This window comes from Homo sapiens, chromosome 14, assembly GCF_000001405.40.
Source record: "Homo sapiens chromosome 14, GRCh38.p14 Primary Assembly".
In the NCBI taxonomy this organism is placed as follows: domain Eukaryota; kingdom Metazoa; phylum Chordata; class Mammalia; order Primates; family Hominidae; genus Homo; species Homo sapiens.
The window spans coordinates 85360611-85432699 of NC_000014.9; the positions used below are offsets into that span (position 1 = coordinate 85360611).

Genomic DNA, 72089 nt, shown 5'->3' on the forward strand with positions numbered 1-72089 from the left:
TAAAAAATCAAGATTAAATCATTTATCTAAAGTCACATAGCAAATAAGTGAAGGAGCCAGGATTTAAGCTCAGTTTGTCCAGTTCCAAGGCCAATATTTATTTTACAGCCAGTAAGTTATCTCCCTTCAAAGGAAATTAGTACATGTTTCTGAATATTAATAACCCCTTAAATTCTTCAAATGACAAACATAAATATTATGAGTTTTTCTAACTTTCAAAGTCTTAGCAGAAAAAGATCTACGTGCCAAGCATCATTGCAATTAACCTGTTTATCAACTTGAGTTATTGCATATTGCATTATTTTATGCCTGAACATACTACTTCCAAAATCTATTCTACAATTATTCCAGCTCTACTAGGGAAACTTACAGGACCAAAATAAAATGTCCCTCTACAAAAATCAGAGAATTGTATGCTAGTTTTATTTTAATAGGCTATTGATTGTTTACCAGTAAAAAGTTATCTCATTTATTTTATCTTGTAAGGTACACATTCCAGGCATTTAATTTTTTATGGCTTGGAAGCTAGGGAAGTATTGGAAAGCTAACTTTGTGTCTGGGTCAAATAAAGCCTCTTTTCAATCAGGCAATATAAATTTCAGTTGTCCTGTTAGGAGCATTAGGGGGAAGGATATGAATCAAGGTTATGAAGTTAAGTATTGCTTGCCATCATGTATTGCTTGCCATCATACTAAAAAATGCAAGATGAATCTCTTTGCCAAATGACGAAAGTCTGTGTTCCAAGAGAATGCAATGCTACACCTTTTCCCACATGGTTCCTCCAATCTGTGGTCAGGAACAACTCAGATCCTTACCAGAAACTCACTGGTGCCTTCACCAATGGTAGTTGGTGAGCACCTGCTGGTAGGGAAATGTAGATTAAATGAAGACAGTGTAGCCAGGAAAAAATCGCCAGTGAGTTGAAAGAATGGGGTTTGATTTTTCCCATATTTCCTGGCATTTCCAAGCTCCCTAGCCTTGCAAATCAGGATGTTTGCAGTCTCTTGCCATATCATCATTAAGAATAACAACACAAAACTCTAGGAGTGCAGATTTCCATTTACTGTCTGGAGGAAGGTATAATATAAGAGTGATATGTAATATTAGAGCAATCCATGATTGGGAGGGGGTGCACTGATTTAATCATTTGCATGAATAACAGCATAGATAGCAATTACTTTGTGTTTGGTACTGTCCTTAGTCTTTAGATATATTAATTCTGGAGGGTCACTAAGATGTGAGCTTCCCAATGAGAAAGACTTCATCTTCTTGTTCTCCTTGTATCCACATGGTACACATTCAATGGATATTGGAAAATTACATCATATTGAATATATACAACACCATATCATCTAGGCACTGTCATGCTAATCATTTCATCCAATTGTTATGATTCTGTACTCAATGGGCACTTGGTTGGTAAAAGCAAGGTTAGGATTTTGAACTCAGAACTCAGACTTCCTGATCCTGTACTCTTAACAATTAAAACAGTCTAATTCCTAACTGACCAGTCTAATTCTGTTGGAAAAATATATGGTGCTCATGAGAGTACCGTATATTTTGTGTTCACGGGAATCATTTTACCGAAGTGTTATGATTCTGTACCCAATAGGCACTTGGTTGGTAAGGGTAAGGTTAGGATTTTGAACTCAGAGCTCAGACTGCCTGATCCTATGCTCTTAATAATTAAGGCATACTTCTTAACTGACCAGTCTAATTCTGTTGGCAAAATATACAGTGCTCACAGGAATGACCTTCTTTCTATTCAGAAAGATCAATTCTTTGTAGAAGTAGCCGTTTTCCCATCATGAAACATCAACATCCTTTGAAATGTCTCCGGATAATTAAACTCATGTTGTCTGTGTCTGGGAATCAAGTGAACAGTGGACTGATTAAGAAACTCTTCAATTTGTAGTTCTCCATAGGCAACCTGCAGTGGAGAGAATCAAGATTTGAAGGACTTCCCATCTGCACAGACAGTTAATAAAGCTAGGGTGATCCCAGCCTCTTCAATGGCAACATGGCAACTGCTGAGCCCCTTTTCTATTACAGAAATACACTCTCTTCTCCTATTTACCTCTCTGATCCCAAAGGCAAAGATATGAAGTAACCAAATAAAAGACCAAATTCTAACACCTGGCTCCAAGGATTGGAAAATGTCATACAATACTTTGACCAACGCATTTTGCCAGACATGCGTACATTTGGGAATTAATTACCTGCTGGTTGCCAGGTATAGCCCTAGGCATTGAAAGTCGAAAGATTAATAAACATGACCCAAGCTTTAGAAAAGTTCACCATTTAAGGAGTATAGAGACCCATAAACATATCATTAAAGTAGAAATGCCAGGATGGATTATGTCCAAAGCACAAAGGGAGCACAAAGGAAAGAGGGATAAATAGAGAAATCTAGAAGGCACACTAAAATAAAAACCTTGAATGAGGCTACCAGTTCTTTTATTAACTGTCAAAATAGTATTACAATGACAGACATTGATTATTTGCCTGCTAATAAGGGGACTAGTGGGAAAGGCAAATGTGTGTTTTAGGAAAACTCCTTTTCCAGGTTCAGTAGCTAGGAAAAATGCTACTCTGCTTGACAACACATACATATGTGCAGCATATTAATTTCTGATAACTTAACATTTGAAAAAAGTAATGCTGGGCATGGATAAGATTTAATCCCTTTATGGCAAATTTAAATAATATGTCAAGCATGATTTAGAAAGTTAAAATTATGGTCTTTCCTATGTAGCTAAAATATACTGGCAGACTCCTTAAAACTATAAAGTTTAGCATGACCATAATTGTCTCAAATTTGCTTACACATACTAATCTGACAATACTTTCCAAACTATTAAGACAGTTGGTTTGGATATAGCAGTCATGGAAGTTAGATTTCACCACTCAGATCTTTTGCACTTGGAAAACTGAGGAAATCAACAACAATATGAAGTGGGATATAAAAGAATTCATGTGGCTGACACAGAGCCGTGTCTGAATCTCAAGAGAGGCTTTTTTTGTGGGGGAAGGTGGCAGTTGGAAGGGGAAGAAAGAAGCCTGTAGAAGACTGTGGCATCGAAATGGAAACTGGAAAGTCTCAAGGGACAAAAGGAATACATTAGGCCTTTAGTTAAATTGTTTGCAATTGTTTGGACAAAAGCAATAGATCAAAAACTAATGGTCTCAAAGGTGCTTCAAGTTGTATCTTTACAATGCTTTAACAAAAGACAATTGGGTGGGAAATTTTGTCAAACTAGTTATTTGAGTATGTGGAAAAGAAATCTCCAGAGTTCGCAGTTGTGATAGCATTGTGAAGACACAACAGAATCTCTCCCTGGCAAACAAAGCCACTTACCAGCCTTTTCTGTGCTCTGCCCAGGAAGCTCTAGGGAAAACCACATTGATCTTTCTGCCAATCCAGCTTCTTATTCCTTCTTTCCCAGAAAGTTTTATTTTTTCTCTCTTTGTCATTCTGAATAAATTTTTTTTAAAAAAGAAAATTTGTGAAATTAGTAGCCAAATCAAATGAATTCAGAGCATGTTTAACACAGGCAAAATGAGTTTTTATTAGAAAGCATTTTCTTGATTTGTTGCAGGGGATGATGAGACAGAAAAGAAAAACATTTATAGAGGGGCTTGAAATTTCTTATTTCTGTCCAAGCCTAGCTATTTCCTTCTAACTAAAAATGTATGGAAAGTTGTGTTTTAAAAATTAGTAAGTTGAGCCATCAATCTCCCTTTAAATATTAATTCTAAAATTACCTTAAAAGACATTTAAAGACTTGAACACAGGGGCAGACAAAACAGTCGGGTACAATTGGGTCTTTTTGGCCTGAATTCTGGCCCTGCAATGTTAGATCATTTCTTTGCTTCCCTGTGCAGAAGGTTCTAATCTATAATTGACTCTTGAACAACTTGGGGGTTAGGGGCGCCAACCCTCCTCCACATAGTTGAAAATCTACCTGTATCTTTTGACTCCCTCAAAACTTTATTAATAGCTTACTGTTGACCAGAAGCCTCACTGGTAACATAAACAGTCAATTAACACATATTTTGTATGTTATATGTATCAAATACTGTATTCTTACAATAAAGTAAGCTAGAGAAAAGAAAATGTTATTAAGAAAGAGAGAATATATTTACTACTCATTAAGTGCAAGGGGATCATCAAAACGTTTTTCATCTTTGTCATCTTCATGATGACTAGACTACGGAGGGATGGAAGAAGAGGGATTGGCCTTGCTGTCTCAAGGGTGACAGAGGTGGACCCGTGCAGTCCAAACCCATGTAACTTAAGTGTCAACTGTACCACTTGAACATCGCTCAGAGGGAGCAAACTAATGTCCTGTGAGATGACTGCTTGTTTTCATAAATAAAGTTTAATTGGAACACAGTCATACCAATTCATTTAAATTTTGTCTATGACTGTCCTCACATTCTAATAGCAGAGTCATGACAGGGACTCACGGGCATGCAAGAATGGAAACTGCAGAAAGTGTGCTGACTCCATTTATAAGGATAGTCTTTGCAGGAAGAAACTAACCAAAGTACTTTAAAGAGTCAGCACTTTAGATTCTGAGATGGATGGGGTCATTGACAGACCGCCCCAATTGCTCCTCTCCCAGCTCCCCTGACCTGTCCTACCTGCAGGTAATATCTCTCTTGAACACCAAGCATTTTTGACTCTGTCTGCCTTTGCTTATGTTTTCCATTCCAGTTAATGCAACCTTTCTCCTTTTCCCATTTAACAAAGGTCTTCTCTGATTCTCCCAGGAAGGATTAATCTCTGCCTTATGATCACTACTGAACCACTGTTGCAACGCTACATTAGCCCTTATCACATTGTATTGTGACTCTGCCTTGATTGCTATGCATGAACTCCTGGGAGACAGAAAATCTGTCTTATCTCTCCTGGTGCTGAGTAAGGTGTCTAGCATTTAGTAGATACTCGATAAATGTTGAAGCCAACTGAAAAATTATCTCAAGCAATTCATACAGGTCCCAAAAGAAAGGCATGGATGGTTTCTTAGAACCTATTTGCAATTTTATTATTTTAGTAGGAAGTAAGTCCCTGAATGAACGGGACAAAAAGCAAATAAATTATGAGAGGGAAGGAGAAGTCAAAAAACATCTGGAGCATGGAATGCCTCCAAAAGGTCAAGGCCTTTGAAAACAAGAGAAAAGCATTCTGGATCAGATTCCGAAGACCAGCTTTCTAACTTTGATGTCCTACCTTGCTCCAGTCCTCTCATCCACAGCTCCCTTTCACATCCATTCTCTCCCCATCTCAATGCTCCTTTTGGGATTATTGTCTTTCTTTTCTACCTGCCCAAGTCCCAAAGGCCTCTCTTACCCTCACTACTATTCCTTCTTTCTCTTCCATCCTCCCTTTCTTATATTGCCTATCTCTAAATATTAGCCTAACGAGATATTCTTCAAACAGGCTGTTTCTGTATTTATTTATTTTTGTATTATCAATTTTACATGTTCTTAAATTTCTGCTATATTCTCTTTCATTGTTTAGGTAATTTTCCATGAATTACTGAGTGATTAGCATTAGCTGAATTTGGGTTTTCACTCCCAGGAAGGTAGTAAAATGAGTTCCTTTTCTTTCTTTTGTGTTTGTTTTTTTACATGGCATGCAGTTCATTCCTTCGAACACCCCTTACCACTAGTTAAATGTGTTAGCCAGGGTTCTCTGGAGAAACAGAACCAATAAGACACATTGAGCTATTCTCACTTTTATTTTTTGAAGCCTTTTGTTTCCCCAAAAGTGACTGTCAACTAACATCAGCAGTCAGGCAGTGATGATCTACTTAATGTTTATCTCTTGAGCCTCTTGAGCCTGACTGCTTTGGACTCCTTTATACCTCTTTAGGGGCCACTGCGCCTGCAGTTCACTCCCAGAAGAGTCTGCCAATTACGTGGTGTTCTGCTAACTAGGACTTGGGGCCTGAAACATTCGTCAGTCTCTTAAGTGTTTCTTAAACAGGTGCATACCCTCCAGTCTCTGACTACAATTTCATCTTCATGGATGGCTAATTATATAATGTAGGAGTAAAAGCACATACTTTGAAAAACATACATTAAAAAAATACAGATACTGACTCACACTTTAGCGGGAGGATCCTGCCAAAACGTACTAGAAAAACACCCTTTCTGCTCTTATACAATCACCTTTGTAGGGATGTGTGCTTTTTGCCCTTCATGCATATTTTCCCATTTCTTCTGGAAAAATAAACATTTATTTGCTTTTAGAAACTACCATCTTCATCTATGTGCTAAAGGAGAGGCTTGTGACTTTTATCCCCCTCCTTACCCCATTTTTTTTTTGAAATGTTTTTCTTTTTTTAAATGATACTTTAAGTTCTGGGATACACGTGCAGAACGTGCAGGTTTGTTACATAGGTATACACATGCCATGGTGGTTTGCTGCACCTATCAACCCATTATCTACATTAGGTATTTCTCCTAATGCTTTCCTTCTGCTAGCCCCCACACCCCCTGACAAGCCCCAAGGTGTGATGTTCCCCTTCCTGTGTCCATGTGTTCTCATTGTTCAACTCACACTTATGAGTGAGAACATGCAGTGTTTTGTTCTCTGTTCCTGTGTTAGTTTGCTGAGAATGATGGTTTCCCGCTTCATCCATGTCCCTGCAAAGGACATGAACTCATCCTTTTTTATGGCTGCATGGTATTCCATGCTGTATATGTGCCACATTTTCTTTATCCAGTTTACCATTGATGGATATTTGGGTTGGTTCCAAGTCTTTGATATTGCGAATAGTGCTGCAGTAAACATACATGTGCATGTGTCTTTATAGTGGAATGATTTATAATCCTTTGGGTATATACCTAGTAATGGGATGGTATTTCTGGTTCTAGATCCTTGAGGAATTGCCACACTGTCTTCCACAATGGTTGAACTAATTTACACTCCCACCAACAGTGTAAAAGCATTCCCGTTTTTCCACATCCTCTCCAGCATATGTTGTTTCCTGACTTTTTAATGATCACCATTCTAACTGACATGAGATGGTATGTCACTGTGGTTTTGATTTGCATTTCTCTAATAACCAGTGATGATGAGCTTTTTTTCATGTTTGTTGGCTGCATAAATGTCTTCTTTTGAGAAGTGTCTATTCATATCCTTTGCCCAGTTTTTGATGGGGTTGTTTGTTTTTTCTTGTAAATTTGTTTAAATTCTTTGTAGATTCTGGATATTAGCCCTTTGTCAGATGGATACTGCAAAAATTTTCTCCCATTCTGCAGGTTCCCTGTTCACTCTGACGACAGTTTCTTTTGCTGTGCAGAAGCTCTTTAGTTTAATTATATCCCATTTGTCAATTTTGGCTTATGTTGCCATTGCTTTTGGTGTTTTAGTCATGAAGTCTTTGCCCATACCTATGTCCTGAATGACATTGCCTAGGTTTTCTTCTAGAGATTTTATGGCTTTAGGTCTTATGTTTAATTATTTAATCCATCTTGAGTTAAGTTTTGTATAAGGTGTAAGAAATAGGTCTAGTTTCGGTTTTCTACATATGGCTAGCCAGTTTTCCCAACACCATTTATTAAATAGGGAATCCTTTCCCCATTGCTTGTTTTTATCAGGTTTGTCAAAGATCAGATGGTTGTAGATGAGTAGCATTATTTCTGAGGCCTCTGTTCCTTTGGTCTATATATCTGTTTTGATACCAGTACCATGCTGTTTTGGTTACTGTGGCCTTGTAGTATAGTTTGAAGTCAGGTAGCATGATGCCTCCAGCTTTGTTCTTTTTGCTTAGGATTGTCTCGGCTATGCGGGCTCTTTTTTTGGTCCCATATGAAATTTAAAGTAGTCTTTTCTAATTTTGTGAAGAAAGTCAATGTAGCTTGATGGGGATAGCATTGAATCTATAAATTACTTTGGGCAGTATGGCCATTTTCACAATATTGATTCTTCCTATCCATGAGCATGGAATGTTTTTCCATTTGTTTGTGTCCTCTCTTATTTCATTGAGCAGTGGTTTGTAGTTCTCCTTGAAGAGGTCCTTCACATACTTTGTAAGCTGTATTCCTAGGTATTTAATTCTTTTTGTAGCAATTGTGAATGAGAATTCCCTCATGATTTGGCTCTCCTGTTTGTCTATTATTGGTGTATAGGAATGCTTGTGATTTTTGTACATTTATTTTGTATCCTGAGACTTTGCTGAAGTTGCTTATCAGCTTAAGGAGATTTTGGGCTGAGATGATGGGGTTTTCTAAATATACAATCATGTCATCTTCAAACAGAGACTATTTAACTTCCTCTCTTTCTATTTGAATACGCTTTATTTCTTTCTCTTGTCTGATTGCCCTGGCCAGAACTTCAAATACTATGTTGAATAGGAGAGGTGAGAGAGGGCTTCCTTGTCTTGTACCAGTTTTCAAAGGGAATGCTTCCAGCTTTTGCCCATTCAGTATGATATTGGCTGTGAGTTTGTCATAAATAGCCCTTATTATTTTGAGATATGTTCCATCAATACCTAGTTTATTGAGAGTTTTTAACATGAAGGGGTGTTGATTTTTATCGAAGGCATTTTCTGCATCTATTGAGATAATCATGTGGTTTTTGTCATTAGTTCTGTTTATGTGATGTGTTTATTGATTTGCATATGTTGAACCAGCCTTGCATCCCAGGGATGAAACTGACTTGATTGTGGTGGATAAGCTTTTTGATGTGCTGCTGATTCAGTTTGCCAGTATTTTATTGAGGATTTTCACATTGATGTTCATCAGGGATATTGGCCTAAAATTTTCTTTTTTTGTTGTGTCTTGGCCATGTTTTGTTATCAGGATGATGCTGGCCTCATAAAATGTGTTAGGGAGGAGTCCTTCTTTTTCTATTGTTTGGAATAGTTTCAGAAGACTGGTTCCAGCTCCTCTTTGTACCTCTAGTATAATTCGGCTGTGAATCAATCTGGTCTGGGCTTTTCTTGGTTGGTAGACTATTAATTACTGCCTTAATTTTAGAGCTTGGTATTGGTCTATTCAGGGATTTGGCTTCTTTCTGGTTTAGTCTTGGGAGGGTGTATGTGTCCAGGAATTTATCCATTTCTTCTAGATTTTCTAGTTTATTTGCATAGAGGTGTTTCTAGTATTCTCTGATGGTAGTTTGCATTTCTGTGGGATCAGTGGTGATATCCCCTTTATCATTTCTTATTGTATCTATTTGATTCTTCTCTCTTTTCTTCTTTATTAGTCCAGCTAGTTGTTTACCGATTTTGTTAATCTTTTCAAAAATCCAGCTCCTGGATTCATTGATTTTTTTGAAGGGCATTTCATGTCTCTATCTCCTTCAGTTCTGCTCTGATCTTAGTTATTTCTTATCTTTTGAAAGCTTTTGAGTTTGTTTGCTTTTGCTTCTCTAGTTCTTTTAATTGTGATGCTAGGACATCAATTTTAGATCTTTCCCACTTCCTCCTGTGGGCATTTAGTGCTATAAATTTCCCTCTAAACATGCTTTAGCTGTGTCCAAGAGATTCTGGTATGTTGTGTCTTTGTTCTCACTGATTTCAAAGAACTTATTTATTTCTGCCTTAATTTTGTTATTTACCCAATAGTCATTCAGGGGCATGTTGTTCAGTTTCCATGTAGTTGTGCAGTTTTGAGTGAGTTTCTTAATCCTGAGTTCTAATTTGATTGAACCGTGGTCTGAAAGACTGTTTGTTATGATTTCCATTCATTTGCATTTGCATAGCAGTGTTTTACTTCCAATTATGTGGTCAATTTTAGAATAACTGTGATGTGATGCTGAGAAGAGTGTATGTTCTGTTGATTTGGGGTGGAGAGTTCTCTAGATGTCTGCTAGGTCTGCTGGGTCCAGAGCTGAATTCAAGTCCTGAATATCCTTGTTAATTTTCTCTCTTGTTGATCTGTCTAATATTGACTGTGGGTTGTTAAAGTCTCCCACTATTATTGTGTGGGAATCTAAGTTTTTTTTTATAGATCTCTAAGAACTTGCTTTATGAATCTGGGTGCTTCTGTTTTGAGAGCATACATATTTAGGATAGGTAGCTCTTCTTGTTGCATTGATCCCTTTACCATTATGTAATGCCCTTCTTTGTCTTTTTTGATAATTGTTGCTTTAAAGTCTGTTTTATCAGAAAGTAGGATTGCATCCCCTGCTTTTTTTTTCTTTCCATTTGCTTGGTAAATATTCCTCCATCCTTTTATTTTGAGCCTGTATGTGTTTTTGCATGTGAGATGGGTCTCCTGAATACAGCACACAAATGGGTCTTGACCCTTTATCCAATTTGCCAGTCTGTGTATTTTAGTTGGGGCATTTAGCCCATTTACGTTTAGGGTGAATATTGTCATGTTTGAATCTGATCCTGTCTTCATAATGCCAGCTGGTTATTTTGCCCATTAGTTCATGCAATTTCTTCATAGTGTTGATGATCTTTACAATATGGTATGTTTTTCCAGTGTCTGGTACCAGTTTTTCCTTTCCATATTTAGTGCTTCCTTCAGGAGCTCTTGTAAGGCAGGCCTGGTGGTGACAAAATCTCTCAGCATTTGCTTATCTATAAAGGATCTTATTTCTCTTTCACTTATGAAGCTTAGTTTGGCTGGATATGAAATTCTGGGTTGAAAATTATTTTCTTTAAGAATGTTGAATCTTGGCCCCCACTCTCTTCTGGCTTGTATGGTTTCTGCAGAGAGATCCACTGTAGGTCTGATGGGCTTCCCTTTGTGGGTAACTCAACCTTTCTCTCTGGCTGCCCTTAACATCTTTTCCTTCATTTTAACCTTGATGAATCTGATGATTATGTGTCTTGGGGTTGCTCTTCTCAAGGAGTATCTTTGTGGTGTTCTCTGTGTTTCTTGAATTTGAATGTTGACCTGTCTTGCTAGGTTGGGGAAGTTCTCCTGGATAATATCCTGAAGAGTGTTTTCCAGCTTGCTTCCATTCTCCCCATCACTTTCAGGTACACTAATCAAAGGTAGGTTTGGTCTTTTCACATGGTCCTATATTTCTTGGAGGACTTGTTCATTCCTTTTCATTCCTTTTTCTCTAATCTTGTCTTCATGCTTTATTTCATTAAGTTGATCTTCAAACTCTGATATCCTTTCTTCCACTTAATCAGTTTGGCTATTGATACTTGTGTATGCTTCACGAAGTTCTCGTGCTGTGTTTTTCAGCTCCATCAGGTCATTTATGTTCTTCTCTAAACTGGTTATTCTAGTTAGCAATTCATGTAACCTTTTTTCAAAGTTCTCAGCTTCTTTGCATTGGGTTAGAACATGCTCCTTTAGCTCAGAGGAGTTTGTTATTACCCACCTTCTGAACCCTACTTCTGTCAACTCATCAAACTCATTCTCCATGCAATTTTGTTTCCTTGCTGGTGAGGAGTTGTGATCCTTTGGAGGAGAAGAGGCATTCTGGTTTTTGGAATTTTCAGCCTTTTTGTGCTGGTTTTTCCTCATCTTCATGGATTTATATACCTTTGGTCCTTGATGTTGGTGACCTTTGAATGTTTACTCCATCTTTTGTGGTATACTAAGAGTAGATGACTCAGATATGTCCAATAAGAACACACAGATATTGGCATAGGACTTGATGGCACCCTAATTGGCCAATTAGAGTCATTGCTTGCTGAAACTATTGCTAAAGAGGTTCTATTTCCTTTCTCACTGAGACAGTAAATAGCAAGGACCAAGTAAACTGAAAAGAACCAAGGGCTGTCTATTCTACCACCACCGAGAAAAGAAACTGCTTAAGAATGAGGCTCGTACCAACAAAATTAGAGCAGAGAGAGGGAGAGGTTCTAATATCATACACACCTTTCTTTGGATGCAGGAGTGCCAGAGTTGGCAGCATTCCTAGAGTTCTCATTTGGGTGAAATGTAAATGGACTATCTGTTACTTGCATGTTTTAAAATCTCAACTGATTTTCCTGTTAATCCTGGATGTCTTTTTAGGACCTTTGAAGTAAGACTTGGAATTGTTTGTATACAGTTTCTGTTAGCAAAGAATAAATTTGAGATAATAAAAGGAAATAGTCATTATATACTGAAACATCTAGTTAGTTGCTTGGCTACTTAGGAAAGTGGTTCTCTTTTACTAATGGGAAACTATTGCAACACAATTTGTCTTGCCATATTGCAATTTGAAATACTTTCATGTAAACTTGTGCATAAAATTCTACCCAATGCTCTTTCTAAAATTTTATGGCTTATTCTAATATGACCACTAAAACTGATTATTGGATAAATACACATATGACATGCTTTGTTTTGATAACTACTGTTTTTTTTTATTATTTTGCTATATCCATATGTTCATGTACTTTTGATGCTGAAAAACAGAAATTTTAAAAGTATTAATGTAAGACTTTCCAGAAAGTAATTTTAATGTGTGGGTGTATGTATGTTTTGTTTAACTGAGACTGAAGTGTTTTTTTTTTCTTCTACTGGTCTTTTTGTGGGCTATGATTGTAAAAACTAACATGATAATTGTTGAGTAAAGATTTTCTAAATGATCTTTTTTATTTGATATAATGTGTCAATAACCTTATTCAGGACTCATCTATTTAACAATTCAATCCTAAACATTTCTTTTCAATAAGTAATAAAGCTCTGCTGCTAAAAATATACATAAAAGTATTCTCATTGCAACATTTGTGAGAAAATTAGAAATAGCCTCTGTTAATAAAAAAGTGCTTTAATTTTAGTATCAACCGTAATTACAAAATTTAATGTTTGCAATGATTTAAAAGTAAATTTTAAAGTAGTAAATTCCATGGAAAGAACTCCTGGTATACTGCTAACTTAAAAAAAAAGTATGTAATATGTATGCATTATGATATTAATTTTATAGAACAAAATTTATAAAAAGCAATTAGAAGAGAGAACATAGGGTAGCGAAGTTATGGACAATTTTTATTTAGTTATTTATACTTGTCTATGCTCTTCGTATGATTGCCTATGAAGAGGTGTTATTTAATAATCAGAAAAAAATCTTAGAAATAACACCTAGAACAGTCAAAGGTATGCTGATATGGAAACAACTTACAATATTGGTGGTACAACAAATTAATTTATCATTTTAGAATAGATAACTCCTTCAAACAAGCCCATAATATTTTCATTAGTAAAATGAAGCAAATAATCCTGAAAATTGCTAAATATAGGCACCAAAGGTATGTTCTTTACAAAATAATTATTTGTTACTATGAAAAAATTGAAAGTAACCAAAGGGCATAACCTCTAGTATATAGATGAAAAAAGTACAAATTACATATCTTTTGCAATTACATCTATGTAATTAATCTAAAGATGATGAAAAATCCAAAAGCCTATTTTGCTTTAACAACAACAACAACAAAATTTTGCTTTAACAACAACAAAAATAACTACCAAAAAAGAAAAAAATAAAGACCAAGCGAAATGTAAAGTTAATGAGCAAATCTCCTCTGATTTATTAGATAAGCCTTTTTTAGATGTATCAAAAGATTTTCAATTTCCTAAATTTCTTTCAAGTAAGACTGTTTCTCAAAATGATTCATATGGGAGGGAGGGAGGGCAGAATGTTTATACTTTAAAAAAATTTATACTTTAAACAGAAAGCAAAAATTACATGGTGCACAAACATATAGAAATTTGAAAATTGAGCTCAAAAGGTTGATCATATGTTTAATATTATGTAGATATCTGTTATGAGTGAAATATTTGTGTCCCTCTAAAATTTGTATTTGAAACCCTAACCACTAATGTGACAGCACTTGGAGACAGGGCACTTGGGAAGCGATTTGAATTAGATGGGGTCATGAAGGTGAGGACCTCGTGATAGGATTAGTAGCTTTCTAAGAAGAAGAGAAAGAATGCATCTGAGGAAAGGTCATGTGCTCACATGTGCTCACACCTGCAGAATGCCACTGTCTGCAAGCCAGGACGAGAGTCCTCACCAGAAACCAAATGGGCCAGCACCTTGATCTTGGACCTCCCAGCCTCCAGAACTGTGGGAAATAAATTTCTGTTGTTTAAGCCACCCAGTCTGTGGTATTTTGTTATGGCAGGCCAAACCCACTAATATAATATCTTAAAAATCTCTTGCTGTATTGTACAGGTGACAAGATAAGAAAGACTACCTTTTTATTAAGCCTATATCTTGTCAGAGTTAATGAATGAATTTAAGCAACGAGTGGTGAAGATGTAACTTTTTTAGAGACAAGATGGTAAAGAATCAGTCTCAACACTTATTTACAAATGATAAATCAACTTACTTAAGCCAAACAAGGTAACATACTGGCTCATGTAAGTGAAAAGTACAAGTTGTAGCTACAGATACAGCTAGATCCAGGGGTTCAAGCAATCTGATATAGAGTCAGACTTATTTTTTCTAACACTAGGCCCTCTTGTTTACTGACTTCATTTCCAGAGGCTCTTTCCTCCTGGTGACATGATGGCTACCTGCTGCTTAGCAAGAATATCCTATTTTCTGAGGAACCCCAGAGGAAGGATAGCTTCTTTTTTGCAAAATTTCCCCCAACGGGCCTATAGTTGATATCCATTGGCCTAGGGAAATTTGAGAAGCAAAGAAACAAAACCAGTAAAAGATGTGTGAAATTAATGAGTAGATTACTATTAGGGGCAACCAGGGCTCAATCCCAATGGGGCCCTCTGACTCTGTAGGACTAGTGTTTATTTAATCTGTTGCCTGGAAAATATATACCTGTTGAATGAATAAGTTAGTGAAGGATTGAATAAATCAATGAATCAATGAGTCAACCAATCAATCGTTGAACTCATCAAATCGTGAATAAGTCAGTCAATGTGTGAGCCCTGACTTAAGTGTAGGAATTTATGTACAACCATAATTTTCACACGTGTTTGGTTTATTCAAAATTCAATTGCCCAGTCGTGGTGGCTCACGCCTGTAATCCCAGCACTTTGGGAGGCTGAGGTGGGTAGATCACCTGAAGTCAGGAGTTCAAGACCAGCCTGGCCAATATGGTAAAACCCCATCTCTACTAAAAATACAAAAAAAAAAAAAAAAAAAAAATTAGCTGGGCATAGTGGCAGGCACCTGTAATCCCAGCTACTCGGGAGGCTGAGGCAGGAGAATTGTTTGAACCCAGAAGGCAGAGGTTGCAGTGAGCCAAGATCGTGCCATTGCACTCTAGCCTGGGCAAGAGCGAGACTCCGTCTCAAAAAAAAAAAAAAAATTCAATTGCCCTTTAACAACCCTGAGTTCACAGAACAAACTGCAACCTGACTGTTATCCATGATGAACAAGGAAATGTCATTAATTGGTAAAATAGGCTACATTAAGGACTCCTGAGCTTATTATCAGACACGGTAACTTCCCTGGTATTCCCGCAGGCGACAAAATTCTCTTTTACTCTCCACTGACTGAAATCATTTATAAATAGATAATATCCTGATGACAAGAGACATCAAAGCATAGGAAAACGAAATATTCTACTCTTTTTGGCACTATACACTAGAGGTAATGGACATATGATGAAAATAAAACTAATTTAATTCCTTGGCTTAAATCAAAACGTAAGAGATCACCTATCGCCGGGCGCGGTGGCTCACGCTTGTAATCCCAGCACTTTGGGAGGCCTAGGCCGGCGGATCAGGAGGTCAGGAGATCGAGACCATCCTGGCTAACACGGTGAAACTCCGTCTCTACTAAAAATACAAAAAAAATTAGCGGGGCGTGGTGGCGGGCGCCTGTAGTCCCAGCTACTCGGGAGGCTGAGGCAGGAGAATGGCGTGAACCCGGGAGGCGGAGCTTGCAGTGAGCCGAGATCGTGCCACTGCACTCCAGCTTGGGTGACAGAGTGAGACTCCGTCTCAAAAAAAAAAAAAAAAAGAGATCACCTATCAATGGGTCCTGGAGAAATTCAGCCATTTGCTTGGGGTTCACCTGATAAAATAGTGGCCAAGGTGGAATGACAGCCTTGGTTCTTTGGCTGTCAATCCAGAGTTGTAATTTAGATTGCTATTTAAAGTGCAGTCAGTCGATGATTATATATTTCAGGGATTTTTCAACCCTCCTTGTACATCAGAAGCAGGGGAAATGCCTTTTAAAAATTCCTATATCTACATGAAAACTTCAGATAATCATATTTACTTGGTCTGGGGTAAAGCATTGGTGTTTTTAAAAAGTCATTTTAATGTTTAGCCAGTGCTAATATTCACTAAGAAAGCTGGTGACAAGGATGAAAAAAACAGTCCTTTTCAAAGATTTACTCAAAAGAATCAAATAATCAATCACACTTTACTATGTCCTGCTTGTGTATTCACACAGGGAATACAATTTCTAAACTTAATGTATTTTCTAACAGAGATCCAGCAGAAGGAGGCATCTATAAAATGTCTGATGATTAAGAATAATGCAAACACTTTTCACCGAGGCCGATAACAAAATGAGTGCAATTTCCAAATTCTCCTAGCCACACTTATTTCTTGCACTTTATTATGACACTGACATTTAGCCAGAATATTCCATCTAAACACTGGAGCTGACTTTAATTGTTTTTGAGTTATCAAAGTTTGTTGATCCTATTATGACATTTATCTTTGCACTTCAGTTAAATGTACAATTGCATATTAATTCATATGGTATCTGACTACCTATTAACAATATGGAAGGTTTAATTTAATGTTAGCTTGTTCAAGAGCCTGGAGATGCTCAGGTGAGAATGCATATGATTCTAATCTCTTTTCATAAGCCACAGTTGAATTAGTATCTCGCATTAGTGTATTGTCTTTTCACAGTTTATCCTTTTTCAATCAGTTTGCCGTTTCACCTTGTTAGTTCTGACAGAGGCAAAGTAGAAATGCCGAAAGCTGTTGAATAAATGTAGCATTGAGTCATATATATCTCAACTACAGACAACAAAATTCAATTCGTTTTCGTGGGTAATGTTGCTGTTCATTTTGTAGGCCTTAATTAGAACCCATGTTGTTTTTTATCCGCAAAGTTTCAGGATAAAGTAAATGCTCATTTTTAAAAAGAGAAGGGGAAATGTTCTTGCATTTAATCACACTAAACAAGCTCTTTAGACAATTTGTTCAGAAATTTCCCTAATTAAAGCTTGCCCTCCAGGTAATGTGGTGATCAGATCAACCAGCGGATATAAATTAGGGACATTATGCAATTAGCACTAAGACCACAAATGGGAGTAACAGCTGGGTGGCTATGAGGGACGCAAACAAACAGCTCCTAGGTGGCTCCTTAATATTAAGGAGTAGGTCTCCTGTTCGAATGTGCTGTGGTGACTGCTTCCTTAGCTCAATGAAAGAGGTATTTTTCTCTGAGTTTATGTCAGAAGATTAAAGTTGAATATTTTTAAAAATTTGTTGCAGATAAGAACATTTAGCTTTAATTCAGAAATGGATCTTGGTTTCTATTCATTCATAGCTTTCTGAAAGTTTTGAAACTAACTTTACCCTGTTACAAAAAAAGTCAAGAGATCAAGCAAAGGATATTTGGATATTAACATAACATTTCCTTGGGATAATTAAAAGGCTGAGAGACACATGGGTGTTTTTAATTGAAGTCAAGAGCAATAAGGCTGTATGATCCACTATCTGAATCCAAGTTTGAAAATTAGCTCATATAAAAACATATTCAGAATTTTTTTAAAGTGTCTCTTTTTCTGAGACAGAGTCTTGCTCTGTCGTCCAAGCTGGGGTGCAGCGGTGTGATCTCGGCTCACTGCAACCTCCATCTCCTGGGTTTAAGCGATAATCCTGTCTCCCTTGTAGCTGGGATTACAGGTACCTGCTACCATACCCGGCTAATATTTTTGTGTGTGTATTTTTAGTAGAGATGGAGTTTCACCATGTTGGCCAGGTTGGTCTCGAACTCCTGACGTCAGGTGATCTGCCCGTCTAGGCCTCCCAAAGTGCTGGGATTACTGGAATTTTAGGGCACACTTGGCCCTAAAAGTGTCTATTTTATAGGATTTCCCAACATGCTCAGTTGTATCCATTCCTCCTCGCCCACAGCACACCAACCCCATCATTTTCTACCTTATTAACTCAGCTTTCTAAAAAAAAAAAAAAAACTTCCTGAGCTCGATAATGGTTGTGATTTCATACCTCTCTTCTCACCTCTAACCTCACTGCACGTATTCACTCTGTATCCTAAAGAGGCAAACCAAGTGGCCAGAGGCCTCTTTGAGGATACACAATTAGCAGGACGGGGTGTGAATGGTTTCCTAACAATATCTTGGTGTCTTGTTGAGGATGTCAGATTTGAGAAAGAAAATAGAAATGGGGCCAAAGTGTCATTCCTCATGTTGCCAAAGTGGAACGTTCTTTCCAGGAAATAAGATGTGAGCACCATATGTAAGGAATCCATTGAAACCTACCAGGCTTAAAGAAACTAAAGGGCCATTTGAAAAAATGAATGCTCAGTTTTAATCTTTCTGAAAAGCAGAAAGTAGCTAATTTGCAGCCATTTTTATTTATTAGATACTTCTTTTGAGTAACATTTCCACCTCCAATAGCATTTAAATCTCAACAGGGGACAGCCATCTGAGCCGTTTCTAATTTCATCTAATTTGACAAGCTTCATTTCAACATGAAGTTATCCTCTCTTGCCTGCGCTTATGGAACACCCATTTATATGAGCTGGAGCTCCAGCCAATTGGCCTAGGTGAGATCAGCTCTTAAGAGGAATTAAGATCTAACCACTTAAGCACAGTTAGCAAGTCAAAATATTCTTTAGAACCTCTGCCAGAGGAACTCACTCCAGATAGCAATACCCACTTTTGGGATTCCTGGTTCAGGACCCCTTCTAGCGTCATTTGCTATTTGTATGAAGTCAGTAGGGCAACAATATTAGGCCAGTCTTTTCTCAACAGCCATACTACTGACATTTTGGGTTAGGTGATCCTCTGTTGGGGTGACTGTCGTGTGTACGGTACGATTTTAACAGCACCCCTGGCCAGTAGCACCCACCAGTTTGACAACTGAAATATCTCCAGACATAACTGGAGGTACTCTGGGAGGCAAAATTACTACCAGGTGAGAATCACTGCATTAGGCAAACTACGCATAACTTGCTGTGAACCAGAATACTTAAAATCTGAAGTTGCCCTGAGCCAGAGCACTTGAGCTGCAAACCTCAGCAGCCCTGGACTTAGCTCATAGCAAGACTTAAATCCTTTAATCAAGGATATGTGCTCACCTGAAAGACCTGCTGGTCAGTCACAAATGTAGAAAGAATTTCATTTTCATTGAGACCCGAAGTCCTATCATAACGGATTTTATTAAGTTGCAAGAGAGATTACTTAACCAGATTAAGCTTTGTTGTTTGCCAAAGCTAGTCTGCTTTCATCTAATATACGAAACTCTTTTTCACAAATCCAAGAAGGGCTACATTGAACACTGAAGTGGACATGACTTTGAGAAAATTAGAAAATGAATCAAAATATATTCAAAATTATTGCAAATCTTAAAATATTTATAGCATTCATTTTATATTACTTTCATTTAGTATTTTTGTGAATTTTAGACACTTTGTGATTGACCCTAGAGCAGTCCTGAAGCACCAGCATGAAAGAAAATTCATGAGCCCTGCCCCTCCCCATATGCTCAGCATGACGGTGGGTCACTACAGCCCTCTGGGCCTCTGTTTCCTCACTTATCAATGAGGAGATTGGAGTAGAGAAAGAATTCCCAAACATTGCACCTGGATGGCATAGCCTACTGGGGAGGGCAGAGACTCCATGCTTTGATTTAGCAATAGCAGCTTTCCTTTAATGGGATTCATCAATTGAGCTTCAGTTAACGATATTGTCACAGGTAGGCCCCTTTCAAGAGACACTGAGATGGAGATTGGGGCAAAAGGGTTTATCAGAAATCACCACCTGTGAAGAGAAGGTAATAGAAAGATTAAAGTGTGGGTGGTTTTATATTTGTTTTTGTTTGTATTCTTTACAGTTTTGCAGGTTTTTGCATGTGAAGAGGTTGTTTTCATTTTTTACTTGAATTTTGTTTTGTTTGCAATGAAATCTTTCCTATGCTTCATCCAGTTGTTTCACTCAAATCAAGATTGAAAGGAGCCTGATGAAAGGAGTTACAAGGTTTAGGAAGACAAACTGATTAATACAATACTTTCTTGGCCCTCCCAAACAATCTTAAAACTCCAGATGTTTCTCTATTAGCTTTCTCCACATAAGCCCAAAGTTAGACCCCAGTATCTCCAATATTTCAGTATAGAGGATATAAAAGTATTCATACACAAGGCACTCATAATGACTAAAAACAGAATTCAACCCTGAAACGTGTGAAGGGTGAAGACAGAAAAATTGTAAATCACAGTTTGGAGAGTGGCAGCCAATTCCTCGTTCTCTAACACTGTCTACAAAACCAGTAGGATTAAAAGCTTGCAGTTCTTTTTTAGACAGCTTCTTGTCAGGCAATAGCACCCACAGAGTAGCTAGCCTTTAAAGGGATTTCCCGTCGCTTACTAATTGAACACCGGACACAGGACAGCTTAGAGCAGAAATAAAGAGGTCGTGACGAAGTTAGGAGGAAAAGGCTGTGTGTGTTGGGAATATGATACGCTAGTTACAGTGAAATTCCACTAAAATGAAAACATTCAGATTACTATACAGACCTCACACTAATAGGATTGAAATAGCAGTTTTATCCTCTTCCCTAACTGAATATACTTTAAACATTGCTGAAGGAAGTACGAAACAACACTAGGAAATATATTTAAATCCATGCATTGATCAACTCAAAGGTTAAATATGTTAAGCACTTAACCAAAAGTGCATATTGGACTCTGGTTAATTCAAGGATTTTATTACATCATTTCAGTTTTTTCTTTGGCATCCAAATCTGTTAACAATTGTGATTCTGTAAGAAAACTACTAGTGTCAAATTATTGGTTCCTGATGCCTACTTGAACATCATAAAGGCATCTCAAACTCAGCATGACTAAAGTAACCCATCATCCTCTCAACCTGGTCCACTTCCATCTTGGAGAATTTATGCCATATTTACTTTACAGGTCACTGTCCCTCATGTGCTGGCCAATACTGGTCCCCTCATCATTCCTGAAGTTTACTGCAAAACATGTCATGTTTCACGTACAGCAGGCTCTGGAGTCAGACTCTACCTGTGTTTAAATCCCCCACTACCCTCAAGAGCTATGTGCTCTCAGCAAAGTGAGTTGACTTCTCATTGCCTCAATTTCCCCATAGATAATAAAAGTACAGTGAGAGCTTCATATTTCATAGCAAGGATCCACCCCAAAGGAGATACATAAGTAAGAATCACTTTTTAAATTCTTTAAATCAACAACAAAATATTTGATGTTGTATATTTTCTGTGACATCAGTGTCGTCTCTCAAACAGATTCACAGCAGCCCCTTTGTCTTGAGTATTAGCATAGCCAATGTTCTTCTATATTACAGAATATATTATATATAATTATTAATAAATACACATATTGTTACAGAATGTATTATACTCCAGCCCTTAAATGCACAAGTTGGTTTGGATTTAAAGAGCCAGCTCAATAAAACAGTAACACTATGAACTATAAAATCAAGTCAAGAAGCAGGTACTTGCACTGTGGGATTCGTGGGGCAACGAAAGGTAGCACAAAGGCATGAATACACAGAGTCCTAGTCACATCGAACCCCCTGTATTTTCTCCATCTCAGTGCTCTCCTCAGCACTGTGTTAGTTGGCAAAGGTATTAGCCTGAGTAATGGAGCAAGGAACGCATTTTTGTAGTACTTACAATGGATGCTTTGCCTGTAGGTAACATGAGGAAGCAGGCTGGTCAGGTATTCAGTGGCAGGTTCAGCATTCCCTGTGTGCAGTTCATAGGGCAAGGAAGACTGTAGGTAGTGAACTTCCCTTGAACTGAGACCCAGTCCTGTTTTCATGTACAATACAGTAAAACAGTAGAACGGAGAATGTGGTGGGAAGGAATGCATATTTAAATATGCATATATTTAACTCATATGCATATTTGAATAAGTAAGAGTGGATGCATTATTTCTAACTTACTTGAATTTTCAGAAGACTGAATGAGATAACATTAATACCTCTAAAAAAGTAAACACTTAATAAATGTTAGCAATTTATTTTCTTTCTTATTTATTACCTATTCATGGAAGCCCAAAATCTTTCACACAAGACCTTTCTCCTCCTTGATTTTTCATGAACCAGGATTAGTGGCAAGGGAGAGTCACTCAGTCAGGCCAGGTGAAGATAAAAAGAGCTTGATAGTCTAATTAGTTTGCTGTATCTTACTATTCTATCTCTGCCAAATGACAACACTTCTGAATATGTGTACTACACAGTGAATATTGCTTTACTGGCATGGTGATAGGAGTCTTGTTTGTCCATATTCCTGTATAGCACTTAGTATTACCTGACACTTCATGCTCCAAGATTATAGAAATGTTAGTGCACATTAAGGATGCTCATTTTTTTTTCCCCAGAGCTAGACACGTTGCTGAATCCAGAGGACCTTCAAACCTGGCTCACATTCTATGGCAAACTATCCCTGCTAAAAAATTAACTGTTTAGGTAATGTGGCTTGATTACTGTTTTGGTCTTCTCTCCTATGAGGAATTCCTAATGAGGAATTTTCTCTCAGGTCCTTTACAGCCAATGGTCTTTGATCAGTACTATTGCAGTCCCCACAGGTACTGCTATCTATTGCAGATTGTCAAGATAAATGCAGTAGTTCCTTCCTGTATATATGCCCTTTGTCACTCTTCTGTCAAGAGGTGGAATCTACTTCTCCATCCTTAGAATTTGCAAGCCCTGTGGCTTGCTTTGGCCAACTGAATATTGTGGAAGCAATGCTTGGTGCCTTCTGAACAAGGCCTCAGGAGGCCTTATATATTCTATTTTGAGACACTTACTGTTTGTTTCTACTACATGAAGAAGCCTGAGCTTGCAACCTTGATGATGAAATAACATGTGGAGAGAAAGGCCCAACTGACAGCCCTAAACTCAAACACATGTATAAGGCTATACGGACCATCCAGTCAAAGTCATGTCAACAGCTGACTACAGCCACATGAGTGATCCCAAGTGAAACCAACAAGTAGAACCATCCAGCTGATCCCAGCTCAGATTTCTAAGAGAATTAGGAGCAATTAAAATGGTGGTGGTTTTATGCTGCTAAGTTTTTGGGTGCCTTTGTTGCACAACAATAGATGGCTTATAAACGAGCTTGGAATCCTGGGAAGAAAATGCTGAAATTTCTATTCCTTTCATTCAAGAAACCCACCTGGGCTTCTTGTACAAATTAGTTTCCCCTCTTCAAGAGTTCTCCAGGAGGAATAGCATTCTTACGTCAAATCACACGTATTCTTTTACACTCTTCCTCATGGAAAGTATTATACTCTGGAGCCATCTATCCGTGTCTATTTATCTATTTATCAACTTTAAAAGGACTACACATGTGCCCATTTTTTCTTATGAGACTATCTCCAACTGTGAAGATACAAGTGATGAGCTTAATTATTAAATTATTTTTAAAACTACTTTTTACTATCAACAATACATCATATAGCTGCATCATAATTTATTACATTATTTTCCTATTATTGGATATTTATTACAACTAAAATTCTATTAAGAGTATATTTTTATATACATATTTGTTCACATTCCCAGCCTTTTCTTCAATACAGAATCCTAGAAATACCATTACTAAGGAGTATAAATCTCTTTTTAAGATTTTAGTGACAGCTAAAGTTGCTTTCTACATAGGCTCATAGAATGCATATCCCTTTCTAAGGTAGGTCAAAATAGCTATCTCATCATTTCCTTGCCATTATGGACTATTAACTTTGTAAAAAACTGTTGAATGTTTGATAATAAAAAGATAGTATTTTGATTGCTACTACCACTTCTTTCCGTTTAGCAATGTTTTTATAATATTTTCTTTTTGGATAATTTTCTTTCTTCTACTCTTTTTTTTTCTCTCTTTTTTGAGATGTGATCTTGCTCTGTTGCCCAGGCTGGAATGCAATTGTGCTGTGCAATCATAGCTCACTGCAGCCTCAAACTCTTAGGCTTAAGAGATCTTTCTGCGTCAAGCTCCTGAGTAGCTAGGACTACAGGTACCAGACAAAACAGCTGGCTAATTTTTTAAAAATATTTTTGTAGAGATGAGGTCTCTTGATATTGCACTGTCTTGTCTTAATCTTTTGGATTCAAGTGATCCTCCTGCCTTGGCCTCTCAAAGTGCTGGGATTACAGGTGTGAGCCATCACGCCCAACCAATCTTCTTCTACTCTTTATCTATTTGTGGATTAACTTGGAAAGTACTCATTTTCACACTACTTTGTTAGAATGTTTGATATTTTAATAATAGTTCCATGAAATTTTTCTTCATATTTTTATATGTGAAAAATAATATTTAATATTCACAAGAAAAAATGTTGCAGAAAAAGTATTTATTCCATTGAAGAGCCCATATACTCCTCATTTTATCACACCTTCTCTCTTTCACCAAATAAGTATATAAAGGTGTTTTACAGGGTTGAATACAATTTAAATTTTCTTACGGAAATAAATCTTTACTTACCCAGTTGTAAGCTACTTTGTAATAATAAAAGACTATGAGCCTGGATTTCCAAAAGAAAAAAGAAATACTTATGAGAAGCAAATTACATAAGAGACATTAATCTCAAAGCTTATTAGGCAGTTAAATTTCTTCTAAGTAAAGATGTTTCTAAGCCTTTAAAAAAAATCTAAAGTAATATTTCACAAGCAACTGCTAATGGTATCTGTTGGTGTTAGTAGAATTGATAAAATTATGTTTGGGGGTATAACTTCATTGGACTCTTTGAAAAGAGATTTTAAGCAGCAAGGTCTCTATACCACCAACAAAAGCGGTAGGGGTGCTTGCTATATGAGTCATCTTACATACAAACATTTTTATTCCCAAGCTTCCTTCTGGAATTCAGATCATAATTTCCACAAGAAAAAAGGAAATATGGTGTTTCTGACCCAGAAAATCCTTGGAATCAGAAGTTGGGGGATGAGAATGGGTAGGAAGTGGTCCATTTGTGTCTGCAATTCTCTTTTCCTTTCCTAGACCAAACTATCCACCCTCCAACTTTGCATTCCATCTATGCGGATGTCTAAATTGATATTAAATACTCATCTTCAACTTAAAACTAACAACTATTTTTTCTGGAACCAGTCTTCTTTCTCTTTCGGAGGAAAAAAAAAAGTGACTTCAAGAGGGTGGAAGGTAGTATACAATTTTTGGTGAATGACCTTCTTGCTTCTCGGAATTTGCATTGCCACGGAAACTACAACCACAATCCTTTCAAAGAGTTCTGGCTTAAGCACAGTCAAAATCAGAGGGTTGCAAGGCCCTATGGAATAACCAGCACTTTTGCACCCTTTCTCTTAGCCTGGGTAAAGTTTGAATCCTGGAACTGGGCTTTGTGGAATAGCACAGTGGACATTTTCAGGCCTGCTGTGTTGCCTCTTGTACTACGGAGAGGAGAGTTTCATTGAATTTTTTGAGATATGACTTTGTACCTGTACAAATGCCCCACATGTTAGTTACTCAATTTTAAATAGAAGTTTTATCCTTTTAAGAAGATCTCTTTCTCCTGTATAAATTTGTCACTTGTATTGAAATTATAGATTCACAAGATTCATTAATTTTGAAATTGTTCTGCACGTGTATCCTGATTCCCATGGATGATTTTCATCCTCTGCATTTACTTCATCGAAAAACAAACAGCTTGGAAATTACACATGTGTTTCAAGAAAAGCCCTGATTTTGCTGCTTCATGGCTAGGACCATTCAGGATATGAAATAGGAGGCATGAAAACAGCTAGAGTTTAAGATAAGTAAATGTAGAACTAATAACAACAAAAATGCAGCCACTATCCTCAAATAAGCATAGGCTGAGATGTATTCCAGAGAATACCTATAAAATAATTGTTTAAGTTAAATCCAAAGAAATTCACTTGCTGAATTGGAATGCTGAATTAAAGACATCCTAAAAGAGAAAATTTAAGGTTCTAAGACTTTCCTTGCTCTTTTTATCAATATTGCTTAAAATGCTACAAGTCTCGTTTTCATTACATTAGATTTCCCAGCACTGAAAGGAAATCAGTTGCCTGTTCAAAACCAAAAAATATATATAAATTGACTATTTCATACAGATAAGAGTAATTTAAGCCTAAGACCTAACGTATGGTACTTGTTTTATTTCAATTGTCTTCTTTCCTGGCTAACATTAGAAAATATTAATATATTGGTAATATTTGACTTTTTGGAATATATTCTGCAAAGCAATTGTAATTTCCCCACATATTTTTGTATACATCAACTAATGGACATGCCGATCCCTATATAAGATGAAAATAGCTCTCTAACTATATAAGTAAATTAATAATGATCAAATTCACCCCTGTTTAATCATGCAATTATCAAGTCGCTAAGAAAGGCTGAAGAGTTAAGTAAGATAATAAAGGTATCCCCATCCTCTTGGGAAGCTCCAGGAAAGCTATCATGTGCTAGCGTGTTGTATTGAGCTGAGAAAGCAGCCTCAGAATAACACAGAATGAAAACCATCTCTTCTTACAGTTCACCAAGTCGAGGTGCAAATTATGGTCACACATTTCTAATATTCCTATGATATGATTTTGAATTATCTACTGGCCCTTTTCACACATTGGATTCCACTTGCCTAATCTCTGTGATGCATACCAAAAACTCCAGGAAGCTTAATCAGCCAAAAGGTCAGTCCTGGTCACTATAAATTCACAGGGAATCAATCAGAAAACTTGTTCTGACTGCCTGAAGACCATCTGCTACTATGCTGGCTTCGGCTGGCTCAGCTTGCTGTTGAAATAGGAAGTTCCATTAACTCATGTAATAGTTGTTGAAGTGTTGCTCCGTCTACCTGGTGTGCATATGTGCATGTGCACATGTGTGTGTACATAAGTGTGCATGCATTTGTCTGTGTATGTAGAAAACTGTAAAAGTTTTAATTTGTGACTTGACAAGTATTAAAGAATGAGGGAGAGAAGGGGTCAGATTGTGGGTGACTTTGTTACAGGCAAAAGAGAGTTTCAAGTAGAGGGATGAAAATCAAATTGCACTTATGTAGCTTGCTTTGTTGCAATGTGAAAGAGGGATTAATAGGAGAAATGCTGAAAATACAGGTATGAGTAGGAGACTTTTCAAACACAAGGGCCTGAACCAAGGCAACCATTAATATAATAGGAAAATGGGAATGTATACAGTTGTAAGTATTCTTGTATAATCTAAAATTTCATAAAGCATTTAAGACTTAATTTTAATTCATGCACATGAATCTGAATACCCTCTCTTTCAAAAAACTATATTGTCTTATGGTTTATGAATTGGCCATTTAACTATTCATTTATCATCTGTTAGTTCATTATTCAAAACTTCATTTTCTGATGAAGATGATCAAAAAATATTTGTTGAGGTTAAAGAAGTTAAGCAACATGAATAAATTATCTTGGTTATTAGTTAAAGAGATTACTATGCCAACATTTTAGGCTGACATCCATTCTGTTTTTGCTTCACTGTTACAGAACTGAGGGGACAAGTCCACTCTATGGCCAAATGCATTAACTGAAAGAGAGCAATCTTCACTGAAAACCAAAGTTATTTCAAAGATTGAGGATAAACTTCCAAGGATTATTAACCTAATGGCATAATTATTCTGCATGATTCTAAAGATCCTCTCTAAGTTCATCAAGTCATCATGTTTGAACATTCTAGTGGTCCCTGCATTACTAGCTGACTGGAGAGTTGAAAGAAAATGAAGGAGGTTTTGACTGGTCGGTCACACACAGTCTTCACTGAGAAGCTAGGTGTGTGTGCCAAAGGTCTAAATTTTCTGAATTAAATAACTAAAATGATTAAATTAAAGCCCCCCTCAGTTCTGCCTTCTATGTATATTTTTGCCTAGCCTCTTACTCTGTTAATTCCTATGAACTGTAAGTGATCATTGTCCCTTCTTCAACAGTATTCCTCTTCTTCAACAAAAAAGAAAATTCATAAAATGAAATCTACATAATTGCATCTCCTAAGGATTATTGGAAGACTACAATAAAGCATTTTGTCAAATGAATGTGCTGAGGTAAAAGAAAATAAATAAACAAATAATTAAATGGATTTACATTGTTTGTCTGTAGGTATTCCCCTCCCTTTTAAAAAAATACAACTATGACTTTAACTGATTTTTAATGCATCTTTGTCTTTCTTAAAGAAAATATTTTTAGAGCTAATATGTTTTTTAGCCATGTAGTATTGCAAGGGAAGATTATATTTAAATAGATTCAATTGGTTGTTGGGTGAAATGATTAGAAAGCCTTGGGAAATAAATTGTCAAATAATAAGAACTTGTCCATTTCTCATGGAGCGTGGGCTTCACTTTCTGACTCTCTGAGAATCTTGCAATTACAGATAGTCATTTAATAAAAATGAGAATCAGTTTGCATGCTCCTGTTTCTAAAAACACAAATACAACGTACAGGGAAAGAATTTGCTTTTAGCATTTTAAATTAAATTTACCATGAAGTTGTAATATGATTTCCCTCAAGTTCTTTTAAATTAATATTTAATATTCTGTACTTGGTGTAAAAATTTGGTTGTAATATGGGCTTATGAAAAGATAATAGGAAAAACAGATATAAAATGTTTGGCAGCTGTCTTTCCTCTTACCTTTTTCTCTGAGTGTGAGCTGTGCTGAGGCCACAAGCCTGCTAAGTCTATTTTGTGTTTTGTAACATGATACTATACACTGGGTAATTTATAAGGAACAGTGGCTTATTTCTTACAGTTCTGATGGCTGAGACGTACAAGATCAAGGGGTGGCATCTGGTGAGGGTCTTCTTGCTATGTCCTCCCATGGTGGAAGGTGGAAGGACAAGAGAGCACAAGAGAAAGAGGGGGGATGAACTAGCTTTTATAACAATCCCATTTTCTCAATAAACCTACCTCTGTGATAATAACATTAATCCATTCTAATCACCTCTTAAAGATTCCACCTGTCAACACTGTCACATTGGGGATTAAGTTTCCAACACCTGAACTTTGGGGAACACATTCAAGCCATAGCACATGCTAATCAAGTGCTAAAGTGAGCTCTCTATTGCCTACATACCAATGTATGGATCACACATGGTTTGAAAGTATCAAGTCTTTCAGCACTTATCAACTTAATGATACATCAGTATAAAAAAAACATTCTAAAGGAATAAGTTACTTTAGTGGTCATCTGGAAAGCAATATAAACATAGTCAGTTTTCAGTTGGTCTAGAAATAAGAATGTTGACGGGCACATTTCTCCCATTCATACGTCCCATTTGTTGCTTGAATCAAGTTACAGACAACTTTTCAGCCTGTGAACATTTAAAATAAAAGAATTTCATTAAAATGCAAAGTTATTTTTATTTTCATAGTGCTGTGTTAACATTTTTATACTGAGAATAACGATAGTCCTACCCAATGTGTTTGGATACCTGCTAACATCTGTATCTATTTTATTATATGTTTCAAGATAGGATGAGATAGGGGTTAGATCATTGCTGTACTAAAAGGAGACTGTTCATTAGGTAGCACATGTAAGAAACATCTGGCAAAAAGAGCTTTGCCATTTCATGTAGATTCTTCTCCATTTGCCCAGGAAGATCCAGGATAGAATGAGGCACTCATTAGAAATGAATAGTCTCTTAATTCCTCTTTCTACCAGCGACCCTTTCAGTATAATGAATATTTATTTAGATAAACAGCATGGTGGTCCATATTCCGGTTGTAATCTTTCGTCAGATACTTGTCCCAGAAAGTCTTTTATTTCAAAGGTTTTTACTGCGTTGTTGTCATTTGTTTTGGGATTGTTTAGATTCATTATTTATCTTACATGCTAGATACGCCTTTTAGTCCATGGATGCCATTGAATTTATTTTTAATTTCCTAAAACTTGGCACAATTTCTATAACATAAGAAACACTCAATAAATATGTTTCCATGGTTTTGCTTAGGAAGGAAAAAATGAATATTATGTTTATGTTTCTAATCATAAGCACAGATCTCTCTTGCTGTACATAAATATTACCCCGCAATTTAAAAATTGAACTCTTTTTTCTTAGAATGAATATGTAAAGAGAGACAGAGAGTAGGAGCAGAGGTACTAGTAAGAAATTGTGTGCTCTAGATATGTGATAAATCTATCCTTAATAAACTAGTAAGTTCTTGTTGTTTTTCTTCTTCACTCTTTTCTCCTCTTCTGTTATCTTTATTACATGAATTAATTCCCCTGAAATAAGTCTATCAAAATGGAAATTTGAGCCAAAATATATGAGCACTATGAAAAATGTGTTCTATCTCTTTCACAAATACACTCATACACATACACACACTCTCTCACTCTCTCTCTCTCACTCACAAACAAAACCTTCATGCAATGTTAGAGCCGAATGAAAAGTTAGAGAACATTTTCTGTGATTTACTCTTCACAGGGGATTATGGATAGAAGGCTCTGATTGGGGATATGGATTATAGAGCCAAACACACCTGGATTTCAGTCTTGAGACATTTGTTACTTAAGTTTCAGTTTCTTCATTGATAAAATTGGCAAAATAATACTAATTAATCAGGGTTGTTTAGTATGATAACAAAATGATGTACTTAAGGTATGTGTTGCTGTATATAGAACATGGCTGCTCAATAATTTTAGCAATTATTTTTTCCTGAATCATATATGAAAATGAGGTGGTATTTTTGCTTATGGCTTTATCGTGAATGTGTTTTTATAGACATGCTCTAACCGACTTTAAATTTCACAAAGAATTATTGTCAAAGTCAATAAAATTGCAGCCTGTTGCATTTTGTCTTTTACAGGCATGTAGTGAATGAGAAGAAATAGTGTGACATTATAAAAGAAGCATTGCAATAGGAAAAACGTGAACCGAGTTTCAAAACTTTGGTCTGACACCCTTTTTGTATAAACTTGAACCTGTTCCCTGGTGGTTTTGGGCCTGAGTTACTTCACCTTATAAAGAATTACATGATCTCACTCACAGGAAGGCAGAAATCTGGGCCAAACCCTTGGTTTTTCCAGTCATTTGCAGATCAGAACTCTATATTCCTATGAATGGCTTTTTCATACGTATTTATGTTACACTTTTTTTAACATGAAGTTGTCATGGACTAAGTAGAAAGAAGCTAGACCAGCACAGTCCAATAGAACTTTCTGTAATGAGGAAAATGTTCTTATCAGAAATTGCTATGGTAGCATTAGATGGTATGGTATCTTATGAATCAGTAATTAATATGGTAGCAATAGCCATGTGGCTGGCTATTTAGCACTGAAAATATTGATAATGTGACTCAGATACTGAATTTTTAATTGGATTTTAATTAATTTAAATTTAAATATAAAGAGCTACTTGTGGCTGGTGGCTAGAACGTGGGACAGATCAGACAAAACTACAGGAAGTCCTCAGCTAACGTCCCCGATGGGTTCTTGGAAACTGCCACATTTTAAGTGAAATGACACATAACAATACCATTTTTTTCATCAACCTTATAAAGAAATGATGTTGAAGAAAATGATGTTATTTGAGGACTTGCTGTACATCTTTTGCTTAAAGTCACAATTTCTAAGATTCTCTGGGTGATGTTAATTGAGGACTTACTGTACAGAAAAGGGTCAAGTCAGATGCACCCTGAAGGCCTAGTTATTGTGTTAAAATAAATTTGACAGATTATTAAAAGAGCTCATCTGTTTTTAGAATAGCAATATACATGAGCTCATGAGAGCAAACATACTTCGAAAGGAATCTGCTTACATGTGACAGAGCCTTGACATAGGAAGTGGTAATATCCTGTACTTAATTTTTAATTGACAAATAAAACTTAAATATATTATCATGTACATTTTTTGAAATATGTATACATTGTAAAATGGCTAAATCAAGGTAATTAACATATACATTATCTTACACTCTTACTGTTTTTTTGTGGTGAGAACAATTAAAATCTACTCCTTTAGCAAATGTCAAGAATGTAGCATATTGTCATTAACTGTAGTCACCCTGTTATGCAATAATTATTCTTAGTTTCTTCTAAGTATTTCTCTATTGTATTAAAAATGAGTGTTGCTGATTAAAATCTCGTGCTTAGAAGGCAGTGTGGGTTGGATTCCCACCCTATCTCATCTTGAGTCCTTTCTGATTTTGGGTTATCAAACAGTGCTGAGTGAAGGAGAAGGATGGCAATTTTGTAGAACAGAATTTAGAAATTTGTATCATGTGCTGCCCCGGTTTTTGACACTGTGTAAAATAAAAAAAAAAATTATTTTGGGTTATAATAGGTCATTTAAGGGAATACTGGAAAAGCAGATGGCTTTTTAGTAATTTGGGAAATCCTATAAAATATCTCAATATTTTATTTAATATTTTTATCTATTTAAAATACCTAATATTTAACAGTTTATTTAAGTGAAACCTGAATACAAAATGCAGGTTTTGTTTTTGTTCAAAAACTTTCATTCATTTATCCTGCAATTGTTTTTAAAAACTACAAAGCAATCATTTCACAGTGTTTCACATTTCACCAAGCACTTCTATGAGCATATGTCATTTGGCTCTCAAAATAAAATAGTCCTACTGCTCAGGTGTCATAGTGGTCCTGGCTTTTTGTCTGTTTGTTTGTTTGTTTCTAAGATAATGAAAGTGAGCTTAAGCCAATTTGAGTGACTCCGGTGGGCTCATAATTGAGTGTTAGAATCAGAACTTCAAATCCTGTGTCTTTGCTGCTAACCTCTCCCACTCTCTACCCTACTTATAGTGCTGATTAGGTGGCTTTTCTCTCCTAGTATCAATATGCCACTGAAAGGGAGATTGCTTTCTTGTCGAATGCTTCTTTTGTTAGTTACACTTTGCCCTGGAGAAATTCTCCCTTTGGAATTTTGCAAGGGATAAAAGCAAGCCCTACATAACGTGATTAATGGTTCTGAAAACCGTTTTCCTTTTAAACTGCTTTGTGGATCATATATGCTTTAGAATTATTTATTTTTATTTTTGTTTGACTTGTTTTGCTTCCTCCTTCCTCCAACACAGATTGCTTAGTGGGGGCCTACAGGGTACAGATTTAATTTTAAAAGTGTATTTAAAGATATAATTTAAATACAGTTGCCAGCACGGGTCTGGCTGAGTTGTCCTTCTTTCAATGTAGAACCTCCAGGAATGTCCGTTGTGCATGACATGAGGGCAGTTTCACTGACAGTTTATGCAGGCAGGGGGAGGTAAGCTCATATAACCTTGTTCCTTACGGAGGTGTAGAAAATCTGTAGCATGATGTAATGGTAAGCACTTGATGTTTTCTTCAGATTTTTCCTCTCAAAAGGAACAGTTCTTACTGGAAAACTGTTCCAAACAGATGTTCATAACTCTAGCGCTGGTGTTGCTTACCCTTAGAGTATGGTAGGTCTTTGAACGTTCTTCACAGGGTGCCTTATTCAAGACTCATGACTTTGTGTGCAACATTTATGGTCACATTACAATAAGACTATTTATGATACTATGAGTTTTGACGTTACTCACGGGGTCCTCAAGTCAGAGAGTGATTAATATTTCAAGCTGTCTTTGAGCTACACACTTTTTTCTTAATATTTTCCTCCTTTTAAATAGCATGCAAAGCAATTAAGAGACCAAATAAAACCTTAAAATGTGAAAAGGTTAAAAATGAGCAGAAATAGTCACCATTTCCATGTTATGATATACAAATATATCAACAAATGTCTAGGTGTATGTTCGAATAAATATTTTAAAAGTCATGTGTAGATTTACTTAGCTTAAAAATGGAAACCAGGAATATGAAAAAGGAGAAGACATTTAAGAAGACAAATGATTACAAAATGGTATCCATTGATCCTCTGTGAAATGTTTGTTTGTTTGTTTGTTTGTTTGTTTGTTTTGAGACGGAGTCTCACTCTGTCGCCCAGGATGGAGTGCAGTGGCGCAGTCTTGGCTCACTGCAACCTCCGTCTCCCGGGTTCAAGCAATTCTCCTGCCTCAGCCTCCCGAATAGCTGGGATTACAGGCTTGCGCCACCACGCCCAACTAATTTTTGTATTTTTAGTGGAGACGGGGTTTCACTATGTTGGCCAGGCTGGTCTTGAACTCCTGACCTCAAATGGTCTGCCTGTCTTGGCCTCCCAAAGTGCTGGGATTACAGGCATGAGCCACCGCACCTGGCCCGAAATATGTTTTTTATGCAATTGTATTATGCTCAGTGAGAAAAAGAATATTCTGACTTGAACATATGCAAAGTCAAAACTGTGGAAAGGAACTAACTACAGGGCTATTGGTTGTATTTTTTTTTTTGAAAATTACTTGAATAATTGTTGATTCCAGAGGCTTTAGTAAAGATTATATTGAGACAGAAACACAGTTTAAATCAAGCAATCGGTTATCTAGGGATGCGCCTACACAGTGAATGTATCAAACAGCAGCTTAAATTGCAAGACTGGAGTAAGTACATGCAACTGGAAGCAGCAGGGATAGGAGTGAGTACATGCAACTGGAAGCAAGGATAAGGGCTACTTGATTTCTAGTATGGTTGTTTAGGCACTTCTGGATGACTAATAAGAATTTCTTTTTCCTTTTAACTTTTATTTTAACTTAAAGGGTACATGTCCAGGTTTGTTACATAGGTAAACTCGAGTCACGGGGGTTTCTTGTACAGATTATTTCATCACCCAGGTATTAAGCCTACTACCTGTTAGTTATTCTTCCTGTTCTTCTCCCTGCTCCCACCCTCTACCTTCCAAAAGGCCCCAGTGTGTGTTGTTCCCCTCCACTTGTCCATGTGTTCTCATCACTTGGCTCTCACTTATAAGGGAGAACTTCCCGTGTTTGGTTTTCTGTTCCTGCATTAGTTTGCTAAGGTTGACCTCTAGCTCCAACTAAGTCCCTGCAGAGGACATGATCTTGTTCTTTCTTTGTGGCGTAGTATTCCATGGTGTATATGAACCACAATTTCTTTATCTAGTCTATCGTTGATGAGCATTTAGGTTGATTCCATGTCTTTGCTCTTGTGAATACTGCTTCAACAAACATATGCGTGCATGTGTTTTTACAAGGCCTCCGTACTCACAATCAAATATAACCTCTGACTCCTTGAGTCTCTGGGAACACACTCAAGACAGAGGAGAAGGGAGCAAAAAGAGAGAACTGGTGGGAGGGGGATAAGGATTGTAAAACTAACTGTTGGGTACTATGCTCGCCAGCGGAATGACAGGAACATTCATATCCAAACCTCGGCATCATATATATATATATATATCCATATAACAAACCTGCGCAAGGACCCACTGAATCTAAAATAAAAGTTGAAATTACTTAAAAAAAAAAAAAGAGAGAGGAAGGGAGAGGGAGGGAGGGAGGAAGGGAGCAAGAAAGAATACAGTGCGCAGTTTAGCATGAATCACGCTACAAAGCAGACAAATTTGTGTCACATAATGTTCATGATACCCATGGAAGCAGATAATGTTTTTGTTACGAATTCACTGATGAAGTCAGTGAGGTTCTAACAGGTTAAGAACCATGTCCATGTTACACACATAAAATGCTGTACCAGCTGGTCTGTTGGAATCCAAAGCCCACGTGCTGAACTTCGCTGGCAGCCTTTGACTTAAAATTGGAGGAGCGTAAGGAGAAGTTCTGAACATGAAGTGTGGGACTAAACGGATGGTGGACTGCAGGGTTGGACAAAGAGAACAGGTTGACATAGTATCTCCAAGGTCAGTAGGCAAGAGGGTGTTTACAAAGGTCTTCAAGGGAGGCAGCTGTGGCCAATAAAAAGGGAATTTCAGAGAGAATCATGGGAACCTAGGGTGCTGTGAAAGATTAAAAGACAGAGGAGTCCCACAGAGAGAATTAATGAAAGACCACAAGCACAGTGGGAAGGCCAGGTAGCAAGGACCCTGCTCAGGGTTCAAGGTCAATAGAGTAATGATATGAGCAGCATCAGGGGGTCCTCACATGTGACAAACCCCAGTAAGAGAAATGGTGTTTATTTCATCACCTAGAAAAACACTGTCCGAGGAACTTTAGTTTTAAGGAAAATGTTCTGTATTTATGCTTCCTAATGCAGAAACCACTAGCCACATACGTACTCGAAGTGTGGCTACTGCAATTGAGAACCTGACTTCTTAATTAAATTGAAATATAAATAGCCACATGGAGCTCGTGGCTACCGTGTTGGGCAGCAGAGACGAGAGCTGTAGGATTACGGGGAGAGGCAAAATATAGATTGACCTATAACTGACATCAGATAGTAAGACAGCATTGATATCAAAACAGAGACTGTTAGGCCTTTTAGCACCTTGTCAGGAACTCGGGTGAGAGCTGGATAGTGCTTTGCCTAAAAGCAGCCATTCCAGGCCTTTTTTCTGCTCTCACTGAAAGCAAAGAAAATTCTTCTTTCTTTCTTATCAGGAATCTGGCTTCATATATTCTCTTTCATGTATGTTCAAGCTCATTTTCCTCTTCCCTTGCAAGCATGGTTATGTCTCTCCCACACTAAAAACAACAAAAATTACCAATAATAATAATAACGGAAATACTTCCTCAGCCTTCCTTATCCCTCCAGACACACTTGTCCCTCCCTCCTCCCTCACATTGCCAAGCTTCCTGAAATAGCACCACATAGAAAGGATTTTCACATCTTTGTCCTTCATTCATTCTCAGCCTACTGGTCATGATCCTCTTGCTGAAAATAGGCTCACTTCACTGAAAATATTAACGTTGACAAATCCAAAGACACTCCTAATTTTTAACCTTAGTTGAATCATGTGTGTGCATTTGCCCATGTTAAACAGTCTCAGAAAATCTTTTCTCCATTGGCTTCAATAACATAATTCTCTCTAGGCCTTTTTGTCCATTCTTTTGGTCTCCATATTTCATCCTTTTTTCTTTGCCAATTTATTTATCTACTTTTAAATGATGAGGCTCCATAAGGCTTTTCTTAAAGCTTTGGTTTTCTCCCACCAAAAATATTTCCTGGTCCTTCTCATACATTAGAAAAATCTCTCAGGAGGCCGAGGCAGGCGAATCACAAGGTCAGGAGATCAAGACCATCCTGGCTAACACAGTGAAACCCCATCTCTACTAAAAATACAAAAAATTAGCCGGGCGTGGTGCCACATACCATGTAGTCTCAGCTACTCGGGGAGGCGGAGCTTGCAGTGAACCAAGATCGCACCACTGCACTCCAGCCTGGGTGACAGAGCGAGACTCCATCTCAAAAAAAAAAAAAAAGAAAAAAAAGATACTATTAAGTTTGTATCACCCACTGGTCCAGGCATTTTATAGGCATTAATTTATTCACTGTTGATAACAGGGTTATACCAGATACTGCTATTGTCTTCATTTTAAAGGTAACACTGAGACTCAGAGAAGCTAAACAATTTGCTCAAGGCTGAACAGTTGCTAAGTTATGAGGATGGAGATTGAATTTAAGCACTGTAGCTCTAGGGTCCATGTTCTCACCTTCTATATGATGCTGGCTGTATGATGACTCCATTTGTTGCTCATTCCATTTTTCTACAGCTCTCATTGAAGCACATTGATTAGTCCATGCATGTCCATCCTGATAACCCAATATGCAGCAAAAATGCTTTTGATGAGCACGTCTGCTGTCTGCCTTTGTGAATGTTCCAGTGCTTGCTCAACCTGAACAAGAACAAAACGGAGCTATTCTCTCCCAGCCCAACCCACCCTTCTGTATTAGGTTATAAGCATCACCAGCTACCTGAGAGGCCAGGTGAGGATCCAGGTGTTCATTCTGGACTTTCTTTCCACATTTCACACCATCTTATCTTTTGCATCCCCCGTTTCTTGGCATAGTTCAGGGCTGTATCATTTCTTGGTAGAATAACTCGCATACACTACTATTTGGCCAACATGTCCTAAGTGCACCCAAGCCCCCCAAAACACTCACTCATATAAACAATCTGCCCTTAAAACTCTTGCTAGCTTCATGTTTCTAAAATGCAAAATAGAATTAACTTTTATCTTATTTAAAATTATTTAATAGCTTCCCATTGGACAATTTTAAAAACTCTCAAATGCTTTAGCATGGCAAGTGAACTTCACACATACCTTCCTTGCCTACCCATCCAGCCTTGTCTCTCGACTCATACCTGGCTGTGGCTTCTTTAGCTTCCACTTTCAGCTCTCTAAAAACTATGCTGCTTCCGTCTCTTCCATCTTCATATTTGTTGTTCCTCTGCCTAGAAGCACCTTGCCTCTTTCACGCACACTTTGCCTCACTCAGGACCTACTAAGACTTTGTCTTCTGTGTTCCCCTCATGCCTTATATTTTAAAGACTTAACTATTATGTTTCAGTTATGCAGTTCCTCTTTTCCTCACTACTTTAAGAAGTGGGACTGTGTAGCATTTTTTTTTCCTCTTGACACTGCATTTTATTGCTTGGATCCTCAGTGAATGTTTGAATGAATGAATGAATGGCTGAATGAATGTCATTTCCCCTTCTTCCATGAGCACTTTGGCTATATATGAGAATGGAGAGGAGTCTCTTGGAAACTGACAACAAGAAATTTGGAATATTTCCTCCATTCCACCCCTTCTATCAGCCCTGAAACTCTCCTCTCTAGGCATGGTTTTTCTCACATTTTGAGGAGGGAAATGCCACTCTGGAGATTCTTTCCCTTGGGTAAAATGCTGTTGGCAAGTCTCCTAGAGCAGCAGGGTGGGGCTCTGGGGAGAGGAGGGACCACACACAAGCAGCAACACTCAGAGATTTTCATTCCTGCTTTATCCTCCATTACTGCACCCACTTCAAGAATGTCCTTAAGTCTGGCAGTAGGTTTGGAGACGTGGAAGCCCCAGAAAATGTATAATTTTGCCCGAAAAATACAGTCTCTTTGCATTTTCTAAAGTACAGTGAGAGTTTAGAAGCTATTTTCTGTTCTTGGGAAGAATGTGGTAGGGAAAAGGTGGGGGCTGTGTTGATCCCCCACAAGTAATGCAAAAAAAATTTTTTAAGGCACATTATATTGCAAAAGTATTGTGTAGCTCCTATGAACAAGGAGAGTAAAGTGATGTAGTTATCTCACGGATTGATGCTCTTCCTAATTATTGAGTAGCAACTATTGCCAAGGCATACCTCTCCTTGTGTGGGCCACATACCTAATGACACCAACTCAGTAATGCTACTACTAATAATAACTACAACAAGAGCTAATATTATGTGCTTACTATTTGCCAGTCATTGTTTAAAATGCTTCACATAACTAAATGCTTAACCCATAACTCAATAAATCGAACAATATATAAAGACCTTTCCAAGGAAATCATCTAATTTTGGCAGTTTTTAAGGTTAATTATTTTATGAATGGCAAAAGTAAGGCCCAGAGTGGTTGATTCCTCAAGTTTCTACAGCTAGTCAGTGTAAAAGCCAAAAATCCTGGCCTATGACCAGCATCTGGGGAGTCAAAAGAACTCCACGGCGTGAGGTTTTCAGTATTGAAAATGCTGTTCTACCTTTGAGGACTCTCCTCATAGAGACTGAATCCCAAATTCTGAAGCCTTATATGACCACAGTTTTTTTACCTATCCACTAATGTGTTCATTGCATAGGTGTGCATGACTACCATTCTATATATAATTATATATAATTTAATTCACAAGTATAGAATATCCCTTAAGCTGCCCCCAAAAAAGGCAATCTTGTCCTAATACGAAATCATCACATAAATAGCAAACATCTCACTGTGCCTGTGTTAGGCTCTGATTTTAAGAAAAGAAGGGGAATCCACACTGCCATCCATTAACCAGTTACAAAGCTCGTACTCTGTAGCTGGTACTGTGTTAGGGCCAAGACAGAGAGATGGGAATAGCACTGCAGCCCTGCTGTCAAGTGTGTTTGGTGTCATGAAAGAATCTGTTTGTGTTCCTAGACTGAGCTATATTTTCCATTGATTGTCATTTTTGTGTGCTTCTTAAATAGTAAGATTATTTTTCTTCACCTTATCTTTGTAAGAAGCACAAGCCATAAATACTCCTAAAAAAATGGAAAAGAAAGTGATAAAGAGTTGAGCAGATATAGGCATAAGAAACTAATGGTGAAGAAAAGAAAGAACATCAACTGCAAATATAGGAAGTGTCTGGAGAAACCTAAAGGCAGTTGAAGAAGAAGAGAGTATATTGGGGTCATACATGGGCCAGCCAGGTTTCTTTGGAGACAACTGTTTACAGTGATGTCCAATTCCTACTTGGATGATCAAGCCAAAACTGGTATGTATCATATCTCTGGAGGAATGTGAAAGGGTGATGTCTTTAGCACCTAAGCCAGGGAACACCTGGGATATTTAGTCGAGTAATTGGATGTAACTTAACTAGAAATAACTTTCGGATTCTTTCTCAGAAGACCATTAAGAGAATCAGGCGTTATACTTTGAGAAATGTGACCATGCATCAAATCTACAACCTGAAAGAAGTCAAGACATTTTGAGAAAGCAAAGATAATTGCAGGAAGGAGCACTGGAAATAAGATAAAATTAAATTTAGAAAGTGTTTTCTCAAGTGGATTTGTTTGTTTGCCCATTCTGAATAATGAGCATGCAAAAGATTAGACAAGTGTACTGTGGGCTTTGGTGAAGGCAAAGAAGGCTGAGGACTACAGGAAAGCCGGGCACTCAGAGCAGAGGTAAGGGGAGAGGGAGGGAGATGCTTGTAAATGAAGGCAAAACCACATATTATAGAGGCTCACAATCAATTAAATATTTGAGTTTTATATTCACATGAAAACAAACAAAATGTCAGAGGTCTGTTGCCTGATCAGCTTTGGAAGCTTCAAATCGAAAATGGGCAAGGATTTTATGCTCTGCATTCAATTACTGAGTAGAACTCATTTTGACCCTCAAAACAAACAGGATATTTCACTGAGATCCAGAGAGCAGAGAGGAAAGGCTCTTGAATTCCATCTGATATTACACTCAGTTTTCAGCTCTGTAATTCTCTCCACCAAACAAAACAGCCAGCTGTGTCAGTGTCATCCAAAATCTGAAGGCCTTTCCAGCTAGAAGCCTCAGGGGAAAAAAAGAAATTCTATACTAAAAAATTAGTTTATTTTCTATGTAAATAGAATTCAGGTTAGAGGAAAAAGTTCCTTGTTTTTCATTTGTTTATAGACTCCTAATCAATTAAAATATGTATGAATCATTTTCTAGTGGAATTCATATGAGAAAGTGGAGCAAAGGGATGCATTTCAGGTATGGGAGATGAGAACAAAGGAAAGGGGGATGAAGAGTAGAAAGGGAAGAAAAGAAAGAAAGAGAGGAGGAAAAAGAATAAAGAGGGAGGGAAAAGAAGGGAAAGAAAGGAGAAAACTGGGAGGCAGTTTCCTCTTTCTGCTGAGATATTTGACATACATTATCAAATGTAGCCTCACAACTCTTCTGTGAGATAGATTGTACAATTAGACCCAGATTAGAGAGAGGAAAGCAAAGCTTTGAGAAGTTCTGTAAGCCCAGTGTCTCATATTTAGCAAGAATTGGAGCCAGACATCCACCCAAGTCTATCTGCCACCAAATCCCATGCTTGCGAGGTCAGCCTAGGATGGAGAGGGGGTGATATTCAAATTAGCTTCATCTATGTCCCATCTACCTGAGATAGATGTGTGGTTACCAAACATTGAGCATGCATCGTGCCCAAAGAAGTGACTTTCTTAGTGGGGTAAAATTCGGAAAAACCGATTTTGGCCAAGTATTTTATACACTATATGTAAATAGAGTAAAACATGATTAAAAACAAAATATCCTCTTTTTACCAAATCCCACTCAAGTCTCTACTTAAAATAATCCATTCATTGGAATTCTCACATAAAGAGATGAGAAATGTATAGGATATTGAGGAGGTAAGACAAAGAAGGAAGAAATTTTTAGGGGACAGAATATCACCTTCTAACTAAAAATGGAAAACAGAAAGACTGCATTTCCAGTGGCTTCCTAGACAGGAGTCTATGTTTCCCACTATTTGAGAATGATTAATGAATTGACCTCCTGTGTGCCACTTTGAAAACACACCAAATGTGCTTAGTTTGGCAGAGTAGTAGAGGAGGAACTATTCACACAGAACAAAAAAGGCTGCTGTTTGCCAGTAGCTATTAACTCGCGGCTATATCAACACTTGCGCAGTTAACAATAATCTTATCCAAGAGTCTATTCTTGTAGAACCTCGAGGGTTGAAGAAATATTTTATTGGCAGCGTCCCTAATCTTATAAGTAGCAATATGTTTTGACAAAATGAAACCACACAATTCTCACCTAGTCTTGGGTTTACTTTCTTATGAGAGCATCTGAGGCTGAAAATAAAAAGCATTCCCAAACCCCTGCCACCTTCCCCTGCCTTCCGCAAAAAAAAAAAAAAAAAAAAAAAAAAAATATTGGCTTTACACTCAAACCTTGAGGTTCCAATTTCTTTTAAATTTTTTAGTACTCACAGTTTCTCTAAACTTATACCTTCTAGGCTTTCGAATCTAACCACCCTACATGGATGCATTTTCTTAACCTATGTGCACAAGAACACTTCAAGATTTTGTGATCAGCTACTGTTGAAATATCTCCTCTTGCTGTCATATGCTGGCTCTTAGTTTTGGGAGAAACTACAAACCTCTACTTAAATTGAGAGTTTTTAGGTATTGAAATAGTGCCCACAGCAGGAAAAGAAAAAAATTGGGTGTAGTGGCAAACTAAATTTGTAACAGAAAGTGGAAAAAAATAGCCTAGAGCACACATAGAAAAGTTCTACTGGGAATTAATCATTTCTATCCATTGGGTCCAGTATGGAGTATAAAGAAAGGAAGATAAGTGTTATGAACAGACAGCAGTGAGTCCTCAGCAATAAGTTGTTACATGAGCCTAGCAAATTGTTGACTCTATCTTGTGATCTATCTCCATAGCTCCATGTTCTACTTCTTGAGACTTTTGTTCCACAGACTTATTGAAAAAAAAAATCCACTGAGTGTTTATAATTTGCTGAGAACTCTTCTAGATACTGGAGCTACAAAATAGATTGAAACTGGTTCCCTACCCTCAAGTTCCCTCCCCAGCTCATGTCCTCTGAGTGGAGATAAGGGCAGCGTATGAATGAGTGATTTGAGAAGAGTGGGAAGATGATACAAGTCCCCTGCACAAAAGAGATGCTGGCAATGGCAAGTTTGTACCTCATAAATTATAGTCCCTCAACAATATTGTTGCCATCATCTTCATCCTGACATGTGGTTTGGTGGCATAACATTGGCAGACAATTACGTTGCAGGAGACCTGCCTGCATGACCCCACTATTATTTTAATGTAGGGGCTTCTCATGAATACCTTTTAAAAATAAATAAATAAATAACAGAAGTGCAAGTTCAGGGTAATGGTGTTGGTGGCCTAGTCCTTGTTCTACTTCATTAATTGTCCATAGTAATTTCCACATCTGTTTGGTTTTTTTTTTTCACTTTTCCAGTAAGTGAATTGTATATGATTCTCTTTAAGATTCACTCAGCTTATAATTACTTGATTCATCAAAGACAAGCTCATAAATTCACTTTTCTTCAAGCAATACTTTTTCTGAACATTTACTATTTGTACTGCACTCATCTAGATATTCAGAACATAAAGTCACATGTAAGACATGCTCCTTTCCCTGAAGTTGCTGAAAATCCAGTGGGAGATATGGCAAATCCATAAAAGAGGTATAACCAAATTAGGCTATGAGTACTTACATAAACAAAAGGAGTAATTAATTCTGATGGGGGAAATGGAAAACATTTCCCAAATGTAACACTTAAGTTGAATATTAAAGAGGTAGAAGTGCACCAGGCAAAAAAACAAAACAAAAAAGTTATGCTCAACTGATGGAACTTCATGAGTAAAATATTTGGCGGGAAATTAACAATACCTAAAACTTACTGAGCATTTATTAAGTGCTAAAAGTTTCCTATGTATTAACTCTCTTAAATCATTATCATAACTGTAGAAGGTAGGAACCAACATCTCCAGTATAGAAATGAAATACCCAAGCCACAGAGAGGTCAGGTAGTTTATCCAAGATAACAGAGCTAACAAAGATGGAAATTTGACACCAAACAGTCTGAGTCCATCTGTACTTGAAACCCCCAGCTCATACATGTCTAGGAACAGGGGGCAGTCTAATATGGCTAAAATATAAAGTGGGATATAGAGGAGGATAAAATAAGGAGAGGATAGTGAAGCCAGCCTGTAAGGGCCTTGAATGCTGTGCTAAGAAACATGGACATTATCATACAGTAGGAGGAAGTGGGTTGGAAATAAGAAAAACTACAGTGAAAAAAGATATGACAAGTGAAAGCAACAGAAGTTGTCATTGCTAAGGAGACATGGGGACAACAGGAAGTGATGGGGACTGTAGTGACATAGAGAAGCCTTACATTTGCAGGAGTATGTGGGGACAGCAAATCAGTCCAAAGGGAGAAATGTCAACCTACCATTCATTGCTGGTTGCTCTTTCTCAAGAAAAACAGTAAATATCATAAGTTGATTCTACAAATTATTAAATGTTGACCAATCAAAAAAATTTTAGACCGTGGACTAAACAAAATATGCCTGCTGGCACCCAGATTGAAAGGAGAGACATCTGTGCTTTTAGAAATCATTTCTTCTATTTTTTTTAACCTGGGAAGCAATGTAAGCTTATTAGTATTGTAGGAAGATAAATCCAGTGGTATTATAGAAAGTTGAATTGAGAGGGAAGGGCCAGTGAGAGATTATTGCAGTAGGAAAAAGATGACAAAGGCTTGAACTAGTGGCAGTGGGAAAATCAAGGCAGGAAAGGGTTTTCAGAGGATAATTGATCTGTTAAATGTGGCTGTGGATGAGAAAGAATGTATCAACAATAACCAGGACTGTCTAGCTCTGGTGATTAGAAGGAAGGTAATGTATTGATGGAGACACAAGACATAAAAGGAAGAGCACATATCTGGAGGAAAAGAGTACGTTCAATTTGAAAAGTGTTGAAATAGGGTTTAGGAAGCATTCGAATAGTATCCAGCTCTTCTTGGCTTTTCTATTGAAAAGAATACTCAATCATCAGATTAAGTCAGATCTGATTCACTGATCACAACTGCTTCCTCGAAAACGCTAAGAATTTAAAGCATTGCTAAAAACTGTTTATTCTTGTGAGATTTAAGCACAAAATCAATTATCAACAAGAATTAGTAACAAGAGGATTGCAAACTGTATTCCTTTTAAAAAACTTGCTCCTCCTTACTTTCCTTTGAGTTTTGATTATGTTCTTCTGCAGGTATTTGTCTCCATTACCATGGGCAGCAAATCTGTCAAGGGAAATAGTGTTTGGTTTAGAATTTTTTTTTTCAAAAAATCATCTTTGAAACTACTTGTAGTTTTGCATTAGTTTTCCTATATGTATACAATCAGGTTTCTAGGAGTTTCTATTATTTAATAATCATAATGTACATTTAGTCCTTATTAGTAACCATAAAGCTTTTGTTCCATTAATCCATTTTAAATGACTTTGTAATCAAATATTGTATAACCATAGATCTATGAATATTAATTAGAGACTGAATTAACTAATTTTTAGTTCCTTCTGATTTCTGTGGATTTTGATTTGATGAATTCTTTGGGGTAAGGAAAAATGGTATACATGGGTTATAAGAGGTTTAGGAGTCAGTTAAATGGAGGTGTCTAATCCCACAGATTGTATTACACATGCATATGTCTTTGGTTTGCCAGCATGATGTATGATTTTTTAAAGGAGATACAACTTCTCTAATGGGAAACTTCACATGCAAAATACTTGGATTTCTAATTGCCTTGACTAATCAAGATTTCTGCCAAGGGTGTGTTGAGGGTGTGTGTGTGTGTAAACCACCCCCTCTTCTTGTAAACAAGGCTCAACCTATTCTAAAAGAAATTAGAGTATTAGAGTCATATGAACCGAAACATATGTTGAGATCAGTGGAAAATAAGTAAGTAATGTCTTAGGATGAGTATATATGTATACCTATGAAGACATGTGTATTTTAGTTCATTCAGCAAACACTTATACTCATCCCACTTGAAAGACATTGTGCTAGCTGGTGCAGAGAAACTCTAGGGAAAAGACAGTTTATGACTATAAGCAACACACAATCTGAGGACACATAAATAATTAAGTTTAATATGAAGCAAAAACTGCCAAAAGAGAAGCAGAAGGTAAATGTTATTAGAGGACTCCAATAATTTTAAAGTTGATGAGCGACCAAAGAAAGTCTTGTTAACAAAGTGTGGTCTTCTATTATCTTTCTACCTTGTTGAGCTATTTCTCGTTGACCTAGCCAACATAAAAACATAAGACTTTTCTGAATCCTTAAACTTTTACACTTTAGCACAATTCCTTTTAAAGAAGCAGCTCCAGCCTCTGATCAATAAAACTAGAAGAAGCCATTCTAAAATTAATTCTTAAATAATATCAAACACTATGCTATGGAACAGTATTTCTATTCTCAAAGGTAAGAGTGTTGGGGAAATATTCATTATTTTCGCAGATCTTGAATTCCAAGAACAGTTTGTGTCTCATAAAGTTTGTTCTTTAGGACTGCTATGTCACTCACCCTGACTGGTACATGGGAGTCCTAACACACTCATAGATATTAATGGGATACCTTTCCTTCCTACGCTCTAAACTGCACTGTATATGGCTGTAGTTAAATTAACATTCAGCCATGACTACTTCAGCCTCCTTTTATAACCACATCATTAATAGAGCTCAGTGTGCATAAGGCTGCTCCAAAAGCTCATGTCCTTTGTGTGACTCTGTATTCTTTTACTGAGACCAGATAGACACTTACTAGGAAGGCACTACTGGGAAGCTGGGTAGTGGCCACGGTAGGGAGGGATCCTGTAAATTTGTCTTGACCCTTGGTTGCCTGTAGTATGCTCGATCTTTTGTTGCCTGCAGTATGCTCACCCTTTGACCACTTAGAGCAAGATCTTCAGGAGTTGGCATTGTCCTATAAAATGGAAAGATGCGATGTTTTGCTTCTGTAAAGAATAGACATGAGGGATCCTCAAATACCTTGAGATAATAACACACATATTTTTCAAAACAAAATATATTTTTACAGATGAGGACACAAATGGCATTTAGGTGACTCTCTCAAGGTCACATAGTGAGTGGATTAAAAACTTCAATTCAAATTTCAGGGATCCTGAGTTAAAGCCTAGTGATCTTTTCTTATTCTTGTTCTTTCAGTGTTTTATTAAATATGCAAATATTAACCTACTCAATCCTCATAAAAACTCAGTGGTGAACTGACTGTTGGCCTGGCAGATGAGAAGTTTTACTCCCCCACTCTCCAGTGAAACTGGTGAAAAGTATTTTTAAAGGCAAGTATTTAAAATCTCTGATGCAGATAATTTTATTTCTATTTTATATTAATAAGCAAAGAACTGAGGCATAGAATGGTTAAGTAAATTGCATAAGGTCATGTGGAAAAGCTGAGATTCGAACCTAGTTGGTTGGTTCTAGAGCACAACCTCAGGGTGAGAATGGAGATGTAGTAGGCACCATATTCCTAATCATGTTATTCTAGAGGAAAAATGGTATCCATGGGATATAACAGGTTTAGGAGTCAGTTAAATGGAGGTATCTAATTCCACAGATTGTATTACACATACAGATGTCTTTGGTTTGCCAGCATGACGTATAATTTTTTTAAGGAGATACAACCTTTCTAATGGGAAACATCACACGCAAAATACTTGGATTTCTAATTGCCTTGACTGATTAAGAACTCTGGCAAATCCTGACCCCTCCTCATGAGCACGTGGCAGCTCTCAGCTGGAGAAGAAGGGCAGCAGCACCACTTGGATGAATGTGTTCATCAATGTGTGCTACCAGGCCTGTATCATAGTATCCAAATGATTTCTCTAGGGCTTTAATTTCATGTCTTGCCCCACACTAAAATGATGCCTAAATAAAGCTTATTCTCGGAGGAAGATTTATTCCTGGCAGGGGTGGGTGGTGGGTTGGCGGGGCAGACTTTGGAGTCAGACTAGCTGGTTGAAAACTAGATCTGCCTCTTACTCCTTGTGTGACTCTCAGCAAACTAAACCCTAACTTGGATAGCTTCTGCAAAATTCAGTTTTGTCCCTTATAAAATGAAAGGCTAACAGTAGCTGAGTCAGAGAATTCTGCTAGGTAAAACACATAGCAGAGGGCCTGGTATATAGAAGGCTTTTCATAAATAATATTAAGCACTTCCTAAACATTATTAAGCACTGCTTAATATTAGCTGCTAAGGTGTTATTGTACCTTTTGTAATTTTTGTGATGAAAGGGAAGTGTTTATGAAAATTCCTAAAAGCACATGATAATAAAATTGTACACAACGAAAATATTGAGTCCTAGAATAAATTGATATGGAAAATTATTCAAAGTAGCTTTAGGTAGAGATGAGGAGATGATTAAAAATTAGCAGTTTAAGTCATAATGGTGAAAGAAGAATAAAATACAAGTAAACGAAATATCTAGTATGATCAAGATCTGTAGAAATAAAAAGAAGAAAAAGCAAGGTTTTTGCAGAAGGAAAGAGAATGTGTACATTGGAACAGAAATTGGGGGGATGTTTATAGAGGAAGAAGAAAATAAATAAGGGAAAGGACAAAATTATCACTAAATAAATAAAAGGAAACTCCTCCAAAAGTCCAAAATAAATGAAACTCAAATGCAAAAGAGAAAAACAGGAAGAAATATTGTGTTTCCATAAGTCTGTGGATTATGAGGAATCATGAAAAGGAAAAAAGAGGTTTGGCACAAAACCTTGAAGGATAAATACGAGCACATCACAATTGAAAAGAAGATAATGAAAACAGATAATTAAAATGCAGAAGCTAGAGTTACAGCCTTTGGAACTCAAACTAAATAAACTTGTTTTATTGTCAGTCTGGAAATTGGGAAATAGCTGTACTGAGAGTGAGTATATCTGCAACCATCACATTAGCTGACAGGGCATGTAAACATTTCAGAGGTAAATGAACTAACCCTGAGATGGATGATTATGGATGTCAATTGTGGAAAGCGAGAGATTTGATTTTATAGCAAATGCTGCAGCCCCCTCTTCCTCTCAGACAATGGCACCAAGAAATACAAATGGATAGGTTACTTAAGGATATGTCTCCCTTCCTTAAAGAAGAAAAATGGCTGCATTTAAAGAGAATATAAGATTTACTTAGAAAAAAAAGTCGAGAGGACTAAAAATAAATAAAACTAAACAAAGGATGCAAATATATAGAACCAATCTAAAACAAATACAGAATTTAAAGTGTTGACATGTATATACATGCAGAAAGGCTGAAAAATTACTTCTAAAAGATGAGTCACAGGACTGTGAGGGTTTATGTGTAAGAGAAAAAGAAAAGTTCAACTTTTCAAATCATTAATATCTTCCCTAAAAGCTGCATATATTGGAAAATATACTTGGAAGATAACCTTATTCCTACAGAACAGGAAGATGATTCAACTTCTAGAAGAAATATCCAAGGTGTGAAAAATTTTCTTCCTTTGTCAGGACATCAGAGTCCATCGAGAAAGTTCTAGAGGAAGCACTCTGAGAAGAAGAAGTGAAGCTCAAACAATTCATAGGCTGAAGATATTTTTACTTTCAGATACATTTAATGAGAGCAGTAGGGGGAAAACAAGGATGAGAAATTACCGCATAAATCAGAGAGCAAAATGAGGGCCATTTGTATTGACACAGTCAAACTGAAAAAAAGAAAAAGAGGAGGGTAAGGCAAAAATGAAGGCGCATGCTACAAACATCTTACTGTGTTCATGAAGAGACGAGAGGTTGATGGGTTCAGAGTGCATATGGAGGGCAAAAAAAAAAAAAGATATGGAAAAAGAAATTGGATAACTTAACTGTTTCAATTTTAAGAAAAGGCCTTTGAAGAAAATTATACGGTTTCCCAACAGAAAAGAAGCCGAAGATGAAAAATCCAGTGATTCAATGTGAGACCTCACTCCACTACCTGGAGACCGGATAATCAGTGAGTTGAAAAAGAGAGGTGTCCTCAGTCCCAGTGGTCTGACCCTAAACTGTATATCTTATTTTAGCTAAAAAATCATAAGTAAAAATGAAATAACTAACACAATAAAAGAATCTTGTGATCGTATTTTTAAAGGATGTTTGAGAAGGTATGAAGAACTAGAAGTGACAAACATCACTATCCTGATAAAACTGGTTTTCCAGGAAAAGATGCTAGTCTGACAAGGGGCAGGATGTGGCCCATGCAGTCCTCGGCCACTAAGCTATTTAGTGGATCGTATTCTGGTATCATGACAAAGAACATAGCTAAGGCTATTTTATACCATTTAGGTCAAGAAAAACTTGCAAGGAGATGGTTTGTTAGATAAGTTGGGAACACATACGAATGTGTTATATGTCAGGTCTAGAGCCATCACCATAGGAATATGAAAAATAAATTAAAATGATAAGGGACTGAGGTGAAGCTGTTTGTTATGTACTTGCATATGACACCTTCAGATTTTTTCCAAAGAAAAAACATGTTCGATTTGAAAGAAAGTAAATGTAAAGATGAAAAAACAAACAAACAAACAAACAAACAAAAGAGTGAGAGAGAGAGACTGATAAGCCGGATGGTCCCAGACATATCTTATGCAGCTGAGATCATCCTGGAAATAATGAAAGCAAAAGAGATGAGGTAATTTAACATATGTGACAAGTACACAACAAAATATGCAGAAAAGTACAATACAATAAAAGGAAAGGAAAGAGACTTACATTGAGACAGCATAAGGTGACAGATGATCTCTATGCCTCTTATTATTCAAATTTCACAACGGAATTATAAAATATGTCATCATCTCCATTTTACACATTAGAGAATTGAGAATTAGGCAGGTTAAGCAACTTGTCCAAGGTCACACAGTAAACAAATAGAGAGGTGAAATTCAATTTGCTGTCTATCTTACTCGTAAGCTTTTATCTACACACCATTGCCTTTCAAAACAAAGACATAAAAGTGAGAAATAAAGGGAAATACAATTATATTGAAGCTGTAGAGTTGAAGGATGGGTGTATTGTCTGTAGAGCATAAGCCTGCAACAAATTTTTTAAAAAGAAGAAGGAAATGTTGGCAGGATTTCCACTTACTTGTCAGTTAAAAGAGAATTCTCTACAATATTATGCAAAGGTACATCTGACCACATGAATACTCAGGAACTGACCTGTGTGTTAAATATCCATGCTAAAAGCATAAAGCTGTAATTTTGAGTGAGAGTTCCTGTTAAGAAAATATCCCTTTCTAAAATAATACATCATTAAAGCAGATTAAGTATTACTTGACTTCTCTTTTGCTGTTATTCAAATTTTATTGCATTTTTTGTTGCTATTCAAATGTTATTGCATTGTACATTATTAAACTAGCAGTTGTCATTAAAGTGTTCCATTAGGAAGCTCTAGGTAGGACAGACCTGCTGTCCTCACTCAAAGATCACTCTGGGGATTGCATACCTGGAAAATGTTCATTCCTTGAGGAATCCTGGAAGGGCACACTGATGGATTTATATTAGGGCACCATACTTCTCTTTCTTCCCGCTGATGAAATAGTGCCCATACTTTGTCTGTAAGGGCACACTGTCTTTTTAATTTCCAGGAGTCATGTAATTGAACAATGAGATTAATAAAATGAAAATTAACATAGAATAAATTTGTAGGCATATTTTATTGAAAAAATTAAGAAATATGTAAAGTTTTGGCATTATTTTTATAAACACTTTTATGCGGCCGGGCACGGTGGCTCACGCCTATAATCCCAGCATTTTGGGAGGCCAAGGTGGGTGGATCACCTTAGGTCAGGAGTTTGAGACCAGCCTGACCAACATGGTAAAACCTTGTCTCTACTGAAAATACAAAAATTAGCTTGGCATTGTGGCAGGCACCTGTAATCCTATCTACTCGGGAGGCTGAGGCATGAGAACTGCTTGAACCCAGGAGGCAGGGGTTGCAGTGAGCAGAGATTGTGCCACTGCTCTCCAGAGTGGGCGACAGAGTGAGACTTTGTTTCAAAAAAAGAAAAATTTATACACACCATAAGATGACATTTTGCATGGAATATATTAATGGATTACAGGTAATATTATAGGTAATATTTTTCTGCATTTCCTGATTTTTTACAGTAAAAATACATGACTTTTTAAAGTTTAATAGTGTGGATTCAAAAGAAATACCCATTTCAATTCACTCTCAGAGATTAAAATTGGGTTAATTATCATGCTGACTCAGGTAAATGTTGTGATTTTTCTAATACAGAATATTTATGCGCCTAACCAGAATGTATAAAAATTTAGATGTCTGTTTACACCCTAAGCAAAAACTGTTGTAAACCAATTAAAATTATAGTCAAATGAATGAAACTTTAAAAGGTTTGTAGATCATGATTTCAATTAGTAATAATAATAACAATTGCTATATTTACTGAGATTACTATAGGCCAGGCACTTTTCTAAGTGTTTCCATCACTTAACATGTTTGAATAATCACGTGATATAGACGCTGTAATCATCCTAGTTTTCACCAGTGGAGGGGCTGAGGCAATGCTAAAACTGTTTTAATGACATTCTTGAAAATTAATTATAAGTTCACAAAAATAATGCCTTGTGAATGTTGAAATAAATCAGCCAAGACTGATGTTTCCATAGATGATCTTAAAAATATTTTTATTATGCATCTACACGTACATTTATTGCAGCACTACTTACAATAGCAGACTTGGAACCAACACAAATGCCCACCAATGACAGACTCAGTAAAGAAAATGTGGCACATATACACCATGGAATACTATGCAGCCATAAAATGAAAGAGTTCATGTCCTTTGCAGGCTCATGGATGAACCTGGAAGCCATCGTTCTCAGTAAACTAACACAGGAACAGAAAACCAGACACCGCATGTGCTCACTCATAAGTGGGAGTTAAACAATGAGAACACATGGACACAGGGAGGGGAACATCACACAATGAGGCCTGTCAGTAGGTGGAGGGGAGGGGGAGGGAGAGCTTTAGGACATCCATGCAGGGCTTAAAACCTAGATGATGGGTTGATGGGTGCAGAAAACCACCATGGCACATGCATGCCTATGTAACAAACCTGAACCTTCTGCACATGTATCCCAGAACTTAAAGTAAAATAATAAATAAATAAATATGTGAAAAAATATATTTTTATTGTGCATCTAAAGGAAGCTAGAAAATATTTCTCCTTTCTTTATTGAAATAAAATAGTTTAGAGCACTCACTGCTCCCAGTCCCCATTCTTCAAAACATGTGCACGGACCACCTGCGTTGGAATCCTCTAGAGAACAGACCCAAATCCCAGAGGCTCAAAAGTCTGCATTGTTAAAATGCTTCCTAGCAATATTTACAACTGCTAAAATGTAATGACTTCTGAGTTTATGTGGGAAATCAGAAACTTTTTTAAAAAAAATCATGAATTTCTGATTTTCACTTTCCAGTTTGACTCAATTGCTTTCTTATGTGTTATTGGAAGTGAGATGTTCACAGCAATTTTTTTTTGCCCCACATATTCTTAGTATTCATCCCAGAATGCCAACGCCTCAACACTTCTTTCTGTACTTCCCCATTTCTCCCCTCCTACATTCTTGCAATTGCTGAGGAAATCGTGACTGAGACAGGAAGTGCATCTGCTCACTTGGGCCTAGTATTTCAGTGTGTGAGTTTACTTTATACCTTCCACATCCCATACCTAGTGGCCATCTACACGGTAGTGGAATCAAATATCCCCATGTGGGAAGATTTATTTGTTTCCTCAAAGGATACAGGAACCAAAAGGGATCCAGTGGGGAAGAAAAGAGACTAGCTGCTATCCTTCACGGAGCCAACATTCTGCTGGGAGAGGCAAGAAAAAATCCACAAATGAATAGAAAAATAAATAAGTATAATAAAAGTTCAGAGAGCGATAAGACCTATGTAGAAAAAATGTTATAAGGGCACAATTACTGAGTGACAGATGGAGTAGAAGATGCTAGATTAGAAAGGAAAGGCCTTCCGGAGGAATTGGCATTTGAGCTGAAATATGAATGAAGTAAGAAAGTGAGCCATCCAAAAACCTGGGGAAGAGTGTTCCAGACAGAGAGAAGAGAAAGTAGAAAGGCCTGAGGCAGGAGTGGGCTTGGCTTGCTCACAGAAAGCATGAAGGTCAGTGAACATGGTTCGAGCAATATGCGTGAGGAGGAGAGTGGGGTGACATGAGCAATAAGGTAAGGATTGATTCACGTGTGCCATTGTAGCCCATGGTGCTTGGATTTCATTCTGAGTGTAATAGAGACCATTGGCCAGTCTTGAGCAAGGGTGAGAAATTATCTAATTCACATTTTAAAATATCGCTATAGCCAGTGTGTAGAGAATTATCAGAGCCACAAAAACCTGTCAGTAGTATGTTACAGTCCAGGTGAGAGAAGACTGTGGCTTAGTTGGAGTATTCACAGAATAGATGTTAAGACGTGGTCAGATTCTGTGTGTACACGTTTGTATTATGCAGTTAGAGACCACTGGAGTTGCTAACAGATGAGGAATGTGGGAGATAAAGAGGAGTCACAGATTTCTACAAGGTTTTGGTCCCATGTATGAAATGTTGACGCTAGGGACTGAGATGGGGAAGGCAGGTTGCAGGAAGACTTACGAGTTCTGCTTTCGATACGTCGAATTTGAGCATCAGTTAGCCGGTCAGTGAAGAGCCAGTAGGTGGTGCAAGTCTGAACTCAGGGGGAGATGGGAGTAGAGATCCAAAAGACAGAGGCATGGGCGTGTAGATGGAATGCAAGTTCATGACTCTGGATGAGATCACCCAGGGAGGAGTGTACACACAAATAGAGAAGAGAAAGATACATGGATTCATGTGGCTCAGTGCCCAGTAGAAAACTTGCTCGAGCCTGTTGTTCTGTGACAACGGGTGTGGGTTTTTAACTGCCTGCAAGTCACAAACAGCGTTGATCTGACAATAGGACCATGATATGTAGAATATAATATGTATGTTATTGTAAATAAATTGGAATATAAATGTTACCTGTTAATGTCATACAACCTCCTTGAAAAGGCAATTATTTTTCTTTTTGTTGCAATAAAAATTTGTGTGAATATATTAACGCCCCACAGTACAGGATTCATTTTTAGCAGTGAGTTTCAGTTTATCCTGAGAGGCAGGCAGATTCACTTATAAAAACTGGTGGTACAACTGGGAAGAAAAACTACCCTTTTGAGTAAGTGCTTTATAAAGGCAATTAAAGCAGAAAGATGTGTTTATGGGCTTTCACCCTTCAAAATGGCTATAGATCAAATTTATTAAAAATGTAATTTGGAAGAGAAGCTGGCAATACAGTAATAAAAAATGAAACTAATTTATCTTCAAAGTGTGTGGCGCTTTTAGCCCTAACCAGCCTAAAGACTTTGTTACCCCACTACAAGTAGGAATTGAAAACTGCTTTTCAATTCCAAAGCATTTTGTACTAGAATGTGGCTGGTGTTTATATGGTCACATGAGAGGTTATTTATTCTAATAGTTCAGGACAGAAAATATAGATATAATTTGTATATTTCTGAAACTTAGTAGGAATAATATTTAGGGTCTACTATAGCAAAGATAGAAAGAATTTGATGATGTAAACAAATCTACTATTAAAACACATGTATCCAAGTGGTTAAAAAAGGCAGTAACTTTTTGTATGTTTAAGTCAATACTTTTTCCTGTTTTGCAAAGACACTTTCTCTTTTTAAATTTTTTTTTTTAAATAAAAGAATATGTTTTAGATTTAGCAGGACACTGGAAATATGAGATGCTTTGAAAATTCAAATGATAGTGTTTCTTAATATTTCTCCTACAAAATTACTTTTTAGAGGAATTCATCTTATTTTAAGAGGAAATGTATAAACTTTTTTTCATTCAAGAATAATGTTCCAGTGGATTGTTTTGTGTAACAAAAAGTATCATTTCCAACAGCATTCAAATTATTTCAAAATCCTATATTGAAACAAATGGAAAGGACCTAAAATTGGATGAAGTTGTTCACCAGTAAGGAAGGGGCAGCTTACAGAGTCAGTTTCACTGTACTGAAATAAAGAATGTCCTGTAGCATTTGTGGGTAGAGAGGAAGAGTCTAGTGAGCAGAGGAAACAGGTGATGAAATAAGGACAATGTGTGGTCACCCCAGTAAAATTAGTTGAACTAACTGTGTAGACAGGAAGGACAATTCTGACTTCACATGGAGGCTCTGCTCATGGTGCCTTATGAGTATGTCTTCTCGGGATCAGCACTGTTGAGAAATGTAAATCCCCACGTTTCCTTTCTTGCCTCTTGCCCACATTCCTAAAAGATTACTCTTAACTGTCAGAGCTAAAGAGTAGATCTTCATCTTCAATTCATTCAACATGAAAAGATTATTATTAATAGCACACTGAGCAAATAATGATTTCAAAGAGTCCTTGTTATTTTATAAGCCTGCCTACAAGGTGATTTCAGAATAAGAAATGTGAAGTGTTTATTTTATCAGAAATTGAATGTGCACTTGCCTTTCAAACTCTGTAACATCGTTGTAGTTAAAATAATTGAATATGGTTAAATGTCTACACTGATTGGATTATCTTGACATTAGCCTGAATTAGCAAGTAAAACAATTATTTTTAAAATCCAGGTAGGTTTTATTATTAATTATAATTGGAAAGCACCATCCACTTAAAGTATTAATAATCACAGTTCTTCAGTGACATTAATTTAGAAAAAATAACAAAAATTTTTGCCTCTTCACCATTTATAGCCCAAACCTCGTGTAAATTAAATGCTGTATTTTTATTTTGTACAGACCGACTCACCCACCCACCCAAACACACACACACACACACAGACTCACACACACACACATTCTCTGTGGTTTTCCTAGTTCAGGAAAGTGATTATGATCAAGCAACAAACAATAGTGGTTCTCCATTTGCTATGCTGACATTAAAATTAGAGAAAGGACATTTTAAAAGCAACAATTACCACCCAAGTCACTATTTGGCTTCATATTTTTAGCTATAAAAATATAAAATCAAATAAGAAGGTTTTATGAGATCGAATGATTTTCCATCTCTGGGCAAAGGAGAGGAATAGCTGATTTGCTTTGCGAATATATTTCACCAGTGTCTATACAGAATGTGACAGTTACCGACTGCACAAACTGTATCCTTTTAGAAATGTAGTAAATTTAAAGCTTTTTATGAGTCTGTGTGAGCCAAAGACACGATAGCTGGAAAAATCACATGTTGAAAAGAAGTTTATTTTTACTTCAGTGTCTGCCTAATAGTGCAAACCTCATCTTTGCCTGGAGGTGGTATATCTATGTAAATGAAGATGGGCTAATAATGTGAATATGAAATGGGATGGATCTTCTGTCTTAATTCGTGTGCTATTTTCACATGAAGAATAAATGAGAACAAGATATTGATTACTATAAATTTTGTTCATTTTAGTATAAATATGTCCAAACACATTTGAGATTAAATGGCAGTTATATTTCTTCATTGAATGTCATTTTCTCCTTCTCTTTGATAGATATTATATAAATAGATGCAGATAGGTCATAGATATAGAGATGTAGATATAGCTAGATCATAGGTAGATAATACACATATATAGATGAATAGATCATAAATCTACCGACCTATCTATAGCTATATATGAAAAGGAAAGAGAGAAAGAGAGAGACCAAGGTCAGCAAATATCTCTGTAAAGGGCCAGATAATTAATATTTAAGGCTTTACTGGCGATATGGTCTCAGTCATAACTACTCAAGTATTTTTGTGTTGTAGCACAAAAGTCTTAAACAATATGTAAATGAATCAGTGCAGCTGTATTCAAATAAAATGTCATTTGTGGACACTGAAAATTCATTTCATATAATTTTTATGTATCATAAAATATTATTTTCTTAAATAATTTCAAAATATAAAAACTATTCTCAGCTTGAGTTCCATACAGAAAGAGGCCGCAGGGCAGATTCGGCATGGGCCATAATTTGCAACCCATAATATATATAATATTCAATTGTTATTTTTAATCTCAAAGAATCCCATGGCTCTTTGTAAAGCTGTCAACTCATTATGATTTGCAAACCTCTCCAGAGTAAATATGAACTCTATACAAGAAAGTGAAAGTTGGTTTTGAAGCAGAGGACTTTGTAAAAGAAAATGCAATCTTATTGCACAAAATGGAACACAGCCAAAACAGAAAAACTCACACCTCTACTTAAAAGAAAGTGCAAAGCAAGACTACATCTCAGCTAAATGTTTCATTATAGGATAAGTTAAGATGTATAATTAGTCAAAATAAGATCCCAGTATTTTCACAGTATTGCAAACACAGTACAATATTAATTTTCACATTAAATTTTATATGCAAACAAATTGGGTTTGTCAAAAAAAGGTGTTGCTTTCCTCACAAAAGCTGTCTTTGATAATAAATAAGAATTCTACTGAAAAACTGAAGCTTTCCATATGTGACAAATTTTGGAAATAAGAATAAAAGAGAAATGTAGCATTCTCTCTTAAATACAGATTTTTACAGATGAAACTTCTTAAACTAATGCTGAAAATTTTGAATGCCCAACTCTATCGACTTATGCAAAAGAATGAATGGATACATAAGCAAGTGGGTTTTTTTGTTTATTTTGTTTTTTAAGATTTCATTTAGCATCCAGGTCACTGATAGGGTGTAGACAATGGAAATAGTTCCCTCTTCCGTTCAATTACAATTCCTAATCATCAGTTGGATTTGTCATGTGGTTCTTTCAAGAGTGTGCTATAAATGTTGCTTCCTATCCAATCTCGATATTCAAAATATTACTAATCTTTGTTTGTTTTTGATGAAGGGGTTCATGCATTTCTGTTAAAGACTTAGACTTGAGAACGGAGCACTAGAACCTACATTCAAAGTGTTTCTCTCATTTCGTTCTTTGCCACTAGGAATTAAGAATGGGTCAATGAAATATACAGCTCCTTTCTGGAATGTACCTGTTCTGCTACAACCATGGATATCCTGACCTTTCTGTGCCTTTCAGGGACAAGGGTAATAGAGGAGTTTCAGACTCCCTCTAAAACAAAACAACAACTGAACAATAAACAACAGAAAAAGAACACAAAAAAAGACGGTGGTACTCTTTCCCCTTTCCTTGCTTTCTCCTGCTACCAAAACAAACAACAAAAACTACATTGTCTCATTGGATGACGAAGCTAAAATTTTGTAGCAAATCTATAGAAGAAAAGAAGTGGAAATCTACTCAAGAGCTACTGTAAAACACTGTATACAAAACAACCACTTTGATTCACATTAAAAAGTGTTATCTGTTTCTTTGAATTCATAAGCTAGATATTAATCCATCTTTAGAAGAGAAGAAAGCAAAGATCGTAGATGACAAGTCTTGCTTTCTTGTAAGTATCTTTGAATCTGTATGTTTGCCATCACAAGTTCTCAGATCAATTAACTATTGTTTACTTCCAAAAAAAATCTGGCATGGCTTATGAAGATGTATATATATAACAACATCAGTATGAATGGGATAATACAACAAGACCAAGGGAAACTAAACTTGTGTAATTATTGAAGGTAGTAAGCATCTAACAGACATTTTGTCTGTTGTAGTTTAGATTTAAATTTGCCACTGAAATCAGCCTCTTCTTGGGGATTTCCTGCTTGTACTGATGAGCCAATACCCCTCCCTTTATACTCATTTTCACAGAAATTCTTTGCTAATTCATTGCCTAGCTCGCTCTGTAACATTCATAACCATCTTCAACACCACCTCCAGACTGACTGCAGTTTGACATAAAAAATGGCCTTAGAAAAGGCTCTGGCTGGGAAATTTCATTCCAGCATGGCAGAAATGTAAAGAGTCTGTTGTGATATAAGTACTATTTATCAGGCTCCTATAAATCTCCTTAGCATAGTCAGCAGAGTCCAAGATACAAACTTCCTAGCAAGTCTGCAGGTAAATTCAGATAAAGCAATCACAACTTGGCCTGGGGAGTGGATTCATGCTCTCTAGAATAAGAGTTGCATGGTGTGCAAAAAGATTCTGCAAAAAGAGTCAAAATACTAGTAATAACGATAATGATAATAATTCATTCCACAAATATGCATGAAACACCTATTAGATATTCATCAACATGAATCACAAGACCTTGCAACAATTATATTGCCATTGATGATTTTTTTTTTTAATTGAGACGGAGTTTCACTCTTGTTGCCCAGGTGGAGTGCAGTGGAGTGATCTCGGCTCACTGCAACATTTGGCTCACTGCAACCTTTGACTCACTGCAACCTCTGCCTCCCAGATTCAAGGGATTCTTCCGCCTCAGCCTCCCGAGTAGCTGGGGTTACAGGCACTCACCAACATGCCCAGCTAGTTTTCTGTATTTTTAGTTGAAATGGGGTTTCATCATGTTGGCCAGGCTGGTCTCAAACTCCTGACCTCAGGTGATCCACCTGCCTTGGCCTCCCAAAGTACAGGGATTACAGGTGTGAGCCACTGACCTGGCGGATGAATTTTTAAGACTGTTGTATGAATGCCTGTGGGGTATTGCCCAAGAATAAGGTGCTTTCCAGAGTCTTTGTCCAAGGGTTTGTGATTAACACTCTTGAACCATCTGTGAATGGCTCAAGAGGCCATGATGATGGCATTGCTATGATGTTGCGGGAAGCCCTACAGGGAGGTTTCTTCTCCACAGAGGATATTTCACCATTATCACAGTAGAAGTTAGTATTTAAGGAACTCAAGCCATTCCTGACTGAGTGAATGGTAGCAGCAGATGGAGCTGAGGCTGCAAGGGCCAGATGCCCTTGGGCCTTAACCATGTCAGTGCCTGCAGGGCTAATTTTCAACTTGCGAGTCTGTTTCACTTTGCCTGAGGCCCTTCTCTAGTCATAAGATCTCACTCTGCCTGCTGTAGTACTGGGGAAAAAAGGGCCCCTAGGAGCAGCCCTCAGCCAGTGACTCACTGGGAGTTGGTGCAAAATGCACCAGTTGCCTCACCCTTGAGGTGGGGTGTTGCAGATCCACTTATGATGCTTTGGCTCCCAGAGAACCCATCTGGGTGGAATTGCAATCTCTCATTGGAAACTTGCTTGGAAAGAAAGTTTTCTTGACTTTCTGAGGCCTTCCCCTCCTCCCCATTCTACTTCTTCATTATCAGCATTTCCAGGAACCACACACCAAATAAATAACTTGCACTTGAATCCTTGTCTCTGGGTCTGCCATACCTCACAATGAACCCACTAAGCAGATTTCTTAAAATATCTTCTGAGAGTAAGAGTGGGTGGCATTCTTCTTTTACATATTATTGGTATGTAAGAAAAAAAAAAAGCTTTTTAAAAAGAGCTTGAAATTATTTTTTTTCTCTAAGAAAATAAAATAAAATAAGTGCTTTCATATCTAACCAGTTTCCTTAAATCAGATATGCACACATCTGGGATAATGATAAAAATTAAGAAATTGGGAAAGCTAGAGTGAGTTCTGATAAAGCATTTATGAAGTGCCCTAATCCAGTCAGCCATCTTGCTGTTAGCCAACACTTTATTATTCTTTATCGAAAAAGGGTTTTCTTCGATATTTATGTGGCCTAAACGTTCCACCCGATATTTATGAAGTCTATTTGATGAAGTAAAGTAGCATGGTATCAGGACCATGGTTTGAATTAAACTCTGAACCCTTCTTCATCTTAATGCTACATTTTGAAATTATTTCCTATACCTCAAATGAGAATTTGACTACCTACTACCCCTCAAAATGGCTCATGTTAAAAGAAATGCTAGTTATAAAAAGATATGGCACTCACTAAATGCCTAAATCATTCTGATGCATGGATCATCAAATAATTATCATTGCTCCAGCAGCATTGAGATTTCTATTACCCCTCTAATTTTTCAAAATCGTAGAAAGCCGTTGGCTTCTGTAATTTCACATGTGATACTTCTCATTGATGTGCTGATTCTGATACTAACATAAGATAAGCTGAGAAAATCAGAAAATTTTAAACATTTTGATAAGCTGTTTGAATCAATAAGAAATATGTGAAATTTTAAAAAAATAGATGGATGATAACTGTATACTATCCATACTCCTGATATTCACCTCATCCCTGGTTCAACACTGTAACACACCTGCCCAAGTGGGAGGCCACAGCCCTGTGCCTCGATCAGTTTCAACCACCATCTGCTTTAGACTCAAACCTAACTCAGCCACTCCAGCAATTACTGGAAAAACAAAACAAAATAAAATAAAAACAAACACACAAAAAGAAAGACCCACGTCATAAGGGCCCTTCTAGATTATCAAGAAGGTAATAATTTCCAATTCTGGAATGATGCATTTGCATGTATTAAAGACATTTGAATTGCCACTTTTGCTTTGCCTGAAAGTGTTTCATTTGTGCTTACAAACAATCAGGATGGTAGGGTAGAGAGTTTGGAGGGACCAGTTGCTTATATCTCATGAACGATAATGTTCATGAACAATGAACTGTGAAAGAAATGATAATGTATGGGCAAGAAAATGTATTGCTCTTACATACGGCAGACCATTCCACAACACCTTTCTGTCTGGTTTGTTTTTATTTTAAATATTGTATGAATCTGTATTAACTCATAGTCTCTTTAGGGTTTTATTTTCTAAGGAAAAGGGTGCATCCTTAACTTAGAAAGCGGATATGCAGTCCTGAAATCCTTTAACCTGAATTCAAATACCAGGATGTATATATCCATTTATTCACCAAACGTTTATAAAGTGAGCACTAGCTTTTAGCTGAGCAGGTTTATAGATGTTGGGTATACCCAATCACCTAGATCATGACACATAAATTTTGAAAAATTCAATAAAGATACTAAACTCAAAGTAGAAGTAGAAGGTAAGGTGTGGCCAGAAGAAAAGAGTGATCAATTCTTTCTGAGTACATGGAAAATTTCACAGAGGAGGTCATACTTTTACTCAAGACTAGAAGGAAATGGAGATAGATGTTTGTTAGATGGTGAAGAGCCAACAGGGCATCTCCGTCAGAGGAAAGAGTGTGCTCAGAGGAATGAAACAGCCAAGTGCATTCAAGAACCAGGCACTTCATTAGGACTCAAGTAAATGTGTAATGAAAACGGCCAGAAGCAAGAGTGGAGAGATTGGCAGGAACCAGAAGGTGGAGACCTGAATAGCTGGGATTTTATTCTGGAGGCAATGGGAGCCCAGGAAGATACTGGGGAGGGGTGAACAGAGGAATAACAGCATAGCATATGTTATTTAGAAGGGTTTCCTCAAGGCCAATGGGAAACTAAAAGTAAAATTCATGCAGTATGTTTCAGGCCTCAGGGCTGGGAGTGACAAGCACACCTTCCACATACACACCCTCCTTTCAGACACGCAGGATGCAATCATAAATATTTCTGTTATTACATACAAGTGATGGTGGGAGGTGAGTGACGGTGATGAGAAGGAGAAGAAGAGCCACAGAAGATGAAAAGGAATGGCTGGTGTTCTTGTCAGATATGCCGCAGCCTGGCAAACATTTGTCTCTGGGCCCCTCCTCTATTTTATTATCCACTACTTACTTCTCTGAAACATCCTACTTCCATCCTTAACCCAGAAGCATATTTTTAAAAAAACCCTTTCATCTGCAGAAATATCCATCCATAGGAAAGATAATGGCTTCTTTTATTCTTTTTTCTTTTTCTGAGACAGAGTCTCTCTCTGTTGCCCAGGCTGGAGTGCAGTGGCACGATCTCGGCTCACTGCAACCTCCGCCTCCCAGGTACAAGCGATTCTCCTGCCTCAGCCTCCCAAGTGGTTAGGGTTACAAGCATGTGCTGACATGCCCAGCTAATTTTTGTATTTTTTGTAGATGCTGGGTTTTGCCATGTTGGCCAGGCTGGTCTGGAGCTCCTGGCCTCAAGTGTTCTGCCCACCTGGGCCTCCCAAAGTGCTGGGATTACTGGTTTGAGCCACCATGCCCAGCAAGACAAGGGCTTTTTAACATCCATTTAGATGTATACATATGACAAAGTTATTTACATAAGATGCTGTATGGTGAAAATACAGCTTTAGGAGAGAGAGAGAGAGTGTGTGTGTGTGTGTGTGTGTTTAATTTCTAGATGTCAAACACTTCAGTAAATTGGCCTATGCAAACCATGTATATGTCCACTGCCTCCAGTATGATTAAACCTGGGGGATAAAAGATTCCGAGATTCCCAGGCTCTGCATCTGTCACTAATAATTGTAAATAATATACATGATGCTAGAATGTGCATTATGCTTTCAATCTGGTTTTACATCTGAAATGTTTCTTATATAAACTGCCACATCGTCCAGTGATCAGCAATTATAGTAAATCAAATTCAGTACCAAACTCTTTTACCTTTCCTAATGGCAGAAGGAAATGTCTTCCTCACCCTGAACATCAAAAACATCCACGATGACCTGCCTGTAATAATGTCATCAAAAGTGCACGGATCACACCAGAAAACACATGAAACGAATTTTCATCTATGGCATTGCTTCCAGATAAAACTATCATGAAAAAAAAATAGTTTTTCAGTGGCTGTAAAAGAGAATATGGAAAAGATATTTACCCCGCATCTATTTCTTCTTATCCTTCATCATCTCTCTGACTGCCTGTTTAATTGTCAACCTGTCTCTTGAGTTTCATACCCTTCCCAAATGTGTTTTCCCCCTCTGCCTTATCTCTTCAAAGCCATCAGTCACACAGCAGATTTGTAATGAACTTGCTCTCTGCCAAGGCAAAAAATAAAAAAGTGACATCATTTTCAAAAAGGGGGAGATCAGCACTTTAATCTCAGTGAGATAGAAAATAGAACAAAGGAAATGCCTGGCAGGAGTAAAAGGGGGAAAAGTTGGGGATGGAGAGCAGGCTTTCTTTGCTTCTCCATGCTTTGTACACTGAGCTTTAGAAATTTGGAAACCATTTGTTTTCCATTCTCATCGTACCCTGCTGGCCATTTATGGTCTTGTCCAGAATAATTACTGGAAAAGGAGCATGGCATTCTCTCTCTCTGCTTTTGTGAGTTTGGTGGGATGGGCTGAGGGTAGAATCCTTAAATGCTTATTACAGAGTTTTGACATGGAGGCAGCATTTCAACATTTTCTTGTGAAGTAGCTAACTCACGCATCCGGTCAGACAGGTGTATTCTAGCTGTGTACAAATTAAAGCTGAAATAAGAATGCAGAGTTATGATGGTGGAAGAAAGAAGGAGCAAGCATATTGCTTTAAAGAGCTGAAGATCCCATCAGACTAAATTATAGACATACGTATCAAACGTAATGTGGAAATCAGCTCTGAAGGCTCAGAGGCTAAGGCATTAAAACAGCTGTTTACAATAACTTGGGATATATAATCAGAATGATTTTATAAAAAACATAATTCTCCAAATTAATCAAGCTGAAGAGAAATGTGGGTTCTCTCCATTTACTTGGGGGCCATGTGCTGGAGATTATCAAATATGTACCATTTGTAAGAGAAATGTGATGAATCACCCTAGATAAAATGATAGCAAAAGCTTTATTTCTAAAATGAAGCTGGTGTAGCATTAGAAATGTGTGTTGGGCATGAACCTCCCACGTCACAGGCTAAGATGTGCCAAGAATGTAGCTTTATTTTTCTGTTACTTGATTTCTGTCCTGGAATCGTCACTGTTTCTCTTATCAAAAATCCCAACCTGAAGTCAATTCTTGGTAAACTCATTCAGCTCCAGATTTTGCTCTTGCTCCTATTTCCCTGTGTTGATTCAAATTCCATGAATTTTTCACAGTGTCCAGGTCCTGGCCCAGTCCCACCTGTATAATCCTTCATCTACTAAGGTATGTACCACCCTGTCAGATTTCCTGTCTTAGCACCTCTCATCTCGCCCCAGCCAAGCATCCAATTTCCTGTGGTATCACTGGTTGACATTTCAGAGGTAACCCTGAGTGACTGGCATCACTACCATGAATTATTTTTAGCTCCTGTGGCCATTTCTCAGCCACTTTCACGTCCCTCAGCATGGTGGAAACCACAAGAAACTTCTGGATGCTCTTCTCTTCCACTTTCTGGTTCCAAGTCTGGTGAATAGAAACTTGAAGGCCATTAGAGGACTATTCAGTCTGCCTAGATTGAACAGACCACATTTTCTACTTGTGGCTGCCACATCACTCAGGCAGGACAGGAGATGAAGGCAGTGGAGTCTTAACAGGCTTTTGTTTCCCACTTTCCATCCAGGAAAGTAAGGCAATGACCCATAGATGATTGGTTAGCTCTAGGTCCCAACCATCAATCTGGGATGTGGTCCAGAGAGGGCAGTTGTAGCAGAGCTTGCAGCCCTTTCTCAGGTATCCCCATAACCATTTCACTCAACTGCTCTCCTTGATGATGCCCCTCTTTTCTCCCAACCCAGATGCATAGTGCCTCTTCTGTAATTGGGAAAACAGAGGGAGAAAGTTTACCTCCAGTCTGTTACTTAAAACTCATGTCATCAAGCCCATGATTTTTAATATTCAAAACTTCAGACTTTCAAACAAAAATTAAATTCTTCTTCCATAAAAATTGTCTCTATAGTATTTTGAGATTATATTTTAAAAGTTTTAAAAACTGAGCTTTGATCTTTTATTTCTTTTGATATTTCTGCTATATATATGTGTATATATATGTGTGTATATATATGTGTGTGTGTGTATATATATATATACTCAAAACAGTAGCAGATAATTTCAGGAAGTATTATATACTAATGTTCCAAAATACTATTTTTTCCATCTATAATTCTTTGCCTACCAAAAAAAAAAAAAAAAGTGAGTCTTGCCTTTTTATCTTGCCCTCTTCTAAGAAAGAGAAAATTGGATACTTGTCTTTAATCTATTTCTCTAGAATAGTAAATTCTACATAGGGCAAAGTAGAGTATATATCCACAGTAGAATATAGTCGTCCCTCAGTAGCCATGGAAGACTGGCTCCAGGACCCCCCACAGATAGTAAAATCTACAGATGCTCAAGTCACTGATATAAGGTGGCATAATATTTGCATATAACCCAAGCACATCCTCCCATATACTTTAAATTATCTCTCAATTACTTATAATACATAATAAATGTAAATGCTATATAAGTAGTTGTTATACTCTATTGTACAGGGAATTATAACAAGAAAAAAGGTCTGTACATGTTTAGTACAGACACAATTTTTAAGAAATATTTTCTATCTGCAGTTGGTTGTGTCCATGGATGAAGAACCCATGAATACAGAAAGCTAACTATACTCTATACTGAGGTCCTAAAGACTCAGTAGGTAAATCCACACAATAGAGTCAAAATATGTAACCAAGAGATTTCATCCATTGGCTCAACAGTACCCTATGGACCGATGCCATTCTAGGAAGGGTTTTGTCCAAACAGAGTCCAGTTGAAGCCCTAAGAGCCTCTTAGGGATTGGTACTAAGAGAATCCAAAGTTATACTGTAGTTAATGGTGGGCACTTCAGTTAAAAGACCATGTGAGATTCGACCAAGTGGACACAAGATGAGTCCCATAGAACACATGGACACAGCTGGAGTTGAGGAGAGGAAGTAGGAAGAGTGGCATGGATCAAAAGAAAGCAAATGCTAAGAGCTGTGGAAATCATGGCTGAAAAATAGAGGTGAGAGACTGAATTACTGGCTCCTTAATGGCAATTGCATTTGCTCTCTGAGTCCCCATTCTTTTCTTCTTTTTCTCCATAGATTCTATTAGTAACCAACATATGATATATTATGACATAGTATATCATATATTGTATGTGTTTGTTTTACCATTTTCATACATGCATACACACACACACACACACACACACACACACACACACACACACACACACGCAAAGATTATAGAATCCATAGAGAAGGAATTTTTTAGTTTGTTTTGTTCACTGGTGTTTCCCTTGCTCCTTAAAGAGGTGATAGAAATTTCAATAAATGCTTGTTGAAGGAAAAAAGAAAGAGAAAAGAAAGGAAGAAAAGAATGAGGTGGAAGGGAAGAAAGAGAGCAAGACAATGAATGAAAATTGCTTGATTGCTAATTCTCCAGACTCAAGAGTACTACTGTCTGTACTTCTTGCTTGTGGGTTCTATGTTGTTCCCCATTTTCTTTTCACTTGCTTGCTTTTCTTGACTTGAATTAGTTTAAATGTGTTTCTCTTTTGTAGAGTGAAACGAACCTTCACAACAACAGGTGTAGTGAGCAATCCTAGTTGTTTTGCCAACCCTTTTCTTTATTTCAGGCAGAGTAGCAAACATTATCATCTTTAAATTATCTTTAAACCTCATTATTAAAGCTGACCACATGGTAGTCATAAGCTTGTTGGAAGAGCATGACCAAGAGTGCTGATTCACAAGGGAAGATGTTTTTAAAAATAATAATAATAAAAAGAATGAAAAAATACAACCATTATATCCACAGAGATCACAGGGATGTTACTCATAGCTGCCTGCAAAGTAGTATATTCAGCTTCTAGATAGAGTTATATCGAATGAGGTTGAATAAGGAAAGAAGTGCCTCCCACTCATAGAGTTAGAAAATATATAGCCTTTGCAAAAAGTGCAAAGGAGGATTCATAGACTCTGGAGTAGTTTGGTGTTCCCACAAATACCGTGTGTCTCATATAGGAACTTGAGAAGATGGAAGACTCAGTTCATGGCAAACCATAAAAACAGAAGACTAAGTGCATTCATCTTGTAATTTGTTGTATTATCTCAAGATTTATAGAAGCAGTTCTACCTAATGCACAAATCTATATTAGTTTTGTTCTCTTTCCTTTTTTCCCTTCTCTGTTTTAAACTTTCTTTGATAGGTGGTCTTGGAAAGTGCTGAATTAAGACTTGGCACGGTAAAGTCCTATGTATTTGGCTGGTCCTTCAGTTCTAAGAGTCTCACAAACTGGCATCTCACATATGTGTGAGAGACTGAAGATCAAAGTAGCAGTAACATATACTCACACATACACTCGCAAATGAGAGACTTACATACACAGAGATACAAACATGCATACACACTACTACCCTTTTGTACTTTAATGTGATTTAGTTTGGGAAAGCACTGCTTCTGTACCTAAACAAATTCTTCTTTGTAGCAAAATGCTTATATATCTGAGCAGGACACAAAACCAAATAAATGCAAGGTAGGATTTATTTTATAATAAAGGGCAGGAATTATCTATTGAGTTTCAATAACATTTGATAACAGGTTTGACATCAAAGTATATTAGTGAACTTTTAGTCTGTTTTCACACTGCTGATAAAAACGTACCCAAGACTGGGCAATTTACAAAAGAAAGAGGTTTATTGGACTTACAGTTCCACGTGGCTAGGGAGACCTCACAGTCATGGCAGAAGGTGAGGAGGAGCAAGTCACATCTTACATGGATGGCAGCAAGCAAAGAGAGAGCTTGTTCAGAGAAGCTCCCGTTTTTAAAACCATCAGACCTCACGAGACCCATTCACTTATGAGGACAACACAGGAAAGACCCACCCCCATGATTCAATCATCTTCCCCTGGGTCCCTCCCACATGTGGGAATTATGGGAGCTACAAGATGAGATTTGGATGAGGACACAGAGCCAAACCGAACCAGTGAACAATAATATTTTCACAGAGCTTTGCAGTTTACCGTGTGGTTTTAAAACTATTATTCATTCACTCCATATTTGTTTATTATGTATTATTTATTTTTTTAAATTTTTTCGAGACAGAGTCTCACTCTGTTGCCCAGGCTGGAGTGCAGTGGCACCATCTCAGCTCACTGCAACCTCTGCCTCCTGGGTTCAAGCAATTCTCATGCCTCAGCCTCCCGAATAGCTGGGATTACAAGCATGCACCAATATGCCTGGCAGATTTTTGCATTTTTAGTAGAGACAGGGTTTTGCCATGTTGGCCAGGCTAATCTTGAACTCCTGGCCTCAAGTAATCTGCCTGCTTTGACCTTCCAAAGTGCTGGGATTACAGGCGTGAGCCACTGTGCCCAGCCCATAACTATTTATTGAGCACGTATTATGTTCCAGGCACTGTTCTAGGCTGTTGGAATAGAGTGCAGGCAAAAATTTCTGTCCTCATGGAGATTATATTCTAGAGAATCCTGTCATTTAAAACCCATAATAATTCTGTTATATACTTTCTTTTGGGGGAAATGTGACTGTATTAGCCTGTTTTCCCACTGTTAAAAGAAATATTCGAGACTGGGTAATTTATAAAGAAAAGAGGTTTAATTGACTCACAGTTCTGCATGGCTGGGGAGGCCTCAGGAAACTTATAATCATGACAGAAGGCAAAGGAGAAATATATACCTTCTTCACAAGGCTGCAGGAGAGAGGGCAGGGGAAACTGCCATTTATAAAACCATCAAATGTCATGGGAATTCACTAGCTGTCACAAGAACACTATGGAGATCCAGTCACCTCCCACCAGGTCCCTCTCTCAACACCTGGGGATTAAAATTCATATCACAGTTCAAGATGAGATTTGGGTGGTGACACAGAGTTAAACCATATTAATGACTTAAACCCAACTTTCTACTTGAACATGCTGCTTCTTTTAGAAACATCTAACCAATACAAAAAGAATAAGGCAATGAACCTCAGTGAATTCTCTATACTAGGACAAGCAAGTACACTAATAAGTTTAGTAAATTGATAAATGATTTTGGAAGCTATACCATGAATTTAGCTGGTAAATTCAAACATTTTAACAAAGTACTCAGGAAGGAGCCAAGTAACAGTAATTCTTTATAGTATCTATAGAAAGCATAGAATGTGGCTTTGCATATACTGCCAAGTAATTGTAATTAATTTTGTTCGGCTCTGCTCTAAATTAAAACTGAGATATATCACATAAGAAGAAATTTCTGTTTCCCATTACAATTATAACTCAGTTAGTGCCCACTTGAGCGCACACATGTTTTCTTAACTGAAGTGATTAATATTATAGCTTTCATTTCCTTTAATAAACCTTGATAATTTCCACTAAATTTAGTTTTAAACATTTTTCAAATACTATCAGATTCAATTCACATCTCAACAGATCAAGTGAAGTGGAAAGATCCAGCCTATCCCTAAGTTATTTTTACCCATGACACAGGACAAGTCAATATCTGTCTTATAGTTGGCTCATCTTGAGAGATTCATTTGTAGTTTTCTGAATACTTCTGTAAGTAAGCTATTCAAGCATGACTATATATATACAGATATATATAGACATATATACACACACATACGTACTATACAGATATACATATGTGTATATATGTGTGTATATATATACATAGATGTATATGTGTGCATATATATTAATATATACACACAGTTGTATATATGTATATACATATACATGTATATATATATATATATCTGCATATCGTACTTTGATGTGATTTAGTTTGGGAAAGCACTGCTTCTGTATCTATACAATTTCTTCAATTTCTTTGAATACACACACACACGTGTGTGTGAGTGTATAAATATGTGTGTATATATATCATATGGTATATATATATGTGGAGATATATATATAGAGAGAGAGAGTGAATGAAGTAGGTATGGTAGTCTTAAACTCGTGTAGTATTAGATTTTATTTGAACTTTACAAGAAGAGCAGCCAGTTTGATTGTGTTGAGATCAGTCATTCGCAACATGGTTAACTTCTGGCTCCCCTTCTCCTCTCTAATGTTTTCCAACATTCGCTATGCTTTTATCTGTAATGCTGAAATCATTACTTTGGTTACAGTTGCCAGATTAGTATTAAGTATTTTAGTTTCTAACAATGCAAGAACCTATAAAAGGAATGTGTTTAAAAAGAAAAAAAAAGTTTGACTATAGATTAAATGTGGGTGGGGGCAGACGGTTGGAGGAGAAAGATAAGCTTTAAAAAATGTGCAGGCTGGGCGCGGTGGCTCACGCCTGTAATCCCAGCACTTTGGGAGGCCGAGGCGGGCGGAT

General features: G+C 37.1%; 2 long non-coding RNA genes across 3 annotated transcripts; both read left to right on the top strand.

Annotated features, from left to right (window-relative positions):
• Positions 1-26664: 26664 nt before the first annotated feature.
• LINC02329 (long intergenic non-protein coding RNA 2329) lies at positions 26665-28155 on the top strand. The gene is made up of 3 exons (NR_135155.1): positions 26665-26744; positions 27570-27851; positions 28007-28155. It is a non-coding gene; the product is annotated as a long intergenic non-protein coding RNA 2329 (long non-coding RNA).
• A 5113-nt stretch (positions 28156-33268) lies between these two features.
• LINC00911 (long intergenic non-protein coding RNA 911) lies at positions 33269-59464 on the top strand. 2 transcript variants are annotated; one of them, NR_102737.1, is made up of 3 exons: positions 33269-33289; positions 47293-47426; positions 59074-59464. It is a non-coding gene; the product is annotated as a long intergenic non-protein coding RNA 911 (long non-coding RNA). The 2 variants fall into 2 exon arrangements; NR_102738.1 differs by lacking the exons at positions 33269-33289; positions 47293-47426 and adding an exon at positions 33305-33349.
• Positions 59465-72089: the final 12625 nt, after the last annotated feature.